At 32.5% G+C, this 72,089-nt stretch overlaps 6 protein-coding genes across 8 annotated transcripts; 5 read left to right on the forward strand and 1 right to left on the reverse strand.

Annotated features, from left to right (window-relative positions):
* Positions 1-3,923: 3,923 nt before the first annotated feature.
* On the forward strand, positions 3,924-7,011 carry LOC140879831 (zinc finger CCCH domain-containing protein 29-like). The gene is made up of 2 exons (XM_073283753.1): positions 3,924-4,080; positions 4,653-7,011. The coding sequence occupies exon 2, from the start codon at positions 4,658-4,660 to the stop codon at positions 6,662-6,664; it is 2,007 nt and encodes a 668-aa protein (XP_073139854.1). The 5' UTR covers positions 3,924-4,080; positions 4,653-4,657; the 3' UTR covers positions 6,665-7,011.
* A 3,703-nt stretch (positions 7,012-10,714) lies between these two features.
* Positions 10,715-15,522, forward strand: LOC140881343 (N-(5'-phosphoribosyl)anthranilate isomerase 1, chloroplastic-like). Of its 3 annotated transcripts, none has more exons than XM_073286578.1 (7): positions 10,715-11,179; positions 11,275-11,350; positions 13,332-13,464; positions 13,754-13,807; positions 14,114-14,478; positions 14,555-14,718; positions 15,003-15,521. In XM_073286578.1, exons 3-7 carry the CDS (start codon positions 13,455-13,457, stop codon positions 15,247-15,249), a joined length of 840 nt encoding a protein of 279 aa, XP_073142679.1. In that variant the 5' UTR covers positions 10,715-11,179; positions 11,275-11,350; positions 13,332-13,454; the 3' UTR covers positions 15,250-15,521. The 3 variants fall into 3 exon arrangements, with proteins under 3 accessions (XP_073142679.1, XP_073142680.1, XP_073142681.1); XM_073286579.1 differs by having other exon boundaries at positions 13,754-13,806; positions 14,094-14,478; XM_073286580.1 differs by lacking the exons at positions 10,715-11,179; positions 11,275-11,350; positions 13,332-13,464; positions 13,754-13,807 and adding an exon at positions 14,030-14,037 and having other exon boundaries at positions 14,117-14,478; positions 15,003-15,522.
* A 1,512-nt stretch (positions 15,523-17,034) lies between these two features.
* On the forward strand, positions 17,035-18,948 carry LOC140878056 (uncharacterized). The gene has a single exon (XM_073281656.1). It carries the CDS (start codon positions 17,035-17,037, stop codon positions 18,946-18,948), a length of 1,914 nt encoding a protein of 637 aa, XP_073137757.1.
* Positions 18,949-33,098: 14,150 nt separating this feature from the next.
* On the forward strand, positions 33,099-36,183 carry LOC140880938 (uncharacterized). The gene has a single exon (XM_073285834.1). It carries the CDS (start codon positions 33,254-33,256, stop codon positions 36,047-36,049), a length of 2,796 nt encoding a protein of 931 aa, XP_073141935.1. The 5' UTR covers positions 33,099-33,253; the 3' UTR covers positions 36,050-36,183.
* Positions 36,184-40,705: 4,522 nt separating this feature from the next.
* On the reverse strand, positions 40,706-42,025 carry LOC140878057 (uncharacterized). Its single transcript, XM_073281657.1, has one exon. The coding sequence runs from the start codon at positions 42,023-42,025 to the stop codon at positions 40,706-40,708; it is 1,320 nt and encodes a 439-aa protein (XP_073137758.1).
* Positions 42,026-47,992: 5,967 nt separating this feature from the next.
* LOC140878058 (uncharacterized) lies at positions 47,993-50,740 on the forward strand. The gene has a single exon (XM_073281659.1). It carries the CDS (start codon positions 47,993-47,995, stop codon positions 50,738-50,740), a length of 2,748 nt encoding a protein of 915 aa, XP_073137760.1.
* The last annotated feature ends 21,349 nt before the right edge of the window (positions 50,741-72,089 follow it).

Genomic DNA, 72,089 nt, shown 5'->3' on the forward strand with positions numbered 1-72,089 from the left:
CTTAATGACAAAACAGATTAGAAGAATATTATATCCTGTTAAGATTGAATTATTGATGTAAATAAGTCAAATGTAACAACGTATTTGTTGATGTTATTCTACGAGCTAGTAGTATCTCAACTCTTAATCTAGTTGCTACAAAGAGACCTCGGATTTTTATTTTTTATTTTTAACGTGATGCAATATTTGAAAACCCATAAAAAAAACACACACACACACACACACGGTCCTCTTGTAACCCTTAGATTAAGAGTTGAGATACTGTCCATAAAATAACGTCTAACAACTTGTGACAGAAATAGGTTGGCAAATTTATAAGAAATTTGACCTAAGAAAAATAGAAACTTCAAATTCCAATTTGTGATGCTGCAGAATTGGAAAATTTCATATTATAATTGAATTGAAGTCTAATAGGGAGACAGTTGAGGATCCTGCCATCAAGTGAAGTTGATGGAAAGTTGGAAACTAGTCTCCCAACGTCCATGAGCTCCTCCGGATTTTGACGGAGAATATTATCGTAAATCATAAAATAAAAATCCATGCAAATTACACCAATAAATATAGAACTCATCATCTTTTTCAGCCACGCGAATAAATTTAAAGATAAAACAATATAGTGGATTCAACAAAATTATATGAATCGAATTTTGAAAGTATCTTGATAATATATAATCATAAAATTTATGTAAAGTGTATATTATTTAGTTCTTATAAGGTAATATCTAATAAATAAGAGATTAGAATGATTTTAACATAACATGAGTAGGATAATCATGTAATTTCAAGTGCAATGTGTAACCCAACGTGTAGCCCTAAATGTACATGTAGCATTACCTTTTTAACATTGACATTTATTAAAATCATTTTTGGAGAATCATAATCACCATATGACTAGTTTTTGGATTTCAATTAAGTTAAATATAAGAAAACACATAATTTAAATTTAAAAAACACACAAAAATAATTGCTTTAAGCCAAAATATAATAATCATTTTTTTTAGTGATTACAAACACTCCCTATATAACTTTATAATGCTCAAATTCCAGAAATCGAAGTTCAAAAAGCACATGCACATACATACAATATATATATATATAAATATATATATATATTTATATATATATATCGTGATCGTGAGAAGAAAGCTAAAATGTGAAATGCATTAAAAACGTGAGAAAAACAATATGAAGTTGTCCGAAGTTGAAAGTGTGAGTGTAACCTGCGCGTGGGCCTCGAAAGCACGCGTTTAGCATTAATTAAAAATGGGTTGGAATATTCAACCCCACCCCCTATTTTTATATTGGCTCACTAGTTTTAGCCAATTTATATTCGAAAGCCCAAATCTCAAGTCATCTTTTGTGTATTACTGTTTTCAGAGACGAGACACACAGGACACAAGTAGTTAATCCCGAGTCATATGCGATTTATGGTGATTTTTTTCGCTGGACTGATGGAGAAGGGGGAGATTTTGAATATTTTTGTTTTGATATGTAGGGAGTTTTTGGATGGCAAGAAATCAAATAGTGTTCTTAGGAAAGATACAATCTTGCGATGATGTTTTATTGTATCAATGGGAAGAGTTGTGACACATTTCCGAATCTCATTATATGGCAGTACATCTATTAATTTGATTCATAATCCATTAACTGCGCGACAAACCATATCCAGATGGAATTATTGAAACAAATGTTGCGGGACAAACCATCTCCAGATGAAATTATTGAAACAAATGTAGACGTTGCCGTCAATATTTCAAAATGTTTCTCTATCATAGGTAAGTATAGTAATGGTAATGTTCTATTCGCCGAAAAAAAAAGTCTCCCTTGTTGTTTCTCATCTCACCCAGCGGAGCTTGTGGTTGTCCAGAAAATAGTTTACAAGCAATACACCAGGGAGGATTGAGCATGGTTAGGCTAGGTAGATTGGTGAATCGCATGCAATTAAAGAAATTCATGTAATTCAAACACAATTAATTTGTTGATGAACCGGTTGTTGATTATATCCGACATCTCTGATCTAGCACGCATGAAATTGTTTGGAATTATTGTCGAAGAACCGCAATCCAAGTGACTCATGAATTGGCTAGCTAGTCGGAGTTGCATTCTGAAATAAATTTGGTGTTTTTTTTTAATGCAGTCCATAGATTCTATATGCAAACTGTAAATAATGACTTTGTGGGCTATTTTTTTCATGTTATTAGCATTTGATTCACGTAACAAATTATATATATATATATATATATATATCATAATTTGATTTATTAACTGATTATGTTATCACAATAATACAAAAAAAATACGTAAGACGGTATCACATATCAATTTTGCGATGTATATATCCGACGTAACTCAACTAATAAAAAAATATTATTTTTTACTATTGGTATGGATCGATTTGATCTCTCTAACGTATATGAATATGTAAGTAAGATACCCACTTTTAAAATAATAGATGCATTTTTTAAATGTTATCATTCAAGAATTTAGCGACACAAGACCATATATTCATGTACAAACTACCATGCAAAATGAGTAGAGTTCGTATCTCAAAAAAAAAAAAAAATAGAGTTCGAGTGAGTTATTTCTTTTTACTTTATTATGACATGACATTCTGCAGCTACTACTTTTTGATGCGTACTGAATAAATTCTCGAATTAACGCAACAACTTTCAAACCACATTATTCGGCCTCTCTACATATATAAATCTATAAGACTGCTAATAAGAGAATCAATCTTAAATAATAAATGCATTTTTTTTTAAAAAAAATGTTATCATTCAAGAAGTTAACGACATAAAATAATATATCCATGCAAAAAATATCATTCAAAATGAGTAGAGTCCGAGTAATGTGTTTTTTTTTTTACGTGAGAATCTGTGCATGCTATATTTCGATGCGCATTGGATAAACCCTTGAACTTACACAATAACTTTCAGACCACGATAGTCAGTTAAATCGCACCGAACAAGCCATACGCATCAGCTTAGTTCAAAAAATTGTGGGTAAGAAAAATCGAACACTTAACACATCTAACCACTAACTAAGTGTTTATCTCCTCCACCAACTTGGATGCTGAGTAATGTGTTATGTCGTTTAGATCATTCGTGTAAACTTTGGGCGATATTATTGTGTTGGTTATAATCCAACAGAAAATAAATACTATTTTGTCTCCACTTGAACCTATTTATGTATTTGGGTTTCGTCCCTCGAAATCTCTTTTACTCATAAGAAACATGCAACTCTTAGTGTGAAATCCTAATGAATCATGATTTATTTTAAACTTATGAATCATGATATTTGATACATATAATATAATATTATATATATTTATTAATTTTGTTTGAAACTCATATATCTTTTATTATAGCACCTTATCTAGTAATATGACCTATACTAATTATATGAAGCCATAATATAATTTAGGAAACGCTCCCAACATTATCAAACTCATTCCTTATATTTTATTTTCATATCTTATTATTTTAATTTCAAAAAATAATAATTTTATTCTGAAAAAAATAACTTCAATAGTTCCATTTTTCTAAAAACACCTCAATAATTCATAATATAATATAAAATCATATGTCAATTGGCACTACGCGTTAGTGTCAAGGCCCACAAGAGACGCGACAAAAGGCTATGGCGGTTTGATATATTCCATTATCACCTCAAATGGGACCTATGCTCCACAAATCCTCTCATTTCGAATTTCAATTTATATTTAATTTGAATTTAAATTTGCATTTCATTTGAATCTCATACGGATTTCACTCGGGGTGATACAAAATGGAACCAGTAAGAAACAGAAATGGTGTGAGGTGGACTCCACCTTTTGAAGATTGACTTTGACTACAATGGAAAAAGTTAAAGAAAGAAGCAAGAAGAAAAGTCCCAATTTCCTCCTCTCTTCCTCATCACTTCGGTAAGTTTTTGAACAATATATATACTTCTCCAAACACTCGAGGTCTTTCACAAGATTAGATACTAACATTACTCACTTCCAAAAAATCTTTCAAATTATTGGGAGTCTTTGTAATTTCAAAGATCCATTTAGCAAGGCATTTGTCTATTCAGTGTAAGGTATGGTTTTTTAGCATCTAAAGACTCGATCTTTATTGGTTTTGTGTCTATTTTTTTTTTAAACCCTTTTTTGGTTTCTTGTTAAGGCTTTTGGGTGGTATCGAGGGGATTCTTATGTCTAGTGAGCTGTTTGTAATTTGTATTGCGGTATGGATTGTGAATAATGGGCTATTTTTCCCATGCTTTATATTTATTAAAAAAAGTTCTTGAATTTTAAATGGCTTTGCTTTGTGTTTTTTTTCTTCAAAATATTTTTGGTGGTGATTTTGATGATGTTGGTTGTTTTTTTGTGAGCCATTTTTTTCCTTGCTACCTGTGTTATTTGTTTAATAACGTTTCCTTGGTTGAGAGAGAGAATCTAACGACAGGCTGGCCGTATGGTGGAATGATTCAATTATTTTGTAAGGAAACAATTGTTTACCTTAGGAGATTCCGGTTAGGACAACCTTATAATAGTTGGAATAAATAAATATTATGATTTTGTCAAGATTTACAGATAAGGAGATGTTGAGTTTGTGGTTTATCAATTCATTATTGAGTCTCAAATGTTCTTTGTTCTCGGTATGTTTCAGGTTTAATGTGCACTGGTTCAAAGAGTAAGCTTTGCCCTTCTGAATCGGAAATGGAGGCCAAATTTCAAGAAAATAAGAAAAGGGTTTCGTGTAAAAATTGCTCAAACTTACTGGAATTGGCGGCTACTGATGATTTGGTTGGCTTTATATATGAAATAAAAGAGATGGGTTCTGATGTGAATGAAGTTAGCTATTGGTATGGCAGAAGATTTGGTGCAAAGAAGATGGGGTATGAAGAGAGAACCCCGATAATGATTGCTTCTTTGTATGGAAGTCTAGAGGTTTTGAAGTATATTGTTGGAACTGGAAAAGTTGATGTCAATAGAGCATGTGGCTCTGATGGGGCTACACCACTCCATTGTGCTGCTGCTGGTGGTTCGTGGGCTTCGGTTGAGGTTGTCAAATTCTTGATTGGTGTCTCTGGGGATATCAACTCTATTGATGCCTATGGGAAGAAACCGTGCGATTTGATTGCTCCGTGTGTTAAGTTTTCGAGCAATTCTAAGAGGAGAATCTTGGAAATGTTGTTGAAAGGGATCAAAATCGAGTCAGGTGATGAGGAGGAAGAAGGGAGCGAGATGCCTCGGGTTAAAGAAGGGGGTGAGAAGAAAGAGTATCCTGTTGATGTGTCTTTGCCGGATATCAACAATGGGATCTATGGAAGTGATGACTTTAGGATGTATAGTTTCAAGGTGAGGCCTTGCTCGAGGGCTTATTCTCATGACTGGACGGAGTGCCCTTTTGTCCATCCTGGGGAGAACGCGAGGAGGCGTGATTTGAGGAAGCATCACTACACTTGTGTCCCGTGTCCCGAGTTCAAGAAGGGAAGTTGCGCGAAGGGGGATTCTTGCGAATATGCTCACGGTGTTTTTGAATCTTGGCTCCATCCTGCTCAATACAGGACACGTCTCTGCAAGGATGAGACAGGCTGCGCAAGAAAAGTGTGCTTCTTCGCCCACAAACCCGAAGAGCTTCGCCCGTTGTATGCTGCCACTGGTTCTGCTATGCCTTCTCCAAATTCTGTTTCAATGAGTTCGATGGACATGACTTTATTGAGCCCTTTGTCACTTGGTTCGTCCTCTTTGATGCTGCCTAATACTTCAACACCACCCATGTCGCCCTCAATTACTTGTTCATCTCCAATGGGCGGAAACATGTGGCAGAACAAGGTGAACCTTATAACCCCACCCTCTCTGCAGCTCCCCAGTAGCCGACTCAAAACTACTTTTACCACACGAGACGTGGATTTGGAGGTGGAATTGCTTGAATTGGAGAAAATTCGTACGCAGAACCAACAACGCCAGCAATTAGTTGAGGAGATGGCGAGCCTGTCTTCCCCATATCCAAGAATCAGCGATTTCAAACCCACGAATCTAGATGACATGTTTGGGTTGTTGGACCCTTCATTATTATCTCAATTACAGGGTCTCTCACCCAATAATTCTCCTACCAGTCGTCAGATTCGCCAGAACACAAACCAACTCCGAGCTAGTTACCCTTCAAACTTCTCATCATCATCACCAGCAAGAAAACAACCCTCACCCTATGGTTTTGATTCCTCTGCTGCTGTCGCTGCAGCAGTCATGAATTCAAGAGCCAACGCCTTCTCCAAACGTAGCCAAAGCTTCATTGACCGTGGTACCGGAGTTGGCTACCGATCCAGCCTTTCCAGTTCTTCTAACACTCCCAGTCCAATGCCGTCAAAATTTTCAGATTGGAGCTCACCAGATGGGAAGGTGAACTGGGGTTACAACGATGACGAAGTGAATAAGCTTAGAAAGTCGGCTTCTTTTGGTTTTCGAAGCAATAATGCCAATGCGTCTGCGGCCATGGCTCCTGGTACTGTCGACGAGCCAGATGTTTCTTGGGTTAATTCCTTGGTGAAGGACAACCCGTCTGGTGGCATCGGATCGTATGGTAAGGAGCAAAGCCTGCACGGTGGAATTCAAGAAATGACACCGCATTGGATCGATCAATTGTACATGGAGCAGGAGCAGATGGTGGTTGCTTAGTCTGGTTTCTTGCTCTTAGCTAACCTATACTTTGTGATGATATTCTTTGATATTTTTATTGCTACACAATATTTTTGGATTAGAATATTGCAAGAAAAAGATTAGGATCCAAGAAACAAAAATTTTAAATATTTTTTTTCGCATTAGTTTGGTACCTTACTATGTAATCCTCGTCTTCAAGAATCATTTGATGAAAAAAGTTGTGTAATTCCTCAAGTTGTGTAATTCCTCTCAAGTTGCACGTGTTTGGTATCATCAGCATTTGGTGAATTTGATGAGTGAAAGAGTTTGTATTATTCCTGTGAGTTGCTGTCATCCATTGTTGAATAAATGACCCTTTGATAACATTTTATTTAGGCCTTTGTGAAATTTTACTTTATGTTTTTGGTAGTATGCTATTGGGAAGAATCTGAGCTTTGTGGGGTTACTCTGAAAAGCGGATAGCAAAACAAACACGCCCTCTATTTGTGGTAGTCGCTCTCTATAGATAAAGTGGGAATAGTATGAATGGTGAGCCCCATTGCACTAATATTTCGTCTGTCTTGAATTTAATGGACAGCCGCCTTAACAAATTAATTCTTATTTCTCCAGTCCACACAACAAAGGAGAAAAGGAAACTCCAATAATATCTGCCTTTTTTTTTTTACGGGAATAATATCTGCCTTTTTTTTAATATTCTGGGTCACAAGGCCCAAGATGGTTTCAGCTTTCAACCCAATCTTTTAGATCCAGCCCATTTTTTTTAAAAAAAATTCTTTATGTGGACTTCAACAAGATTTCCGACTCTCCTAATTCTTATAGCCTTCTCAAGTTCTCATGGCCAAGCAATACTTTTTACCACACTTGGTGTTAAGAGTAGCTGGGGCAGTCATATGATCACGAGTTTTTCTTTTTACTAACAACTTTTGGTTGAACCTGTTGCACGGAGTTTGCTCGGTGCAATTTATTTGGAACGTATAGTTTGTAGACTAATGCAGTAGCTTGGAGATTCATCGCATTACACACCGAATAGTAGCAGCTGTGAGTTCATCATCATCCAAAATTTTAATTTTTCTACCATGTCAATAACATCTTTTATCCAAATACTCGGTTAAACCGTAATAACCGATCAAACCTAGGGATGTAAACGAACCGAACTGTTCGCGAGCTATTCGGAGTTCGGCTCGTGAAAAAGCTCGTTCGTTAAGCTTATCGAGCTGAACCCGAGCTTAATTTCGAGCTTTGCAATTTTCACGAGTCGAGCTTGAGCTTAAGGATGTTCGGCTCGTTAGCTCGCGAACATGTTCGTTAATAGGTTCGGGAGTCCGAACTCGAGCTCGGCTTATTTAGGTTTCTCGTTAGCTCGGGCTGGACTCGTTTAGTGGCTCGCTAGCTTGAGCTCGGGCTCCTCGTTTAGTGGCTTGCTAGCGCGAGCTCGAGCTCGGCTCGTTTACTGGCTCGTTAGATTGAGATCGGGTTCGGGATTGGGCTCAGCTCATTTTATTGGCTCATGAATATATATTAGTTTATATTATATGTTCATCGAGTAAATTTACAATTATAATATTTTTAAAATGGGAGTATATTAAAATTTAACGTAATTTTTCTTGAAATACAAGAAAAATCTTGATTTTTCTTTAAAAATAAAATTTTGATTTTAATTAAAAACTCAAATACAAAACCTGTATTTTTATATGTCAACTAGTATTAACGAAAAATTTGTATTTAAAATTTTATCTAAAATTATTTATATGATATAATAAATTTATTATATTTTTAAATATTATTGTAAAAAATCATCATATAAAAAATATTTATGTTATTTAAGCTAACACATAAATATGGATAGGAGTGCGAAATTGTTATTAATTTAAAGATAAATAGATATCTAAAGAATAAATATCAATTTTTTGTTGTTGTTGTCGATGAATATATTTGATTAAAATTTTAATTATTTTCATATGAAATTAAGATCAGTCATAATATCTGATTAAATGTCAAATATAAATAAAAAAATTACTACATTATCATATATATCATTTATGAAAATTGTAATATATATATATATATATAAATAACTGATTTTTTTTAAAAAAAATGATAATATACTATTAAATTTCAAAATTTTATCTTAAAATTGGTACACATATATGTACGGCATAAAAATTTTCACGTACATGTGGATACAAAAAGTTAACTCAAATTAAAAAATAGTTATAACATTAGATCAAATTTCAAATCTTGAATAAAAAACCAGTGAGTTATTAATAGAATTTATGAAAATTTTAACTTATATATATATGAACACGAAAAAATATTGATATCATCCGATCAAATTTAAAATTATGGAAAAAAAAATTGGTACAGTATCATATATAAAATTAATGAAAATATCAGATATTGATGGAAAAAATTATTAATTGAAATTTAAAGTTAGTCATAACATCTGATCAAATTGTAAATTTTGAACCGAAAATTTGTATACTATCAAATATAAATTTCATGAAATTTTCACATATATACGTGGACACAAAAATTAACTGAAATTTTAAAAATAAAACATTATAATATATCATTTGTGAAAATTTTTCACATATATGCACACCAAAAATTTATTTGAAATTATAAAGTTGTGATAACATCTTATCAAAAATTCAATGTAAATACAAAATTAGTATATTATAATTATAATACATAAAAAATTACTGATAACATCCAATCAAATATAGAACTGAAAATTTTTATATTATCATATATATCATTTAAAGAAATGTTCACGATACGCGAACACAAAAATTAACTGAAATAAAAATTAGTTATAACATTCGATCAAATTTCAAATTGTGAACCAAAATTCAGAATATCATTATATATAGAATTTATGGATATTTTCACGGTATATATGGATACACAAAAATTACGTGAAATTTAAAAATAATGATAACATTCAATCAAATTTAAAATTTTGAACGAAAAATAGGTACATTATCATTTATATCGTTTGTGGATAATTTTGCATACTAAATATTAATTAAAATAAAAAATAGTGATAATATCATATCAAAATTTCAGTTTTTGAATCAGAAAGTATCATTATATATATATATATATTTGATTATCATTATTTCTTTTCTTGGTAATTACGTTCTAGCGAAAAATTAATATATATATATATATATATATATATATATATATATAGTTTTATATATATAGTTTTATTATGATGCCCACATATCATGCATACCAACTATGTCCACCAATGATGTGACGACACTATTCTATTGGACCTACAATTTATCACATCTTTATCACATCCAATAGAATAGTGTAACGTCATTGGTAGGCATATCACTGGGCCCAAAAAAATGGATACATAGGCCTAATTATTAGTTAAATACAAGCCCATCAATTTTTTTAAAAATATTGTTGAGTCCACTACATACATTAGGCATAATTATTAGTTAAATACAAGCCCATTAATTATTTAGTTTCATCAAATTGAACTTATTTATTGTTTAATTGACATTTTAATTCTATGTAAATTATATATTAAACTTACAAAAATATGTGAATAAAGAAATGAAAATGAATGAAGATTACGTGAGGATCATTGACAATCTAGCTTTCTTGTTTTTATATTTGAATACAATTTGTGTTTTTTTTATTTTGAATTTTGATGTGTAATTATTGGGTTTGTTTGTTGAAAAATTATTGTTTTTAAGTAGATGATGTAGATCAAATGTAAATTGTTTTGTGATGGTTTTATTCTTAATTATTTTTTTGCATTGATTTAGAATTTGTATAATTTCATTGTATGAGTTCTGAGTATATCGAACTACTATACTATGTCATCGCTTACACTGAAAACAATTTCTAGCTCCGCTGTTTATAAGAGTCGATGCTAATTATCTAATTATTTGATAAGATTTATTGATAAATATTTTTAAGTGTTAAATTAAAATAATTAAGTCAAATAATATAATGATATAAGATATTAGAGCTAAATAACACACCCGAGTTCAAATTAATAGATCGGATCAATCTTTAAATCAACCTATTAACGTTGGACATTTATACACACACATACGTATACGTTTAGAAGGAAATAAAGAAAAGAAAGAAAAGAACTCTCGTCTCCCTACTCGCAGCTGCGGTTTTTGGCTCATATTTCCTTCATCCGGTGTCGAAACTTTGATCCGTTTGAGGGGTTTTCTTCCTTACATCCGTAGATTCGATTTGAGCCATGGATCGCTGGTTTTGATGGTTGTTTCTGCCCAAATCGCGCTCTGTTCACGGCTGGAGCTGCGCGAGATCTGATTCTTCGATGCTATCGGTTAATTCTTGGTGTTTTAGATTGGATTCGAGTTAAGGAACTATACTGAACCAGTCCCTGCGTTTTAGCTCGTTTCAGCTGCGTTTTGAACTTCTCCGCCGTGCCGCCGCCGTGATATAGTTGCTGTTCGGTTCCAGATCATTTTAAATTCAAATATTGAATCTTTTAAACTCGTTTTCAGGCTTAGTTCTTGGTTTGAGAAGGTTGCCCGGAAGTGATATTTTAATCATTCGATTTAAATTGGATTTCCTCGATTATATTGCACCGTTATTTATATATTATGTATTTAATGTTTTAGGTCTCTCATTCCCTCGTCACTGGATTTGAAACCCTGGTTCTAACTTTAAGCTTCAATTTGACACCATTTGGAAGGGGTAAGCCTCGAGCTTTTCTGCTCATGTTGTATTTTTGTATGAATAATGTTTGATTTTTGTATGAATATTGTTTGAGCATAAGCAGATCGAGGAGACATGCACAAGCAGATCAATGGCTGGCCTGTTTCTCCTTCCTTCGATTTTTGTATGAATATTGTTTGAGCATAAGTTTTTTAAAACCTCAAATACAAATAAATAAAATATGATTGTATTTTAATATTGTTGTTTTGTAACCTACTATTGTTCTCACTTAACTCCTTATTTGTATATTTAATATTGTTAACTTTTATCGGTTGGTTTCTTCCTCCATGCATGCATCTACACCCTCACATTCTCTTCAAAGTACAGGAGACACTCATATTTTTGTAAATAAAAATTCGACATTGAAGTATTAGGATTGATTGATTTCGAGAGTGAAATTATTGTCATGATGTTATTTATTGCGTATGGACTGTTGGCATATGACAAATATTGATGATCAATTTTATGGTTTTTATTCTAGTTATTACGTTGTGATGAGTGAGATTTTGGATAATGGATTTTATGTTGATGTTATTTTATATGGTATTTGGAAGTTTGATATAATATTTTGGGTATGTTCTTTTTGTTATTAAGTTTGCAATTTTTATTTTATGTACGGAAAATTTAAATTTAGTTTATAATTAATTTATAGAGATGTATTTTATTGTATTTACGCTTGATGAGCTCAAAATGAGCCAACTTGACGAGCCAGAATACGAGCTCACTTATCAAGCTTGAAAATGAGCCTGCTTAACGAGCCAAAAATGGGCCGAGATCGAGCCGATATATATGCTAAACGAGCTGAACCCGAGTCTTATGATAAAAGCTCGGTTCGAGTTCGAGCTGAGCCTGAGCCCTTATATATATCAAACGAGCCAAGCCCGAGCCTTATGATAAAAGCTCGGCTTGAGCCTGGGCCCTTATATATACCAAATGAGCCAAGCCTGAGCTCAATACTGTTCGACTTGGCTTATTTACAACCTGCTCCGAACCGATATCTTCAGAATTTTGATTTCCATTTTTAAAAAGCCGGTTAAATTAAGTTGTTCGGTATTTTCCATAAAAAATTGGTTAAATTGAATAAACCGATTTTCGTTTTAAAATAAAAAGCAATTTGTTATATGGGCCGAAAAGTTTAGTTGTTGTTGGGCTTTATACTGGGTTAAACCACTTCATTTTACATGCGCCTCTCTTTTTCTCTACTTTTTCGTTCATTTCACGTCTCCTTTGCCACTCTGGTTTGATTGAATCTTTGAGCGATTCCGCACAATTTGTATAAATACACTATGGATTTTTTTGTTATGTCTTTCAAATATTGAGGGAGAGGTTTTTTGTATTTTGGATTGATTATACTTCTGAATTTATGAAGAAAGCGACAACTACAAATTCCTGGTTTTGAGAAATGGAAACACATGATTAATGTTGTAAAAGTTCTGTCACATTTTCGTTCTACCTTAGTTTTTTTGTTTTTGTTTTTGTGTGTTTCAATAATGATTTGGTAAGCATAAAATTTTCAGCGGTGACAATGAAGTGCTCACAAATTGTGGGTTTGGTGTGGTGCATCTTAGATTAAATTAATTAAAATAATAAATACATGAAATTGCAGTTTTTCCAAGAAATGCAAGTTTACGTTTTAATTGGATTGGGGTGTATGCATCTTTCTATTGTTAGTTTTTCTTCCAGAAATCTTGTTGGACCGAAATAACCCATTTTAATTCGGTTGGATTTGTTCGGTTTCCATCAAAAAATTCAGTCGGTTCGGTTGACAAAAGTCATTTTGTAAGCTACCTCAGAAAACCTAGGAAAAGAAAAACACAAAACAACGACAAAAAATTTCAGAGAATCGATTCAGAAATATGTAAAAATGACCGTAGCTTAGCGGGCCTTGGCTTCCTCTTATTGGGCTTAATGGTGGGCTACCTGTTGGGTCACCCCTAAATTGTGTATATAATGCATGCAGAACTCGGTCGACTGGTCTTTGGTTGAAGAAATGTAGGTATGCTTTCAAAAATCGAAGATACGAATTTGGGCGAACTATAACGACGAAGTTGATGATCGTGAGATTGAACACAGATATTCAGCTATGCTCTCAGGTACCTCTCTCTCTGTACTCATCATGAAGCAGAATGTGTGTAATTCGCTGTGTGTGCGTATGAGAAAGTGCAGTCCAGATGCTTGTGTTAATTCTTTAGATTTTTTTTGGGTTGCAATTTCTCTATTTTATGGGGGAAAAACGAAGCCCTTTTGGTTCGTTTCCTAGAAAAGAAGGCGGTGTTAATCAGCTGAATATGTAATGGTTGTCAATTTTCGTGCTATTGGTTTGCTTAACGGTTGGTCTTCTCGGATGTGTCTTTGTGATTGTTTATATTCCATCTTTTCCAGGTGTAAGAGTGGGAAATCATCTTCAACCAAGTGTTTTTACCAAACCGATATGTTCGGTATTCCAGGACCAGAATACTAGTGTCATTGTTAAATTACCCAGTGTACAACGTTCGAAGAATATAATTCCTCATATGATGTTTGCTGTGTATTTCATGTCCTTTCTTTTTCATCTCTTCATCTCATAGTATGAGTAAATTAGAATCTTTTATTGTATTTTGATTTGATTTGGGAATAATGCTCTGTTACGTGAGACAAAGCTGGTGCAAGAGGAATATACTCAATAAGTAATTTCTTGTGAAGTGTGTGTGTGTCCCCTATTTGTGTGGAAAGTAATGAGCCATCAGATCATCAAATTAATTACAGGTTTCAAAGGGAAAGAAATGGTTTTATTAAATGGGATCTTTCCAAAGATGAAAATGACACGCTCGACGAACCACTCAACAATAGTTTCGCTTGCTGATAAAGCATACAAAGAAGACAGACCTCTAGTCAAAATGTGTGGAATCACATCAGTTAGAGATGCTGCCAAAGCAGCAGAAGCTGGCGCAAATTTTATTGGGATGATTATTTGGCCCAACTCAAAACGTTCCATCTCACTTTCTATTGCAAAAGAGATTTCAAAAGTGGCTCGAGAACATGGAGCTGTACCTGTTGGAGTGTTTGTAGATGATGATGCTGAAACAATATTAAGAGCTTCTGATGAAGCAGAACTTGGATATGTTCAGGTCGGTGCTTTCCTCCGTTATTATCTGTATTTTTAACTCGTTCTACCTTTTATTTAGCATCTAATGCTGTCTGCAGCTACATGGAAATGGTTCACGGAATAATTTTCATATTGTGGCGAGAGAGAGTAAAGTAATTTATGTACTGCATGCGAATGAGGATGGCGATCTTCTGAATTTTATAACCGATGAAGAGTGTTCTCTTGTTGATTGGGTTCTTGTGGATAGTGCTAAAGGTGGAAGGTATTAAAATATATTCATGTACATTGTTAGCCTCACTATTCCCCCCAGTTATTTGTATATGGCCTAATTTTCTTTGCTTTAAAGAGGTGATTTTTTCTTTCAAAATGTTTGTGCTCTTGTTCAAAGTTAAATTTTGAGTTACCTTCTTGCAATTCAGCGATTATATACCCCATTTTAGTATGTAATTTCATTGTGTCTAGTTGTTGATGAATTCATGTATCTTTTACAACGTTTGGGACCGAGTTATGCAGCCACGGCTTAGAATTATCTTTACATGTTTGCAGTGGTAAAGGGTTTAATTGGTCAAAATTTAAGCTTCCACCGATTACAAGCAAAAAAAGATGGTTCCTTGCTGGAGGAGTCAACCCTAAGAATGTATGTGAAGCTCTTTCTATACTTAGACCACATGGAATCGATGTAAGTAGTGGTATTTGTGGTCCAGATGGGATACAGAAAGATGAACTTCAAATGCTGTCATTCATGAAAGCAGTTAATTCAGTGCCTTATTCACTGACGGATGTCCAAAATTGATTATCCATCTTCTATACATTTGAGATATGCACTTTGAAGATAAATTGGGTAGAGTGTTGTTGATTACGAGCACAAAATAGCATATGGAACATGAACAAATGAATACAAGATCTGAAGTGTGTCTTCAGAAAGAGCATGCATGGAGAAACTATGCCAATACTTTTTTGATGGATGGGTTTTATTTTCTTACCCTTTTGAGTTAGTTTCCTGGAGCACGACTTGCAGGGTTTTAGTTGATTTTTTTTAATTTTTCGTATCACTAAAACACGGTCACATGTTTTAGTTGTCGGGGACGAGTATATATATATATATATATATATAGTTCTTTTATGGTGCCCAACTCTATATGCCCAACTCCATGCCCACCATGTACAATATGTGATAAGTCAACTCATCAATTGTGTTGGTCAACTCACATATTGTACATGGTGGGCATGAAGTTGGGCATATGAGTTGGGCACCATAAAAAAACTCTATATATATATATATATATATATATTATTTTTTTTAATCACCTGCACCTTAGGGTGCAGAGTTTTTTGTGTGCGACTACTAAAACCCAGTATCGGATTTTAATGTAAAAAAAACACTAATCGCACACAAAAAACCCTGTATCCTAGGATAAAATACCAAGTTTTAGTATGCACATTCAAATTAAATAGTGGAATATTTTTTTTCAAAAACATAAATTATTGGGATGTAAAAATTTTGATTCGCCAAAATTATAAGTTTAGGATAAAATACTAAATTTCTTAATAATTTAGAATAAAATTAAAATTTTTCATTTTATATTATATATATTTATACTCAGGGTTATTAAGACTTATTTATATTATATAGATAAACACTAAACATTAAATTAATTATGTCTATTTTGTTTTTAAATAAATTTAATAAATAAATATATTAATTAGAAATTTTATAAATAATACGTTATCTTAAAACAACAAACTTTTTACTAGATATTTCTTTCCTAAGATATTATGATTAACATAAAAAAATATAGTTTTGTAAGTTATGATAATAAAATTAAGAATATACGTAATGTGAAGATTTTTAAAAATAACAAAGATAAATGGGAAATAAAATATGAGTTAAGATGCAACAAAAGTATAAGTTAGTTTTTAATATTTGGTTCGTGTATCTTTATATATTTAATTAATGTGAGCAACAAATTTAACTAAACATTTTGTTACAAATTTAAGAAATATCATTATCAATTTTAAAGATCTATTACTATTTAAGTAGGAGAGGATTAGAAAAACTGCTTTGATATTTTTAAGTAAATTTCTATAATTCTCTTTACTTTTATTATACTAATGCTAGTTGTCATATAAAAAAAATTGTAATAGATCTCAAGATCGAGACTTTATAAGCTACGATTCAATACATATGTGTGACTATATATATACACACATATATATATACCAATCAAGAAAAGAAAATTAACACAGCCCAAACTTGCCCACTCAACGTTATCGGTGAGAGATTGAAATGGAAAATTTGTACATATTTATAGCGAATTATTTGTCTTGCTAGAAGAATTCCGATCCCAAGTCCTTAACATACAAGTCATCGCCGCCCACCACTTGAGCATATTAACAGCAATTAACATAAAATATATGTAGAGTTCACTAATCTTGAAGAGTTGAAGTGATGTATTTTCTTTTGATGCAGTAACATGCACCTATAATATAATAATGAAGGGTAGTAGCATATGTCAAATAAATAAATAGAGAGCATCTTCCGTTTTCTTGATTTCTGGTTTTATGCTTTGTAGTAGCCATGAATCCGTCGCTCAATATTGTGCCTTGGTTTTATTGCAAGTTCTTGTGCTGTTTTCTTGTTAGTAATCTCTTCATATCATCTGTTCTTTCTTCTCCTTCATACACCGATCACTGTTCTTCTGTAGTCCCTGAATCTCAACCCACTGATCAGCCAACATACCAAATCCTTTTACCTCAGTTTCGGACAACGTATTACACCGGTGGAGAAAGACTTCTTGGTGAGAAACCACTCAACCAACCATATGACTATGTGGGAAAATTACTCAGCATCAAACTTACATCAGATTCATACGAGACCAACGCCAAGAATGTTTATAAGGTTCGAGGTCAACTGGTTATCCGGTCCCCGTACCGGTATTACAATCAGCATAGAGGCAATTTCAGCTATGATGGATCTTATTACCGCAGGAGGAGACGCTCTAGATCAAAAGTGATCACGTTTTTGTTGAATGGTTTCTGGTCCGAATCTTCAAGGAAGCTTTGTATGGTTGGGTCAGCTTCTTGGAAGTCTAATGAAGGTAAGGTTATCAATCTTGATGCTGTTTTGAAGCTGAGTTACTATTCTTTGAATCCAACTATGTTTACTAGTGTGATTAGTGGAGCTTTGGAAAGCACAAGTTCGGTTAAGGCTGACTCGGGGTATTTCGAGCCAATTTCAATGTTTGATTTTCCTTCTGTTCCGGACTATAGTTACTCTTTGGTTTCGAAAGAAGTCGGAGGTGGGTATTCGGGTGGTTTTGAAGGTCCAGAAAACCAGTCTCTTGATTTTGATTCGAGCAGGTTTTGCTCTTCCCTATCACGGGGCGCTTTTACTTTCGAGTCGGAGCTTGGAAGAGAGTGCGACAATGCTCAAACTCGTTCTTCGAGCGGTTTCTTGCCTCATGCGGTGTACTTATATCCAATCCAGTGTTATGGGGAAGAACGAATGATTCGGTACGTGGTAAGATTTCAGGATGATCGAAGCTATGCTGTATTTAATGAAAAATTTGATCTTAATACCACTTTGGTCGGTGAGGGATCATGGGATGATAAGAAAAACCAGCTGTTGATTGTTGCTTGTCGAATCTTGGATCCGGTTAACCATTTTGGGAATGGTACTATAGGAGATTGTTCATTAAGGTTGAGTCTCAGGTACCCTTCAATCCTAACCATCAGAAATCAAGCCAAAATTGTTGGAAAGATTTGGACAAAAAAGACGGTTAATGATGCAGGATACTTCCGAAGTATTATTGTCACAAGCACTGATGGGACGTATCCTGCTGTGTTTTTCTCGGGGTTGAGATACGAATACACCGAATTGGATAAAGCAAAGAAATTATGTGGGGTGGAGAAGGTACTGGAAAAGAAGAAGGGGAATATATATCCAAATGCAAAGTCTTACAACATGAAGTTCGACATGTCTGTGGAAAATTCGAATGGGGAAAGGTTTGCTTGGGGCAATGCAGTGCCTCTATCCGTTGGAAATGAGATGTACCAAGGAGACAGGGGGATAGAATTCGCACCGGTGTCCGCAGCAGTCAAAGAAGCTGTACTTGAAGCCCAGAAAACAGGATCCGGCCCTTCGAATATGAGCTTCACAGTATCCGTCAACCCTTTTTATCCCGATAGTATCCGGTTATCGAGTCAAAATCAAATGCAGATCACTGCCGAAGGAGTGTATGATTCAGAAACCGGATACCTCTGTATGGTAGGCTGCAGAAAGTTTCCATCTAATGTCATGAAATATGATAAGGAATCCAGAGACTGTGAGATTGTTGTCAACTTCCGGTTTGCTCCAACCATCATCAATGATAAAACCGGCAGTGTTATCAGTGGAAGCATCAGAAGCACACGAATGAAAACAGATCCTCTTTATTTTGAGGATATGACAGTGTCATCTCCTGCATTCAACGCCGGTGTTGTTGCATTGTAAGGGCTAAGGATTTGATTGATTTAAGTGTAATAAACAATATTTATATTTTATTTTGATATATGAAATTTCAGTTGTTTCGTGAAATACAACCTTACGTTTTACTTGGATAGGGGAAGATGATGGGCGGGCAGTGTATGCATCTCTCTCTTGTTGGTTTTTCTTCCAAAAATCTTGTTGGACCGAAATAACCCATTTTAATTCGGTTCGATTTGTTCGGTTTCCATAGAAAAATTCGGTCGGTTCGGTTGAATGCTCAAACACAAAACAACGACAACAAAAAATCTCAGATAATGGATTCGGAAATATGTACTCAAAATGACCGTAGCTTAGTGGGCCTTGGCTTCCTCTTATTGCGTATCTATGTCAAAATTTTTTGCCGATTTGACAGGATTATGATGGATAAAATGGAAAAGTTCTATTCTTAGCTCGAACTCCATAGCCTAAATTCTCATGAAGTAGAGCTCCGGAGATGAAATTAACTATCGGAGCTCGACTCCGCTTGCTTGCGTGCATAGTATCCTAAAGATTAATTGAAGTCGTGAGATAGAGGCTGCGTAACAACTCTTAGAACTATATTGTCTTTCTATGTTGACCTTTATAAAACATGCAAGTTGCATTTGAACATGAGATGAATTCCAGAATCAAGTGGCCAAGTTTCAGCAGCAGCTAATGTAAATATACTCGTGTGTGATTTCTGAAACAGCAAATTATCTTATTCCCGCGTCGGCATCATGGTTATGATCAATTCCAGGAGTAGATGTAACCACTTTGATAACAGGTCCATTGATTGTACAGATATTTCCCTATCTTTAAGCACATTAACATTTGTTAGTCATGAATTGCAAAGAAAAACTATTAAGGATCTATCTATCTATCTATCTACGGTTTAAATTACGGGTAAATTGCTTATAAATTCCTAAACCTATAATCAATTTATTTATAACTTCATACCTAATTAAAACTTAGTTTCCACTCACTGGAGAGAGAAACTTTTCCACAAATCCCTAATATACCCTTATTTTTTTTTTTTTAAAAAAAAATGAGAGAATGGATAATAAAAACAAAACTAATCCAAATAGTATATATATAAAAATTCAAATTAAAATCAAAGAACATAAACCATATCATATACATGCTTATGTTGATACATAAGCAAGTATGTGTTTAGAAAGTAAACATATACTTCCAAATCATTATTGGAAGAAATATGATAAAAGATTAAAAGTCCAAATAGGAGATGGATCAATAATCATGCTTGATACAGTAGCAGAAAAATTAAAAATAGAAATTGAGAAAACAAAATTTGTAATACCCATTATATACCAAATAGAATCAGGAATGAACATTATAATAGGAAATAAATTTTTAAGAGAATATCTTCCTTTTACACAATTTGAAAATCACATAACTTTAAACAAAGGATCATCAATGATTTATATTCCTACAATACAAACAGCATTTCGTGTAGGAAATGAAGGTTTTACAAAAAAATTTCATAAACGAAATACAAATCTAATAGAACTAAAAATAGAAAATATTTTAACAATTAATCATGAAAAAAAAAATCATGAAGAAATTTCATGATATTTGTTCTGAAAATCCTCAGGACAAAATTAAGAAAAGAAAACAATTCATTGCTTCAATAAAACTTAAAGACCCTAATATCACAATCCGTGAAGTACCAAGAAGATGCAACATGGATGATGTAAAAATATTCGAAAAAGAGGTTCAAGAATTACTAAAACTTAAGATAATCATCCCAAGCAAGAGTCCACACTCTTCACCAGCCTTTTATGTCAGTAAGAAAGACACTGATAAGAAAAGAATGATAATTGATTATCGAAAAATGAATAACGCAACAATTATGGATGGATATTACATCCCAAACAAGAATGATTTACTATCTTATATAGGAGGAATGAAATATTTCTCCAGTTTAGACTGTAAATCAGGATTCTGGCAAATCCAGCGAGAACCACAAACACAACTACTTACAGCATTCAGCTGTCCAAAAGGACAATATCAATGGACTATATTATCTTTCGGACTTAAACAAACTCCAGATATCTTTCAAAGATACATGGATGAATCTTTTAAACCTTATGTAGATTTTTGTTGTATTTACATAGATGACATATTAATTTACTCAAAAACATTAGATCAACATTATAGAGACCTTATGACAGTATTAGATATTTGCCATAAAGATGAAATTATACTTTCTGAAAAAAAAGCACAATTGTTTAAAACAAAAATAAATTATCTAGGATTACAAATAGAAGACGGAAAACATTGTTTGCAACAACATATACTTAAGAAAATTCATGATTTTCCTAGTGAAATCAAAGATAAAGATCAATTAAGAAGATTGCTAGGATTATTAACTTATTCTGGAAATTATATTAAGAAACTTGCAGAAATCAAAAAACCTCTTCAGGTAAAACTTAAACAGGACTATAAATGGAAATGGTCAAAAGAAGATACTAATTATATAGACACTATTAAAAAGAAAATAATTAGTAATCTTCCAGAGTTATATTTTCCTTCAAATAAAGACATAATAATAATTGAAACAGACGCCTCAGATGAATACTGGGGAGCATGTTTAAAAGCTTATATATGAGAAAGAAATTTAGAAGAACTTACTAAAACAACTACTAGGAATAATGAAGAATTATGTAATTATACATCAGGAACTTTTCAAGGTGCACAACTAAATTATCATTCAAATGAAAAAGAATTATTAGCTTAATATATACAATTAGAAATTATGAGATTTATCTTATTTCTAAACCGTTTTTAGTAAGAACGGATAATATGAATTTAACATATTTCAAGACAAGAAAAATATCAAGAAATGCAGGGAGAAATGCAACAAGGTTAATTAGATGACAATTGAAATTGAACCATTATCAGTTCGAGATCCAGCATGTCAAAGGAACGGACAATTCATTACCCGACGCATTAACTAGAGAACTTCATCCAAATTATACTATCCGTAGTACCAGAATAACAAAAGAGATCCTAAGTGATCCAGAAAATGGCTGCGAGTCATCCGAACATGCCTTAGAAAGCATGGGGAATATAAATTGATGAAATGAGATTTATATTCAAAAACATGAATTATTTTATGACTTCAAGTCATCCGAACATGCCTTAGAAAGAATGAGGAATATAAATTGATGAAATGAGATTTATATTCAGAAACATGAATTACTCTATGAGTAAAATAATCAATCTCATTAAGATTGGTTCCATTCTTGCAAAAGAATTCATAAATGCAACGATACGCATAATAAAACTATCCGAATTACTCACGATAAAGAGTTAAATTTCTAACCATTATATATATATATATATATATATGTTTCTTGTGCAGGATGGAGCAATTAGATCAATTAAAAGAACAATTGATTGACATAGATGAAGAAATTCAGATTCTTCAACAAAGGAAAAAGAATATAAATGGAAAAATTTAGAGGATTAAAGAAAAGATGACAACCTCGTCATCATCATCCTCACCAAGAACACCAATCAAGTTAGCAACTCCATTTGACAAAATAATGGAGATGAATGAAAAACAGTAAGTGGTCACAGCCAACACTGATAACAAAGAAAAAGAAAAAGGAAAAGAAAAAGAAAAGAAGAAAGAACCGGTGGTCACAGCCAACACCGAAAAAAATGAGAAAGAAGAAAGGACGTTTAAAAGCGCTCTTGAAACAAGAGAAATAAAGATGGTCAATCTGCGACCACAAAAACCAATTTTTGAAAAAACAAATTTTTCAGAAAAAATCAAAACTGAATTCTTTGAAACACTAAACTATTTGAGAATAGCCAAACCATCTGCAGGATCTTGGCTACAAACTTATGACACACAGAGCATATCAAAAGCAAGAACACTACAAGGTGCTCCAGCGCATGAAGTCGCAAGATTCTTTTCAAATGGATTATTAAGCGGATTAGAAGTCAGTCCCAACAATCAAGAGATAGAACTATTTCCATATCAACTGAGAAATAGTATTATCCAGTTCAAGAAAGCAGTCTTCAAGGACGAACCAGTGTTAACATTAAGTATTCATTCAATCCTTCCAGATCGGGAAAATGACAAATTCTATCTACCGATGATATACATTCAATGTCGAAAAAATAAAAATAAGTTCTTATTTGAAGGATCAAATGAAGAGAAACTAGTAATGGATATCTCAACACTTCCTGAGATAAGAATAAAGACATTGATTGACATGATCTCAAAGACAGGAAAGATTGATGGAAACTCAAAGGTTAAAATAAATTTTACAACCAGTAAAATTTTATTAATCACTGGACACAAGGAGACAATCCAAAAGAAAGAACAAGCCATGTTAGCTCAATTCGAAGCTCCAATCTATGAAGCAAGAGTTGACATGACCCGAGAAACCCAACAAATGCTATGTCAAAGACTAAGAACAATGATTTCCACTCACAAATGTGGACATTGCCAACCCATTCAGATAGAAGAAGCATCTGTCAAAGAGGACAAACCAGCTGTCAAAGAAGACAAACCAATAAAGAAATGGTCCGAATGTACCAGTGATTCAGAAAGTGACACAATGTAAAAACAAATGAAATCGTGGACCACACCACATGTGAAAGGCATCCACTCAGATGTAAAATGAGCTGTTTTCCATTATGTAGTGTCGGATGGTCCCCCTCTTCCTTTATTTTTACTACTGTATGCGTTTTATCCACGCCTATAAAAGGAGATATTTGTGTTGTAAATGAATAAGTGAAGTTTGAGTATCTCTCTCTTCTTAAGTTTCTTAAAATCTGGTTCATACAAGACGTATGAAAACTATCAGAAACTAAAAAACATAAAATCAGAAACAAAATTAAGCCTTATGGCTAATAACTAAACAAGCAGGGCGTAAGAAGGATAAAGTTGGAAGCCAACCATTGAAGATTCATGGTTAGAGTAAACCTGAAAATCCATAAAGCAAGTACCAGTTGATCAAGTGATCGTTAAGGAAAAGCAAGGATTTGGTCTCTGCTCAAAACCAAGACTCATTCAATCAAGGCAACCTTCCCAAATCTCCTGCAGCCCTTAATTTAAAGAAATAGTCAAAATACATTAATCATGTCATCATCCTTTATAAGAAATGGAAGATTAATAATAAAAAACTGGTTTGAAATAGAAGATGATCATGAATATGATACATTTCATGAATATCGTTTGAATACTTCTGATTTAACCATATTTGAATCAATTTATCAACTAAAATTTGTAATAATAACCTATGAATGGAACCAAATTAATCGAAAAACATTTATCTGTTATAAATGAATCAGATCTGTAAAACATGAATGAGAAATTCATAAGAATTCCGCAACCTGGTATCAGAGCGGTTAAATAAAGCAGATTATTAATGCCTGGATTAACTTTAGATATTGAGATTAAAAATTTATTTGATAAAATAATCTTACTAAAAATTCATGTCTAATAAATCAATATTGGCTTAGAATAAAAGATCTACAAACCCTATACTTCAAAAATCACAAAAATAAACATTTTTCAAGCACCTGAAAAATGATAATACAAATTTTTGAAAATGAAAAAATTGAAGAAATAACAATCTGTTATGAATAAGAATAAACTTTATTATCGAAACCCGATCAACAAAAACAAAATAATAAAAATAACAATTTTTACTAAATGGAAAATATATGAAAATACAAAAGCAAATATCTTTAATTTATATTCTCAAAATATAAATTTTGATATAGAAAATTGTGAAAACAATTTGAAACATCTCAAGAATTGTCAATCTTCAATTGATAATTTCGAAGATTTTCAGAATCTATTAGAACAAATAGATTCAACAAAAAGAATTCTAACAGCTTTAAGAAAATTAAGAAGTTCTATCATCTGTTAAATGACAGAAGTAACAATTCCAAATCAAAACAGCCAGATTGATGAATCTGAAGAAAACCAAGAGTATAATTTGAATATTATATTTAATCAGAGTAAGTTTGCTGAAATACAGAAAACATGATTTTCTAATTCAAAAACTAATCTAATAGATCAACCAGGAATATAAAGCAAAATTTCAAATTTTATTAATCCCAAAAAAAATATAATTTATTATTCGATTCGTACAAAAGAACGATCATGTAAAATAAATAACGAATTAAGGTCTAATACTCTGAAATTGTTAACAACTCAAGATATTGATACCATCATGACAAAAGCCAGTGAAAAAGAACGATCTGAACTGAAATATGTTCATATCGGAGGAATTGAAATAATAATATCAGCTCACTACCGAGAAGGAATAGATACACCAATTGAAATCACAGTTCGTGACAAAAGGATACGTAATTTTGAGAATTCTATCCTTGGAAAAATTGAAGGAAACTTATGTTACAAAAAGATAAAATTTTGTATTTATCCACAATACAATATATCTCTTTTTGATAAAAACATAAATGACGTCTTAACATTAGATTATTACTTTTATAGAAATAATCTTATGTTAACAGAAAACCATCCGATCAATATAAACAATGTTGTCGGTTTAGCAATAAGTAATAATTCTCAAACAGGAATAATTTCAACAAAACCAACTATTTCTGTTGAAAGAATGTTTGAAAATATTACAAGAATTGAACACCCTCGAAAAGCATTTATTGAAGAAATAAATCCCTATAAAAGATGGAGTTCAGATGACCTCCAAATCACAAAACAGTCTGTACCAAGAAGATAATTATCATTTGCTAGAAATGATGAAGATATTCTTGAAAAGATTGGAACCATGAATCAAAATATTCTTAAAATTAAACAAGCTATTGTTAATGAGTCAACCTCATGGCAATGACGTCCTTAATAAAATTAAAAAAATATCTAGGAGATTTAGAAAATAATATTAATAAGATCAATCTATCAATACAAGAATTAGAGAAAAATTTCAAAGAATATATTGATTTAACAACGACTAGATTAATAATTGAACAAGAAAGACATAGTAATGAAATATTAAACTATCTTAAAGAAGTTCTTCCAATAGATAAAGAAAAAAAGGAAAATGGAAGAAGAACCACCATTCAAAATTGAATCATGGTATAGAAATCCCTTTAGTTATGACAAACATAAGTATGGAGATGTTTAGTGAAATAGACCAAACTGATTTTGAACAAATAGGAGTAAATACAGAAGAATTATATCATTCACATCAGGAATCAGAACAGTATAGAGATATGGATATTTCAGAATCAGAATCTGAAGATGGTTCTAGACCACGATTAAATCTACGAACAAATGTAGAAGGTAGTGGTGGAAGAGATGATGAAGAATTTAAATATAACAGAGACCAATACTCTGGATCTTATAAAGATGTTAGAGATATTCTTAGAGAATAAAAAACATCAGGATTTGTGAAATAAAATATCTTAGATTTAGGTTGTTCAACAGCTAAAGAAAGAAAATCAAAGATAGATCATTGGGCAAATGAACTATGAGTACAAATTTAATTAACACCATTATTAGACAAAAGTGAGAATATTCTAGTTTTAACTCATGAGATGATAAAAATGACACTGGTAGGAGCAGTAAGAACTTGAGCTGAAAACCTAGTAATTACTAATCTACCACAAGGAATGACAGGACATCGATATTTTGAACTATTTGTTGATGCCTTGTACCAAAATTTTTTAGGAGTTTCTAATAATGACGCTAATTTAGTAGCTCAATTCGAAGCTCCAATCTATGAAGCAAGAGTTGACATGACCCAAAAAACCCAACAAATGCTATGTCAAAGACTAAGAACAATGATTTCCACTCACAAATGTGGACATTGCCAACCCATTCAGACAGAAGAAGCATCTGTCAAAGAGGACAAACCAGCTGTCAAAGAAGACAAACCAATAAAGAAATGGTCCGAATGTACCAGTGATTCAGAAAGTGACACAATGTAAAAACAAATGAAATCGTGGACCACACCACATGTGAAAGGCATCCACTCAGATGTAAAATGAGCTGTTTTCCATTATGTAGTGTCGGATGGTCCCCCTTTTCCTTTATTTTTACTACTGTATACGTTTCTCCACGCCTATAAAAGAAGATGTTTGTGTTGTAAATGAATAAGTGAAGTTTGAGTATCTCTCTCTTCTTAAGTTTCTTACAATCTGGTTCATACAAGACGTATGAAAACTATCAGAAACTAAGAAACATAAAATCAGAAACAAAATTAAGCCTTATGGCTAATAACTAAACAAGCAGGGCGTAAGGAGGATAAGGTTGGAAGCCAACCATTGAAGATTCATGGTTAGAGTAAACCTGAAAATCCATAAAGCAAGTACCAGTTGATCAAGTGATCGTTAAGAAAAAGCAAGGATTTGGCCTCTGCTCAAAACCAAGACTCATTCAATCAAGGCAACCTTCCCAAATCTCCTGCAGCCCTTAATTTAAAGAAATAGTCAAAATACATTAATCATGTCATCATCCTTTATAAGAAATGGAAGATTAATAATAAAAAACTGGTTTGAAATAGAAGATGATCATGAATATGATACATTTCATGAATATCGTTTGAATACTTCTGATTTAACTATATTTGAATCAATTTATCAACTAAAATTTGTAATAATAACCTATGAATGGAACCAAATTAATCAGAAAACATTTATCTGTTATAAATGAATCAGATCTGTAAAACATGAATGCGAAATTCATAAGAATTCCGCAACCTGGTATCAGAGCGGTTAAATAAAGCAGATTATTAATGCCTGGATTAACTTTAGATATTTAGATTAAAAATTTATTTGATAAAATAATCTTACTAAAAGATTCATGTCTAATAAATCAATATTGGCTTAGAATAAAATATCTACAAACCCTATACTTCAAAAATCACAAAAATAAACATTTTTCAAGCACCTGAAAAATGATAATACAAATTTCTGAAAATGAAAAAATTGAAGAAATAACAATCTGTTATGAATAAGAATAAACTTTGTTATCGAAACCCGATCAACAAAAACAAAATAATAAAAATAACAATTTTTACTAAATGGAAAATATATGAAAATACAAAAGCAAATATATTTAATTTATATTCTCAAAATATAAATTTTGATATAGAAAATTGTGAAAACAATTTGAAACATCTCTAGAATTTTCAATCTTCAATTGATAATTTCGAAGATTTTCAGAATCTATTAGAACAAATAGATTCAACAAAAAGACTTCTAACAACTTTAAGAAAATTAAGAAGTTCTATCATCTGTTAAATGACAGAAGTAACAATTCCAAATCAAAACAACCAGATTGAATAATTTGAAGAAAACCAAGAGTATAATTTGAATATTATATTTAATCAGAGTAAGTTTGCTGAAATACAGAAAACATGATTTTCTAATTCAAAAACTAATCTAATAGATCAACCAGGAATATTAAGCAAGATTTCAAATTTTATTAATCTCAGAAAAAATTTAATTTATTATTCGATTCGTACAAAAGAACGATCATGTAAAATAAATAACGAATTAAGGTCTAATATTCTGAAATTGTTAACAACTCAAGATATTGATACCATCATGGCAAAAGCCAGTGAAAAAAAACGATCTGAACTGAAATATGTTTATATCAGAGGAATTGAAATAATAGTATCAGCTCACTACCGAGAAGAAATAGATACACCAATTGAAATCACAGTTCGTGACAAAAGGATACGTAATTTTGAGGATTCTATCCTTGGAAAAATTGAAAGAAACTTATGTTACAAAAAGATGAAATTTTGTATTTATCCACAATACAATATATCTCTTTTTGATAAAAACATAAATGACGTCTTAACATTAGATTATTACTTTTATAGAAATAATTTTATGTTAACAGAAAACCATCCGATCAATATAAACTATGTTGTCGGTTTAGCAATAAGTAATAATTCTCAAACAGGAATAATTTCAACAAAACCAACTATTTCTGTTGAAAGAATGTTTGAAAATATTACAAGAATTGAACACTCTCGAAAAGCATTTATTGAAGAAATAAATCCCTATAAAAGATGGAGTTCAGATGACCTCCAAATCACAAAACAGTCTGTACCAAGAAGATAATTATCATTTGCTAGAAATGATGAAGATATTCTTGAAAAGATTGGAACCATGAATCAAAATATTCTTAAAATTAAACAAGCTATTGTTAATGAGTCAACCTCATCGCAATGACGTCCTTAATAAAATTAGAAAAAGATCTAGGAGATTTAGAAAATAATATTAATAAGATCTATCTATCAATACAAGAATTAGAGAAAAATTTCAAAGAATATATTGATTTAGCAACGACTAGATTAATAATTGAACAAGAAAGACATAGTAATGAAATATTAAACTATCTTAAAGAAGTTCTTCCAATAGATAAAGAAAAAAGGAAAATGGAAGAAGAACCACCATTCAAAATTGAATCATGGTATAGAAATCCCTTTAGTTATGACAAACATAAGTATGGAGATGTTTAGTGAAACAGACCAAACTGATTTTGAACAAATAGGAGTAAATACAGAAGAATTATATCATTCACATCAGGAATCAGAACAGTATAGAGATATGGATATTTCAGAATCAGAATCTGAAGATGATTCTAGAACACGATTAAATCTACGAACAAATGTAGAAGGTAGTGGTGGAAGAGATGATGAAGAATTTAAATATAACAGAGACTAATACTCTGGATCTTATAAAGATGTTAGAGATATTCTTAGAGAATAAAAAACATCAGGATTTGTGAAACAGAATATCTTAGATTTAGGTTGTTCAACAGCTAAAGAAAGAAAATCAAAGATAGATCATTGGGCAAATGAACTATCAGTACAAATTCAATTAACACCATTATTAGACAAAAGTGAGAATATTCAAGTTTTAACTCATGGGATGATAAAAATGACACTGGCAGGAGCAGTAAGAACTTGAGCTGAAAACCTAATAATTACTAATCTACCACAAGGAATGACATGACATCGATATTTCGAACTATTTGTTGATGCCTTGTATCAAGAATTTTTAGGAGTTTCTAATAATGACGCTAATTTAGTAGCCAAAAATATAGAACAAAATAGAGCAATCTTTATTCTGGATAATATAAAATTATGTAATTTATGTTATTTAGAAGAATTTATATGTGACTATGAAACAAACTATTATCATTTAATAGATGCTGATAAAAAAGAACATTATAAATTAAGTACTTTTAATAAAATACCTAATATACCAATAAATAGTAAAGATGAATTCTTAACTAGCGCTTATGCCAAAATACTAGGAGGAGCTATTAAATTTATTAAAGATTTTATAATAAAGAAATGTCATGAAGTAACATTAAATAAAAGAAAAAGAAATTTAGAAGGAATTTCTTCAGAAAACCTTATAAAAATTTTTTTTATAAAAAGTTCGATGATAAAAAACCACCTTGCCCAAAAGGTAAAAGAAAGAACTGCACATGTTGGTTGTGCAATGAAGAAGGTCATTATGCAAATGAATGTCCAAAACGAAATGAAAAGAAAAACAAAGTTAAACTTTTAGAATAATTATACACTCTTGAATTTTATCCAATAGAAACAATTGAACGTTCATCAGAAGATGAAAATATTTATTATCTTGATGAATCAAGTGAGTCAGATTTCGAATCTGATTCCACATTTGATAATAATAATGATTAAATTAAGAACAAGGGCATTTTTGAAACAATTTAAGCAATAGGGAGTTGAAACAAAGTTTAAACAACTAGGGAGTAAACACAAAGTTAAGTTTGGCTTTGGGGAGTGATTTGTAAGTTGCCCTTAAATTAAATGTGTGAATAAATTTTCACCGATTGGGAATTTACCCTTTCACCATTGTTTTTTTTAATGAACAACACAATAATTATTATATTATAAATCTTAAAAAGGGTTGTTTGGGGACCCCATTTCACATGAGTCAGATGCTCATTGGCTCATGTGTTATAAATCATAAGAGAATAATAATAATAATAATACAAATATTTTAATTATCACATTTTATTAAATCTAAAATATTATAACTAAGTTTCATTTTGATGTTTGTTATACAATATAATATTTGACTAATAGAAAAAATTAATGTTAATACTTATAAAATCGTAAAAATTTGCGTGACAAAAATAAAAAATCACACTAAACTCAAATCGATTTTTATATCAAACAAATTATTTTTATATCTAAGTTACTTAAATCTTTGAAATGATTGATTACAAAGGTTTTACCTTGTTTAAAATATGTTAATTTGTTAATCTTTTAAAAAAAATTCTTTACATTTTTTTGGCTGCTCAAATTTTTATTGCAAAAATTATCACACTCCATATATAAATGTTTTTTTATGGCATGTATAACAACATGCTTTATATGTATATCAAATTTAAAATAACTCAGTTGGATTATTATTGAAAAAATTAAGCAGAGAACATATTTGAATTTTATCAAGATATTGTCGTATAGATTAATGGTTGAAAAACCAAAAGTAATGACCTTAGATGACAAAGAATTATTCTTTCCATATAATTGATTGGATGTTTGAGAAATATTAATATAATATATTTAGACTAGAAATTATATTATTAGCGATAACAATTGAAAAAAAATCATTTATTTCTATGAGTAATTATAATCTCGTATAGGAAAAAAAAGATAATTTTAAATAATATAATCAGTTCCACCAAAACTAATTAGTCTGAGAGTTTGCAACAGTCAATCCAAATTTTTCTTTATATTTTTTTATATAATTAGTCTTGAGAGTTTTTTGAATAAAATATTACAAAATTTAAATTTAAACAAATAAAGATATAAAGAAAAATTTGGATTGACTGTTGCATATTATATGAATTTGATTTTACCAAAATTTTATCATGTCGACACTTGGATCAAATTTATATTCGTTAATGAAGTTTATTTTTTGATTATTTGTTTGAGATACTCTCAATAATTAATTAATATAAAAAAAATCCATTATTGCACACGCTAATTATAAGAGAGGGTGTGTCAGCGATAATTAATTGAATCCACTTAACGTTCTAATATAATAATTAGCCATTCCCTAGATGGCATCATATCCACTTGTAATAAATTGGTATTTAATTTTCCGTGATGCTCCAGGGCTCATCGTTGATTGAGATAGCAACCAGTCTCCACCTGCTTTTATAAACGGGGGAATCCTACCAAATACAAATTAAACTAATCTGCTAGCTGCCATATCCAAAAATATGTAATGGATCTCGAGTTCGAGATTTTGTGTATAATAAAATAATAAACAAATTATTTAACTAACCATGGTTTTGAAATATAACTTTGTCATTTTTTTTTAGATTTTTTATTTCTTTTATATTTGAAAGCCATTTTGCAAATTTTTTTTCAAAAAAAAATATAAGTTAAAAATTTTGTTTGGCCAATATCATTTTTCAAACTATCCCCTAACCCACTCAACTTTATCGGTGAGAAAGATTGAAATGGAAAATTTGTACATATTTATAGCGAATTATTTGTCTTGCTAGAAGAATTCCAATCCCAAGTCATTAACATATAAGTCATCGCCGGCCCACCACTTGAGCACATTAACAGCAATTAATGCTCCTTTGAATATTACTGGCTAGGAGGGAAAAAAGGCGTGTCCAGAGTCCAGACTCTCCACGACACTTTTAAATTAAAAATAATTATATTATCTATATATTTTTACTATTTTTGGTCAGTACTGGTTAAATTCTCATAATAATGTGATAACTTGTAAATTAGGCTAATCAATTTAACAAGTTTGTGTGACAAACTAGTCCAAAAAAGTGTTGGTGGAAGAAATCGAAAACCGTGATCATTGATCAAATGCTCACTTACTCCACCAACTTAGTCACTTCTTAGATACCACTGTTTTTTTTTTTTTTTTTTTTCAAATTTTTGGTCCACGTCTAAATAGACAACAATATAATTGGGTGTGCTGTTTTATTAAAAATACCCCATTTTCATGGTCAAATTACTTAGAAGTTTGATCCCCAAGAATGAGCAAAATAAACTGATAAAGTCAGACAAATCACGTAGCAAGCTTTTTCTACGAAAGTGGGGATTGGAAAAATATCATCGACTTATGACCTAGCATATATCTTTCTTTATATAAAATATATGTAGATTTCGCTAATCTTGATGTGATGTATTTTCTTTCGATGTAGTAACATGTACCTATAATATAATAATGAAGGGTAGTAGCATGTCAATTAAATAAATAAAGAGAGAGCATCTTCCTTTTTCTTGATTTTCTGGTTTCATGCTTCGTAGTAGCCATGAATCCGTCGCTCAATATTGTGCCTTTTTCATGGTTTTACTGCAACTTCTTGTGCTGTTTTCTTGTTAGTAATCTTTTCATATCATCTGTTCTTTCTTCTCCTTCATACACTGATCACTGTTCTTCTGTAGTCCCTGAATCTCAACCCACTCACCCAACATATCGAATCCTGTTACCTCAGTTTCGGACAACGTATTACACCGGTGGAGAAAGACTTCTTGGTGAGAAACCATTCAACCAATCATATGACTATGTGGGAAAATTACTTAGCATCAAGCTCACATCAGACTCACACGAGACTAACGCCAAGAATGTTTATAAGGTTCGAGGTCAACTGCTTATCCGGTCCCCGTACCGGTATTACAATCAAGATAGAGGCAATTTCAGCTATGATGGATCCTATTACCGCAGGAGGAGACGCTCTAGATCAAACTCGATCACGTTTTTGTTGAATGGTTTCTGGTCGGAATCTTCGAGGAAGCTTTGTATGGTTGGGTCAGCTTCTTGGAAGTCTAACGAAGGTAAGGTTATCAATCTTGATGCTGTTTTGAAGCTGAGTTACTATTCTTTGAATCCAAGTATGTTTACTAGTGTGATTAGTGGAGCTTTGGAAAGCACAAGTTCGGTTAAGGCCGACTCGGTGTATTTCGAGCCAATTTCAATGTTTGCTTTTCCTTCTGTTCCCGACTATAGTTACTCTTTGGTTTCGAAAGAAATCGGAGGTGGGTATTCGGGTGGTTTTGAAGGTCCAAAAAACCAGTCTCTTGATTTGGATTCGAGCAGGTTTTGCTCCTCGCTATCACAGGGCTTTTTAACTTTCGAGGTGGAGCTTGGAAGAGAGTGCGACAATGCTCAAACTTGTCCTTCTCGCGGTTTGGTCGACGGATTCTTGCCTCATGAGGTGTCCTTGTCTCCAATCCAGTGTGACGGGGAAGAACGAATGATTCGGTACGTGGTAAGATTTCAGAATGACAGCTATGCTGGGTATAATGAAAATTTTAATCTTAATGCCACTTTGATCGGTGAGGGATCATGGGATGATAAGAAAAACCAGCTGTTGATTGTTGCTTGTCGAATCTTGGATCCGGTTAACCATTTTGGGAATGATGTAGGAGATTGTTCATTAAGGTTGAGTCTCAGGTACCCTTCAATACTAACCATCAGAAATCATGCTAAAATTGTTGGAAAGATTTGGACAAATAAAACTGGTAACGATGCAGGGTACTTTAGAAGCATTAATCTCACAAGCAGTACTGATGGGGGGTATTCTCCTGCTGTGTCATTTTCGGGGTTGAGATACGAATACACTGAATTGGATAAAGCAAAGAAATTATGTCTGGTGGAGAAGGTTGAAAAGAAGAATGGGAATATATATCCAGATGCAATGTCTTACAACATGAGGTTCGACATGTCTGTGGAAAATTCGAATGGGGAAAAGTTTGCTTGGGGCTATGCAGAGCCTTTATCCGTTGGAAATGAGTTGTTCCAAGGATTCATGCAGCAAGCATTCACACCAGAGTCGGCAACAGTCAATGAAGAAGTACTTGAACCTGTTTATGAGCCCCAGAAAACTATATCCGGCCCTTCGAATATGAGCTTCACAGTATCCATCAACCCTTTTTATTCCGAAATTAATAGGTCACTGAGTGGAAGTCAAATGCAGATCACTGCCGAAGGAGTGTATGATTCAGAAACCGGATACCTCTGTATGGTAGGCTGCAGAAAGTTTCCATCTAATGTCAAGAAATCTGATGATGACTCCAGAGACTGTGAGATTGTTGTCAACTTCCGGTTTGCTCCAATCAATGATAAAAACGGCGGTTTCATTGGTGGAAGCATCAGAAGCACACGTACGAAAACAGATCCTCTGTATTTTGAGGATATGACAGTGTCATCTGCTGCATTTTACACCGGTGTGGCTGCACGCTCGATATGGAGAATGGACTTGGAGATCACCATGGTCTTGATATCCAACACGGTCATGTGCATCCTTGTTGGGCTACAACTTTTCCACGTGCGGAGAAATCCTGAGGTTGTCTCCTGCATTTCGCTTGTCATGCTTCTGATACTTTCTCTAGGATGCATGATCCCGCTTGTCCTGAACTTCGAAGCCCTTTTCTTGCAAACCAAGCAGCCATTCATGTTTAGCAGCCAGGGATGGCTCGAAGCTAATGAAGTAACCATGAGAGTTGTACTGATGGTGGCATTTTTGTTGCAAATACGCCTACTCCAATTGGTTTGGACTGCGAAAAGAAGTGAAGGAAAGGAAAAGGGCTTGTGGGGTGAGGAGAAAAAGGCGGTTTTCGTTTCAGTGCCGATGTATTTCTTTGGCGGATTACTCATTCTGCTGCTGAACTGGATTAAGAGCAAGAATCAAGGGATGCATTTTTATGCTGAATTTTCTCTTTGGGTGTACTTGAGATCTTATGCTGGCTTGATTCTTGATGGGTTTCTTCTCCCACAAATTTTGCTCAATACTTTCTCTGGTTCATCTGCAATAGCTTTGTCTAATCCATTCTACATCGGCACCAGCGCGGTCCGGTTGGTGCCTCATGCTTATGATCAATACAGGGCTCACAGTTTTCCGCGAACCAACATTAATGGAACGTACTTCTACGCGAATCCCTCCGCAGATTTTTACTCTAGTGCTTGGGATGTGATCATCCCTTGTGTTGTGGTTGCACTGGCTGTGATCGTGTTTCTGCAGCAACGACACGGTGGACGTTGGATTCTTCCGAAGAGATTCAGGGAGTTAGAGCTGTATGAAAAAGTTCCCGTGGTTAATGAGCTATGAATCACATTTGCATTCAGAAATATAGATGATATGTATACTTTTTCAGTATATGTGTTGTTATTGAATGACATAAGTTTACTGTGCGCATGCTCTGATTATAATTCAGAAACACGGCTTCCCTTTTTGATTTGAAACATTGTTACCGTTTCGAGATTACAAAATTACTTTAAATACATTTTGAAATTAAAGTGTATTTGACGTGCCATCCTCTTTTTTCTTTTTTTCATTTTTTTTTAAGAAAAAAAATGAAATTCATCAATCCAACCAAGTCAGTATCATTATGGAATACTGATATTTTGCAACATAACATTGGATCCTAAATCGATAATATATATATTTTTGAATTATTATAATTTCCGTTTTTGGAAGAAAATGACGGCAGAAGAATATGTAATTTAGGAAAATAATTTGTTTTAAAAATTTATGAACTTGTATGATTTTTGATTTTGATTCAATGAGTTTTTAAAAGGGCAACTTGGAAACACTCCCCAATGCAAACATAAGTTTCATTTTACTCCCTATTTTTTTTTTTTTGAGAGGAAGATCACAATCTATTTCTATTATTACTCTTATAAATATATGAGTTCCAATTGTGAATTCTCTAATTTGCCCTTCTCTATCTTACATACTATTAATTAAATATTTTTGTCATTTCCAATATTTTTTTAAGTTTTTCATTTCATTTTCTAGATTAGTCAAGAGTAATTAATTTTTGTCTACTTATTTATTCAAGGTATATTAATTATTAATATTTAATTCATGTCTTAAATTAAAAAAGTTATTAATTGAAATTTATCTTAATTTTGTGTCCATTGATTTATTATTCAAAGTAGATTAATTGTTAAATTTAATTCAATAAATAAAAGTGACACTTTAGTTATTATCATTTTTCATTTAATAATTAATATTTTTTGTATTATCAATATTTTTTTGTCCAAAATAAAAAATTATACTAATTGTTTTCCACTTATTTAGGCTTGTGTGTATTTTCATATATATATATATATATATATATATATATATATATATATATATATATTAAGAAAGTGTTTGAAAAAATAAATTTTATAAAGAAATTTCTCATTTTACCCTTATTTAATTAAATTTTAATAAAATAAAATAATTATACAAGTAGTTAATAATATAAATTTAATTTAATAGAGATAAATTGGTAAAAGATTATGACTTATGATATTTAATATGAAATAAAAGTGACACTTTAGTTATTATCATTTTTCACTTAATAATTAATATTTTTGTCTAATATTTTTGAAAATTTTAAGGACTACTAATATAATAAACAACATTAATATTTTCTTGTCCAAGTTAAAAATATACTCATTTCGTCCAACGTGTTTAGACTTGTGTGTATTTTCACATATATATTAAAAAAGTGTTTGAAAAAGTAGATTTTGTAAATAAATTTCTCATTTTACCCTTATTTAATGAAATTTTAATAAAATAAAATAATTATACATGTAGTTAATAATATGAATTTAATAGGGATAAATTGTTAAAATAGTAGGATATATGATATTTAATATGAAAACTAGACTATATAATTGAGACAGATAAAAAATAAATATAATTTAAATAAGTGAGACATAGAAAGTATGATTATAACTTAATTTTATGTTTATATTTGTATTACAGTATAATATTTGGCTACTAGAATCAATTAATACTAATAAAATAAAATAATTATACAAGTAGTTAATAATATTAATTTAATATGGATAATTCGGTAAAAGAATATGAAATTTAAAAGAATTAATAAACAACATAAATATTTTCTTGTCCAAGGTAAAAATATATATTCATTTCGTCCCATTTATTTAGGCTTGTGTGTATTTTCATATAAATATATATATATATATATATATTAAGAAAGTGTTTGTAAAAGTAAATTTTGTAAAAGAATTTCTTATTTTGCCCTTATTTAATTAAATTTTAATAAAATAAAATAATTATATAAGTAGATAATAATATGAATTTAATAGGGATAAATTGTTAAAATAGTAGGACATATGATATTTAATATGAGAACTAAACTATATAATTGAGACAAATTGTAAAGAAATTTCTCATTTTGCCCTTATTTAATGAAATTTTAATAAAATAAAATAATTATACATGTAGTTAATAATATGAATTTAATAGGGATAAATTGTTAAAATAGTAGGATATATGATATTTAATATGAAAACTAGACTATATAATTGAGACAGATAAAAAATAAATATAATTTAAATAAATGAGACATAGAGAATATGATTATAACTTAATTTTATGTTTATATTTGTATTACAATATAATATTTGGCTACTAGAATCAATTAATACTAATAAAATAAAATAATTATACAAGTAGTTAATAATATGAATTTAATATGGATAATTCGGTAAAAGAATATGAAATTTAAAAGAATTAATAAACAACATAAATATTTTCTTGTCCAAGGTAAAAATATATATTCATTTCGTCCCATTTATTTAGGCTTGTGTGTATTTTCATATATATATATATATATATATATATATATATATATTAAGAAAGTGTTTGTAAAAGTAAATTTTGTAAAAGAATTTCTTATTTTGCCCTTATTTAATTAAATTTTAATAAAATAAAATAATTATACAAGTAAATAATAATATGAATTTAATAGGGATAAATTGTTAAAATAGTAGGACATATGATATTTAATATGAGAACTAAACTATATAATTGAGACAAATAAAAAATAAATGTAGTTTAAATAAGTGAGACATAAAGAGTGTGATTATAACTAAGTTTCATGTTGATATTTGTATTACAATATAATACTTGGCTAATAAAATCTATTAATGCTAATTCTTATGAAATCGTAAAAAGTTGCGTGCCAAAAAATAAAAAATCAAATTAAATTCAAATTGATTTTAAGTCAGACAAGTTATTCTTATATCTAAGTTACTTAAATACTAGAATGATTGATTATAAAAGTTTTTAAATTGTTTAAAATATGATTGTTCATCCTCTAAAAATATTTTTTCTTCACATTTTTTTGTCTACTCAAATTTTTATTGCAAATAATATATTTAACATACTATTCTTAAAAATTATATATTAATTATCACACTCCCTATAAATGTTTTTTATGGCATGTACAACAACATGTGCTTTATATGCATATCAAATTTAAAACAACTCAATTGGATTATTATTGAAGAAAATTAAGAATAAAAACATATTCAAGTCAAAAATTGAGATCGAACATTATTGAATTATCAAAAATCACGTCAGCAATTGGACTAACAATAGTCAAAAATTAAATGTTAGTGCACAAAAACCAAATTTGACAACTCAATTGACTAAAACTCAAATTTGAACAAGTTAATGAATCTAAAAATCATTTATCTGAAAGAAATTACTGTAGCAAGTCAAGCTACAACAATTGTCTAATGATTAACATGGTTTATCAGAGAAAAAGTAATACGTGATTTATATTTATTTTATCAATAGAATATCAAAATTCATCTCTAAATAAAGCTTTTAAATAAAAAAAAAATAGTTTTTTTGTTCACTAACTTATTTAATATTATGATTTGGTCCACTAAGTTTACAAACTTTATTTGTGATATGCTAAATTTTAATTCGGCTACTATTGGTCTAATTGAAGACGTGACACTGGAAAATACTGATTTATAATTAAAAAAATACTGACACGACGTAAAAAAAAATGCTGAAGTGGGATCGAACATTGTTGAATTGTCAAATATCACGTCAGCAATTGGACTAACAATAATTGAAGATTAAATTTTAGTTCACCATAACCAAATTTGACAACTCAATTGACTAAAACTCAAATTTGGACAAGTTAATGAATCAAAAAATTATTTCTCGGAAAGAAATTACTATTTTTTCTTAAAAATCAATAAAAGTAAAATTATCATTTAGCATAAATTGTTTATGATGGGGTGCAATAATAGTCTCTGAGAGCATTAATCGAAACATGACGCTTGAGATTTTGTGTTGTTTAAAATTTTGAGTCATATTGCTACCATCAACAATAAATTTTGGTGAAGCGAGACGTGTTCGACCATACAATTAATATCAGAGTCAATTAAGCTCGTAGTTTCGATTCATATTGATTGAAAGCACAATTCTTGATAAGGTGATTGTTTGGGTACAATAATTGTCTCCTTGGGTTGAACAATTGAAACATGTGTTTGTTTGAACTGCGATACGATCTAAAAGATTTACGTTACACAATATTTATCACTAACTATAGCTTTTAGTGAAACACAAATCTCTTGATCATACAGTTTGTAACAAATATACATATTTTACGTTTTTCAATAAATATATAACATATGTTATTGTTTTAAAATTGTTAGTTAAAAATAAATCAAACTCAATGCATAAACATATAATATCACTATAAAAAACCATCGATTAAAAACGACAAATATAACAAAAACTAAAGTTAAATATGTCATATGATCACTTCAGTAGCTAATTAGATGCTGAATCATGGTGACTGAAGTTTGAACTTGCCCGTAAAAAGTACAACACTTGATTTTAATAAAGCTAAACATTCAAAATTTGATAACTTCGGTCTCAATCAAATAAAATTGTTGTTACGTGCAACGCATGTACATTTTTCTAGTTTATTTAAATTTATGAATTACATAAGTCTTTAATAACAAGAGCAATCAACCAATAAGAAAAACTCCCACGTTCCCAAACAAAAGGAACGGAGTTAGAAGAAGCAAAAGAAGCGATCGAATGAGCAGCACCATTGCGCACGTGACGCAGAGAGATTGCATCATCCTGAAATAATAAATTTCTAATATAATGCGCTAGAGCTCCAGAGTAGCTAAAATTCTCATCTGGTATCGTGACTGCTTGCATGGCAAGAAGAGAATCTGAAGTGATTAGGGTGACATGATGATGAAGTTGACGGGCCAACATGATTCCAGCCTCAATTGCAGCTAACTCTGCATATATAATATTTTGTGGTTTCTCGATCCGTCTACCAAATGCGAAAACCGGTTGACCTTCGTGATTATGGACAATTCCAGCAATGGCGAAGCTATTTGTAGACTCCTTATAGGCTGCGTCGACGTCCAAACGCAACTGAGAAAACGGTGGTGCCAACCATTTGACATCGGGCAAAGTAGAATTCCGATTGTGAAAATTGACAATTGCACCAGCAACATATTGAAAATCTCTTAAAAAACCTTCACACCAATCAACATTCATGGCTAAACTTGGAACTACATTATTATGAATAATATCCTGCCGGGCCTTCCGGATTGCCCATGAACGCATGACCACATTTTCAACATCTAACTTGCTCAAGGACTCTTGTAAATACAAAAATATATCTATCAATTCCAGGTGTCGTACCTTTTTAAGAATAGTCCAGAACTTCGAAGATTTCCAGCCTGATTTTACAATTGGACAAGAAAATAGAGCATGTGTAGAGTCATCTCTGCCTTGGAAGCATAACGGACAGCAAGCTTTGACAGGAACATGGTGAGTTTTTAGGTTGACCGTCGTAGGTATCAGATTGTTGACAGCCCTCCACCAGAAGATACAAACTTTAGGAGGGATCGATAGGGCCCAGAGGAATTTCCACCATTTCTTGGAACGATCCGCGGAGCAAGAAGAAGAAGGCTCATAAAAACCAAACTCAACTTTGTAGCCGTCCTGCACAGAATATTTCCCTTTCTGATCAAAGCTCCAAAATTTGCAGTCCTTTCGACTTGATCCAATCAGAAGGATACCCAAAATGTTTCGAGATATATGATGGGAAAATAACTGTGTTACTAACTCAGAATTCCATGCACCATTAGTGATGAGTGTGCTTACTGTATTGCAATGTGCATGGTGAGGATGAGCAGCCAATGGGGCAGAAAAATAAGGCACCCAGCGATCACTGTAGATACTGATATCCGATCCATCTCCCACGCGCCAACACAATCCCTTTGCCATGAGTGACCTGCTCCAGAGTATCGATCTCCATATATAAGACGGATTTTTTCCCAATCCTGCTACCATAATGTCTGTATGACGGAAATATCTAGGCTTCAACACTCTAGCCAGTAAAGAGCCGGGGTTAGTTATGATGCGCCATATTTGTTACCGAGAAGAGCCTTATTGAAAGCCACCATCTCTCTAAGCCCCATTCCTCCCAAGCATTTTGGTTTGCTAAGAGCCTTCCAAGACTGCCAATGCATCCTATTCCTTCCATCAGTAGTACCCCACCAAAATTTTGCGCATTCACGTTCAATATCCCCACAAATAGATTTAGGAATGCGAAAGCAGAACATAGCATACGTGGGAATAGCTTGCAAAACAGATTTTATCAAAGTTTCCTTGCCTCCTATTGAAAATTTTTTGTTATTCCACCCTCTCATCCGCTTGCTGACCCTCTCAATCAGATATCGAAATTGCATCTTCTTACTCCTCATCGAGAATACAGGTAAACCAAGATATACCTCGTGTCCTTGAACCACTGGAATAGCTAGCATCGACTTTATCTCCTCTACCATCTGATCTTTGGTATTCGGACTAAATGACAGCGCTGATTTCTCAAAATTAATAAGTTGACCTGAAGCTTTCTCATAGTAACTCAAACAGTTCCTCAAGGAAGTACAATCCTCAACTGTAGCTCTGAAAAACATTAGGCTGTCGTCTGCAAAAAATAGATGAGAAATTGGAGGGGATGAAGAAGCAATTCGAACTCCTGTTAAAACACGACGACTCTCCATATCTAGAATTGCTGACGAAAGGCCATGGGCACATAAAACAAATAAATATGGGGAAAGCGGGTCACCCTGTCGAATTCCTCTGGAAGGAAGGACATTCCCAACAACATCGCCATTTTAAGAGAAAAAATATTGCACTGTCCTAACACAAAGCATCAGTTTTCCCACCCAAGAGGACGCAAACCTCAGTTTCAACATGATATCTTCAAGAAAACTCCATTCGACTCTATCATAAGCTTTACTCATATCAAGCTTCATAGCGGCAAAACCCTTCTGGCCCGTTTTCCTGCTACGAATCCAATGCAAAATTTCAAAACCCAAGATAATATTATCCGAAATCAGTCTACCTGGGATAAAAGCACTCTGGAATTCATTTACTGCCATCTTCATAATAGGCCTAAGCCTATTCGTTAATGCCCTCGCCACTATCTTATAGCTTACATTACATAAGCTAATTGGTCGGAAGTCTTTCATAGTCATGGGACCCTCAATTTTAGGAATCAGTGTCACGATAGTTTCATTCCAGTCCCTAATATCCTGACCATCATTAAGAATTTGCAATACTTCTGAAGTAACTTCCCTGCCTATTATGCTCCAGAATTTCTGATAGAAGAAGACCGACATCCCATCTGGTCCAGGGGATTTATCCGGGTGCATATCAAACAGGGCCTTCCGCACCTCCTCTCCCGAGAAAGGAGCACAAAAAAGAAGGTTCATATCATCATCTATCTGTGGGCTAACACAATCCAAAATCATTTGTCTGTCCTCAAAAGAAGGGTTATCGGTCTGGAACAGATTCTTAAAGTAATTCTCCACAATTTCTGCCATATTACATGTTTCCGTGCACCAATCTCCATGTGCCGAAACCAATCCTTTAATGAAGTTCTGAGTAGGGGTGTTCAAATTTAGGATAAAACCGAAAAAACTGGAAATCCAAACCGGAAAAATAAAAAATCGAACCGAACCGAAAACCGTATTTTGTAATTCGGATATAATTCTTAAAACAAAATTTTATTTGGTTCGATTTTGGATTATATATGTCAAAACCGAACCGACCGAAAAAACCGAAATTCATTAAATTAATAATTTTTTTTATATTTGTATTTATATTAAATATGTTATGAGATAATATTTAGTGAATGTATAATCATTTTGAATAGTTCTTAGTTGATTGTTGTTTATATAATTTATTGTTGTTCTTTTAATTCATAGTTAATTAATTGATGGTTGTTTAATGTAATTTTTAGTTGATTTTTGTATATGCAATTCGTTTAAACTTTATTTTTAAAGTTTTACTAAGAAATCATGTAAAAAATGATAACATATTATATTTACAATACATTTATATTATTAATTTTATTATCTTATCAAAATCGAAATAACCGACCGAAATAATCGAATAATTTTGGCAGAAAACAAAATCAAATCAAATAAAAATGGTTAGGATCTCGGATTATATATCTCTAAAACAAAAACCGAAAGAAACGAAATAAAAAACCAAAAACGGAATAGAACCGACCGATGAACACCTCTACATTTTATTGTGTTATGTATTATTGATCAAACCGACTAAACCGAACCATATAAACTGGTCTATTGTAGTACAAAACCGAACCGAACCGAACCAAACTAAAACGTTTTGACTTCGGATAACATTATTCATAAATCGGAAAACCGAACCGAATTTGGCCAAATTAAAACCGAACCGACCGATGAACACCCCTAGTTTTAAGTACGCCTAGCTGAAGCTTGGGAATGAAAAAACTTCGTGTTTCGGTCTCCAGAAGCTAGCCAATTAGCCCTACTCCGCTGTTTCAAGTTCCTCTTTCGACGCAAGATGCTCAATCTCACTCTCCAATTGTCCAATGCGAATATCAGAATGCTGCCACAATACATGAGACTTTAATCGATTGAGCTCTTTTCGCTTTTTCTTTAAGATTCAAGGGATTTGACGGAACCTATCCCCAGCCCACACCTGAAGGGCTTCCTTGCAACGCTGTAGACGAGTTGGCAATGGTAAAAGAGGATCAACACTACTCCAAATCTGTTGGATGATGTCCTGACAATCATTTTCAGTAACCCAGTGAGACTCAAATCGGAACACATCCCTTCGAACTCGCTGCTGCTGAAACTGATCTCCCAATAGGATAAATATTGGCCTGTGATCCGAATGAAAATACTCCAAAGAATGAACTGCATGTTGCAACCGGGTACATAAGACGCCATTCAAACGAGGCCACGTATCGATCGAGTCTCTCAAAAATTATCTGGTTCGTTCCCCTCCTATTCACCCAAGTAAAAAACTCACCATTACTGTGAAGATCCTGAAGAGAGCAGTGATCTAAAGCATCTCTGAAATCCCTTGTCTGAGCTAAAGGTCGAGGATTACCTCCCATTTTCTCTCTATCAAAACAAATCTCATTGAAGTCTCCACATACCAACCAAGGTATATCTCGAAATTCCGGCAGGTCCCCCAGTCGCCTCAGAAGAGACCACGAATAATGTCTGGCATTAGTCTCCGAGTTTCCATAAAAACCTGTAAATCTCCAATTTTTTTCACCATGCTGAACCATACAATCAATATGTCCCGATGAGTAAGAATATATAGACACAGAGAAAGGATCTCTCCACAAGAGCATAAGACCACCTTACTCCCTATCTTTGTTTGTACCGAAAATGTCCTTGTCTTAATTTTAATTATTATTATTGCTTGAATTATCAAATGTAGAATCTGATTCGAAATCTGATACACTTGATTCATCAAGGTAATAAATATTTTCATCATCGGATGAAAAATCAATTGTTTCTACTGGATATAATTCAATAGTATATAATTTTTCAAGAAGTTTAACTTTGTTTGTTTGTTTTTTTTTTCATTTCATTTTGGACATTCATTTGCATAATTTCATTCTTCGTTGCTCAACCAACATGTGCAATTTTTTCTTTTACCTTTTGGGCAAGGTGGTTTTTTGTTATCAAACTTTTTATAAAATTTTCTTCTATAAGGTTTTCTGAAGAATTTTTTTTAAAATTCCTTTTGCTTTAAGGAATGAATTTCCTATTAAATGATTTATAAGGCTTATTAATTTTTATTTGTTTGTGTCGTTTTAGATGTTTGTGTGGTATGTTTGTTTTACATTCATACTCTTTTATCGTGAATTCCATTTTATCACAACAAAGCTGTCAAAGCTTATTGTTTTGTTTGTATGATTTAGAGATCTTTTTTTTTATTTAGTTACTTCATGGAATTTCTTTGTTATTATGTTCTTGATAAATTTAATAGCTCCTCTAATGTTTTGGCATAGGGACTCGTTAAGAATTCATCTTTACTGTTTATTGGTATATTGGGTATCTTATTAAAGATACTTAATTTGTAATGTTCTTTTTTATTATCATCTATTAACTGATAATAATTTGTTTCATAGTCGCATATATATAAATTCTTCTAAATAGCATAAATTACATAGTTTGATATTGTCTAGAATGAAAATCGCTCTATTTTGCTCTATGTTTTTTGCTACTAAATTGACATCATATTTGATACTCCTAAGAATTCTTGATACAAGACATCAACGAATATTAATTCAAAGTATCTATGTCATGTCATTCCTTGTGGTAAATTAGTAATTACTAGGTTTTCAACACAAGTTCTTACTGCTCCTACCAATGTCATTTTTATCATCACATGAGTTAATACTTGGATATTCTCACTTTTATCCTGGTGTTAATTGAATTTGTACTGATAGTTCATTTGTCAAATGATTTATCTTTGTCTTCCTTTCTTTAGCTGTTGAGCAACTATAAGTCTAAAATATTTTGTTTCACAAATCCTGATGTTTTTTATTCTCTAAGTATATCTCTAATATTTTTATATGTTCCTGAGTAATGGTCTTTATTATATTCGAATTCTTCATTTTGGTTCCACTACCTCCTCCAAACGTTCGTAGTGTTAATTGTGGTTAAGAATCATCTTCTTATTCTGATTCTGAAATGTACATATCTCTGTATTGTTCTGATTCCTGATGTGAATGATACATTTTCTCTGTATTTATTCCTATTTGTTCATAATCAGACTGATCTGTTTTACTAAACATCTTCATACTTAGTTTTTCCATAAATGAGATGGTTTATATATCATGATTCAATTTTGAACGGTGGTTCGAACATCTAAAAATAAAAATCAGATGTTCGCGTAAACATCTCAGATTTATGTATGTATATATATGTTGGATTTTTATATATTTATTATAACTTATAAGTCAGCTTGTAAATAATAGGCTGAATAAGCTCTTCGAGCTTCCCTTCATTCGCTTCGCGAGCCCGGCGGTTCATTCATCTGGCCATAAACTAGGGCCTCCCACATGTTCAATCTTTTTTTAGCGGTTTCCCCTAGCGCTTTATCATATAAGTAAACTAGGAAGTAAATGCTCAATTATTTAGTCATAGTAATTTAATTAAGATAGATAATAAAATTACAAAAGATTTCATTTAAAAAACTATTATTTTTTCATTTTGCTAACGTAAGTAGACTAGGGTACAAATGAAAATTCAACTATTATTATTTAAAAAAATAAGAGGCAATGAGAGTAAGTGGAGAATTGTTCTCCTCGTATCATGCTTGTATGTTATACACAAAATTAAAACAGCCAACGTTATCGGTGAGAAACATTGAAATGGAAAATTATGTTCCAATTTATAGCGAATTATTTGTCTTGCTCAACGTATCATTAACGTATAGTAAGTCATCGCTGCTCACCACTTGAGCATATTAACAACAATTAATGCTCCATCGAATATTACACTTTTATTTTTATTTTTTTTTTGAAACTTTTGGTTCACAACTATAGACAACAATATTGGGTGTGCTGTTTGATTCAAAATACCCTTTCATGTTCAGATTACTTAGAAGTTTGATCTCTAAGAAGTAAGAATTAATGAATAAATAAAGTCAGACAAATCCATCTTTTTCTACAAAAGTGGGACTTGGAAAAATATCATCGACTTGTGACCTAAAATATATCTTTATGTAAAATATATGTAGAGTTCACTTATGTTGATGTGATGTATTTTCTTTAGACGTTAGTAACATGCGCCTATAATATAACAATGAAGGGTAATAAGCATGTCAAATAAACAAACAGAGTGCATCTTCCTTTTTCTTGATTTTCTGGTTTTATGCTTTGTAGTAGCCATGAATCCGTCGCTCAATGTTGTGTCTTTTTCATGGTTTTATTGCAAGTTCTTGTGCTGTTTTCTTGTTAGTAATCTCTTCATATCATCTGTTCTTTCTTCTCCTTCATACACTGATCACTGTTCTTCTGTAGTCCCTGAATCTCAACCCACTCGGCCAACATACCAAATCCTTTTACCTCAGTTTCAGACAACGTATTACACCGGTGGAGAAAGGCTTGTTAGTGAGAAACCACTCAACCAATCATATGACTATTTGGGAAAATTACTTAGCATCAAACTCACATCAGATTCATACGAAACCTACGCCAAGAATGTTTATAAGGTTCGAGGTCAACTGGTTATCCAGTTCCCGTACCGGTATTACCTCAGGAGGAGTCGCTCTAGATCAAACTCGATCACGTTTTTGTTGAATGGTTTCTGGTCAGAATCTTCAAGGAAGCTTTGTATGGTTGGGTCGGCTTCTTGGAAGTCTAAGGAAGGTAAGGTTATCAATCTTGATGCTGTTTTGAAGCTGAGTTACTATTCTTTGAATCCAAGTATGTTTACTAGTGTGATTAGTGGAGCTTTGGAAAGCACAAGTTCCTTTGAGGCCGACTCGGGGTATTTCGAGCCAATTTCAATATTTGATTTTCCTTCTGTTCCGGACTATAGTTACTCTTTGGTTTCGAAAGAAATCGAAGGTGGGTATTCGGGTGGTTTTGAAGATCCAAAAAACCAGTCTCTTGATTTGGATTCGAGCAGGTTTTGCTCTTCGCTATTACGGGGCTTTTTTGGTTACGAGGTGGAGCATGGAAGAGAGTGCGACAATGCTCAAACTTGTCCTTCTCGCGGTTTGGTCAACGGATTCTTGCCTCATGAGGTGTCCTTGTTTCCAATCCAGTGTTATGGGGAAGAACGAATGATTCGGTACGTGGTAAGATTTGAGAATGACAGCTATGCTGGGTATAATGAAAATTTTAATCTTAATGCCACTTTGATCGGTGAGGGATCATGGGATGATAAGAAAAACCAGTTATTGATTGTTGCTTGTCGAATCTTGGATCCAGTTAACCATTTTGGGAATGGTACTATAGGAGATTGTTCATTAAGGTTGAGTCTCAGGTACCCTTCAATCCTAACCATCAGAAATCAGGCCAAACTTGTTGGAAGGATTTGGACAAAAAAAACTGTTAATGATGCAGGATACTTCAGAAGCATTAATCTCACAAATGTCGGGTATTCTCTTGCTGTGTCATTTTCGGGGTTGAGTTACGAATACACTGAATTGGATAAAGCAAAGAAATTATGTCTGGTGGAGAAGGTTGAAAAGAAGAAAGGAAATATATATCCAGATGCAAAGTCTTACAACATGAAGTTCGACATGTCTGTGGAAAATTCGAATGGGGAAAAGTTTTCTTGGGGCTATGCAGAGCCTCTATTCGTTGGAAATGAGTTGTACCAAGGATACATGCAGCAAGCATTCGCACCAGAGTCGGCAATAGTCAAAGAAGATGCACTTGAACCTGTTTCTGAGTCCCAGAAAACTATATCCGCCCCTTCGAATATGAGCTTCACAGTATACATCAACCCTTTTTATTCCGAAATTAATGATTCACTGAGTCGAAGTCAAATGCAGATCACTGCCGAAGGTGTGTATGATTCAGAAACCGGATACCTCTGTATGGTTGGCTGCAGAAAGTTTCCATCTAATGTCAACAAATCTGATGATGACTCCAGAGACTGTGAGATTGTTTTCAACTTCCGGTTTCCTCCAATCAATGATAAAAACGGCGGTTTCATTGGTGGAAGCATCAGAAGCACACGTACGAAAACAGATCCTCTGTATTTTGAGGATATGACAGTGTCATCTGCTGCATTTTACACCGGTGTGGCTGCACGCTCGATATGGAGAATGGACTTGGAGATCACCATGGTCTTGATATCCAACACGGTCATGTGCATCCTTGTTGGGCTACAACTTTTCCACGTGCGGAGAAATCCTGAGGTTGTCTCCTGCATTTCGCTTGTCATGCTTCTGATACTTTCTCTAGGATGCATGATCCCGCTTGTCCTGAACTTCGAAGCCCTTTTCTTGCAAACCAAGCAGCCATTCATGTTTAGCAGCCAGGGATGGCTCGAAGCTAATGAAGTAACCATGAGAGTTGTACTGATGGTGGCATTTTTGTTGCAAATACGTCTACTCCAATTGGTTTGGACTGCGAAAACAAGTGAAGGAAAAGAAAAGGGCTTGTGGGGTGCGGAGAAAAAGGCGGTTTTCGTTTCAGTGCCAATGTATTTCTTTGGCGGATTACTCACTCCGCTGCTGAACTGGATACATAGCAAGAATCGAGAGATGCATTTTTATGTTGAATATTCTCTTTGGGGGTACTTGAGGTCTTATGCTGGTTTGATTCTTGATGGGTTTCTTCTCCCACAAATATTGCTCAATACTTTCTCTGGCTCATCTGCAATAGCTTTGTCTAATCCATTCTACATCGGCACCAGCGCGGTCCGGTTGGTGCCTCATGCTTATGATCAATACAGGGCTCACAGTTTTCCGCGAACCAACATTAATGGAACGTACTTCTACGCGAATCCCTCCACAGATTTTTACTCTAGTGCTTGGGATGTGATCATCCCTTGTGTTGTGGTTGCACTGGCTGTGATCGTGTTTCTGCAGCAACGACACGGTGGACGTTGGATTCTTCCGAAGAGATTCAGGGAGTTAGAGCTGTATGAAAAAGTTCCCGTGGTTAATGAGCTATGAATCACATTTGCATTCAGAAATATAGATGATGTCTATTTTTTCAGTGTTTAATGAATGTTTAAATACTGTATGCAGTATATATGTTGTTAATGAATGACATAATTTTACTGTGCGCAATGCTCTGATTAGAATTTAGAAACACGGCCTCCCTTTTTGATTTGAAACATGGTTACCGGTTCTGAGATTACAAAATGCAATTTGAAATTATAGTGTATTGATGGTAGTTTTGTAATTTCAGTTACAAAACTGCCGTCTTTTTTTTTTTTTTTTTTTATTTTTTTATAAATGAAATTCAATTTTTTTTTTGAAGGTCCAACCAAGTCAGTATCATTATGGAATACTGATATTTTGCAACATAACATTGGATCCTAAATCGATAATATACTTTTTTTTTTGGAATGATTATAATTTCAGTTTTCGGAAGAAAAGGACGGCAGAAGAATATGTAGTTTAGGAAAAATAATTTGTTTTAAGAATTTATTAACTTGTATGCAATGTTTTTATAACCGGACCGGTGATCGAACTGGTTGACTTTAAAAAAACGATCCAACCGGTCGGACCGTTTTAACCGGACGGTCGGACCGAAAAACCGATTATAAAATATAATATAATTAATAATATATTTTAAATTTTTAAAAACCTAGAATATATATATAAATAGAAAAAAAATATGTATTTATCATAGTTTGAAAACTAAATAACCATATAAATATATTCAAAATATTAATTATAGTTATATAATTTTTAAAATAAATTAATTAATTAATTTTTTTTTGGAAAAAACCTCTAATATTACTAAAATAATATTTTTAATGAAGTAAAAATTTCAAATAATCTTGTATATATATAATAAAATATTAAACTAAGTTTTTAAAATTAAAAAAACTAATTTTAATAAAAAAATTCGAAAATCGGTTGAACCGGTTCGACCGGTTCAGGAGTATCGGTTCAACGGGTTCGTGACTGGTTTTGACCGGTTCTAACCATTAAAGCGGGTTTTAAGGCTGATCCGGACCGATTCTCGATCGAATCGGCCTGTCCGGTCTGATTTTGAAAACATGGATTGTATGATTTTGGATTTTGATCCAATGAGTTTTAAAATTGGTTTTGATGGATAACTTGTAATTTTTGGCTATTTTAGATAAATCTCATTTTTTTTTTATTATGAATAACTTATAATTTTTTACTCTTTTGGATAAACTAGTAAGAAACACGTGCCACACACGTGAACAATGTATTAGTCTATTAGATATAATATAAAATAAATTTAAATTTATTCATATTTATAATAAAAATAAAATTAGCAATAATTAAAATTTAAAATATTAATTTATTTGTTTTATTTGTTTAGATGTATTAAGTTTCTAATAGTTGTTAAAGGTCTTATGCTTGAGTCTTAAATATTATTTCTCTAATGATTTTTTTTACTTCTATTCACATTCTTATAGATAGAATAGATTAAATACACATTCTCTTTTTATAATTTCAATAAAAAAATACTTTTTTTTTTCTTGTCGAACATATATTCAATTTTATATATAATTTTTTAAAGATTTTCTAAGAATTATGAAGATGTCCATGGAGTTAATCAAAACTATATACAATTTAAGGGCAAAGTACAAAATCCGCAACGAAATTTTTTGTTATTTTATTAACTTTTTGTCATTCTATTCATACTTTTATAGGTACTAATAAACAGCACGTGCGATACACGTGGTGACACTTTGTTTATATACTATATCTATTTATTATTTTTTATAATTATTGATATTTTCACGGCCTCATAATAAAAATCATATAAACTTTAATTATTAATTATGAAAATCAACTGACATAATACAATGATCATTTTTTTCACTTTTAGTCATGTTAATGGTGAATTTATATTTTTAATCACGTAACTTAATTTTTTTTTCATTTTTAGTCATATTACGATGCATTTTCATTTTTAATCACGTCACTTGTATATTGTTTTTATTTTGATCATTTAACTCGCATATTTTTTTGGTTCTGTTGTGGTATATATATTTTCATTTATACTCATTTAACTTGTATATTATTTTTATTTTTTGTCATTTAACTTGTATTATATCCTTATATATTTTTATATGACCTTAGTTATAGTGTAAATAAAATAGAAAATTTATTATTTCAAAATGATAAAACTTTACCCTTTTATTCACACTTTTAGATAGGTAAAATAAAATAAAATAGATAATAGATAACTTTTAATATTATGATACTAAATTTTTTGTTTTAGTTTTGTCCTTTTCATAATTTATATTATATTATTAATTTTTTTTAATTCTAACTTTTTATATTAATTTCGTAAGTTTTATTTTTTTTTCTTTTGTTCTTTTCAAGATTTATTTATCTATACAATTCAGTTATGTCACAAACTAAAATTTAGCTTATTCCTATATATTTTTATATTGCCTAACATTACATAGTGTAAAATAAATAAAAACAAATTGTGAAAATGAAAAAAAAATAGTTCTTTTCAAAAAATAATAATTAAAAAAATAAATTATGTAATGTTATTAAGGTATGCATTAGTTGCAATTTAATGAATGTCATAAATGTATAATGTATTTATGAATATTACTATTTACCTATAATATAATATGAATATTCATTTAGTTTTATACCCTAACTAAAATGTTGCTTTTACTTTTATATCTCTATATGTTTTTATATGACCTTACTTATAATGTAAATAAAAAGACAAAGTTGTTATTTCACAGTCGTAAAACTTTATTTTTTTATTCACACTTTTAGATAGGTAATAGATCAATGAAAAATACTTTTTTTTCTTGTCGAACATATATTCAATTTTATATATAATTTTTTAAAGATTTTCTAAGAATTATGAAGATGTCCATGGAGTTAATCAAAGTGCAAATTGCTCAAAAATCCCTAATCCAAACATGTTTTACTCTGCACTCCCTAGCCATTTTTTTGTACCACAATTTTTGTTAATTTGTACCACATTTTGTATGGTTTTGTACCACATCTTGTATTGTTTTGTACCACATTTTATGACTAGGGACCTCAAAGAAAAATATATTTGCATTTGGGGATTTTCGAGCAAATTGCCCTTAATCAAAACTATATACAATTTAAGGGCAAAGTACAAAATCCGGAACAAAAATTTTTGTTATTTTATTAACCTTTTGTCATTCTATTCATACTTTTATAGGTACTAGTAAACAACACATGCGATACACGTGGTGACACTTTGTTTATATAATATCTATTTATTATTTTTTATAATTATTGATATTTTCACGGCCTCATAATAAAAATCATATAAAATTTAATTATTAATTATGAAAAGCAACTGACATAATACAATGATAATTTTTTTCACTTTTAGTCATGTTAATGGTGAATTTATATTTTTAATCACGTAAATTAAATTTTTTCATTTTTAGTCATATTACGATGCATTTTCATTTTTAATCATGTCACTTGTATATTGTTTTTATTTTGATCATTTAACTCGCATATTTTTTTGGTTCTGTTGTGGTATATATATTTTCATTTATACTCATGTAACTTGTATAATATTTTTATTTTTTGTCATTTAACTTGTATTATATCCCTATATATTTTTATATGACTTTAGTTATAGTGTAAATAAAATAAAAAATTTGTTATTTCAAAATGATAAAACTTTACTCTTTTATTCACACTTTTAGATAGGTAAAATAAAATAAAATAAATAATAGATAACTTTTAATATTATGATACTAAATTTTTTGTTTTAGTTTTGTTCTTTTCATAATTTATATTATATTATTAATTTTTTTAATTCTAACTTTTTATATTAATTTCGTAAGTTTATTTTTTTTCTTTTGTTTTTTTCAAGATTTATTTATCTATACAATTCAGTTATGCCACAAACTAAAATTTAGCTTATTCCTATATATTTTTATATTGCCTAACATTACATAGTGTAAAATAAATAAAAACAAATTGTGAAAATGAAAAAAAATAGTTCTTTTCAAAAAATAATAATTAAAAAAATAAATTATGTAATGTTATTAAGGTATGCATTAGTTGCAATTTAATGAATGTCATAAACGTATAATGTATTTATGAATATTACTATTTACCTATAATATAATATGAATATTCATTTAGTTTTATACTCTAACTAAAATGTTATTTTTACTTTTATATCTCTATATATTTTTATATGACCTTACTTATAGTGTAAATAAAAAGACAAAGTTTTTATTTCACAATCGTAAAACTTTATCCTTTTATTCACACTTTTAGATAGGTAATAGATCAATGAAAAATACTTTTTTTTTCTTGTCGAACATATATTCAATTTTATATATAATTTTTTAAAGATTTTCTAAGAATTATGAAGATGTCCATGGAGTTAATCAAAACTATATACAATTTAAGGGCAAAGTACAAAATCCGCAACGAAAATTTTTGTTATTTTATTAACTTTTTGTCATTCTATTCATACTTTTATAGGTACTAGTAAACAGCACGTGCGATGCACGTGGTGACACTTTGTTTATATAATATATATATTTATTATTTTTTATAATTATTGATATTTTCACGGGCTCATAATAAAAATCATATAAACTTTAATTATTAATTATGAAAATCAACTGACATAATACAATGCTCATTTTTTTTTTCACTTTTAGTCATGTTAATGGTGAATTTATATTTTTAATCACGTAACTAAAATTTTTTCATTTTTAGTCATATTACGATGCATTTTAATTGTTAATCATGTCATTTGTATATTGTTTTTATTTTGATCATTTAACTCGCATATTTTTTTGGTTCTATTGTGGTATATATATTTTCATTTATACTCATGTAACTTGTATATTATTTTTATTTTTTGTCATTTAACTTGTATTATATCCCTATATATTTTTATATGACCTTATTTATAGTGTAAATAAAATGAAAAATTTGTTATTTCAAAATAATAAAACTTTACCCTTTTATTCACACTTTTAGATAAGTAAAATAAAATAGATAATAGATAACTTTTAATATTATGATACTAAATTTTTTGTTTTAGTTTTGTTCTTTTCATAATTTATATTATATTATTAATTTTTTTAATTCTAACTTTTTATATTAATTTCGTAAGTTTTATTTTTTTTCTTTTGTTCTTTTCAAGATTTATTTATCTATTTGATTAACTACAATTCAATTATGCCACAAACTAAAATTTAGCTTATTTCTATATATTTTTATATTGTCTAATATTACATAGTGTAAAATAATTAAAAACAAATTGTGAAAATGAAAAAAATAGTTCTTTTCAAAAAATAATAATTAAAAAAAATAAATTATGTAATGATATTAAGGTATGCATTAGTTGCAATTTAATTAATGTCATACATGTATAATGTATTTATGAATATTACTATTTACCTATAATATAATATGAATATTCATTTACTTTTATACCCTAACTAAAATTTGTTTTTACTTTTATATCTCTGTATGTTTTTATACGACCTTACTTATAGTGTAAATAAAAAGACAAATTTGTTATTTCACAATCGTAAAAATTTATCCTTTTATTCACACTTTTAGATAGGTAATTGTTGAATCCGATATTTTGGTGATAACAAACAACAACTCATTGTATAGGAATGTGCTGCCAACCATTGTATTTCAGGAACCTACTACAACTTCTACCGAAAGCTTGTCAACCGCCTTTGCTCTCGACCGGCTGAAGTCACAAGCCTATCAACTGGCTATCAAGACCAGCAGAGGATAAATCTATCTACCGGAAGCTTGTCAACCGCCTTTATCTCTCGACCGGTTGAAGTCACAAGCTTATCGACTGGTTATTCAAACCAGCAGAGGACAAATATCTCTACCGGTAGAATGCCAACTGCCTATCTAGATATCTCGAGATAAGTACCTATGACAAGATGTTCTTTGCAGGATCTTTTATTAAAAGCAGAACCGGCGTTTCAGAAGATTTGTTGACTCCTGCAAATCAAGACAACAGGTTGTACCAAAATGGCAAAAACACAGAATGACTGCAGATAAAGCATTCGACCGTTTATTCCAGTTTTGGACCCTGGAAGTTGTCTGCAGTGTACGATCCTCATGCAGAATCATCAATGCATTTATGAGCATTAAATGTGCATTCAATGCAGCATCAGAACGTTCAAAATAAAGACGTTGATGATTGACCTATATAAAGGGAAGATTGCTCAAACAACACCAACAAGTGATACGAGACAACGAAGAGAGACAAGCAACTCAGAAAAATTTCAATCACTTGACTAATATCAGAAGTCCTCATCTGATATACTTGAGCACACTTACAAGATCAATCATCTGCTGCTCAAATAAACCCTCGCCTACAGTTCACATATCTGATCGTCAAGGATCATCCTAGGGTTTTCAAGCCTCTCGACCGCTCTGCAGTCTGAGAAGCTCAACTCAACTATACTCAGTGTTGAAGAGACTTGAAGCTGCTCTGAAAGCTTCCACCAGTCTGATAAGAACTGAGAATCTTATCTGTGTAAATCTAGGAGTTTCGGATTAGGCATTGGATAAGTCCTAAGTCTGAAGTGGGTGTATTACAAGACGTTGTAATAACCAAAGTCTTCTAGTGAATTCCTTCCTAAGTGGAAGAAGGGGAGACGTAGAAGGATTAAGCCTTCGAACTTCCATAAAATCGTGCTTTAGCATTTACTGCCACTTATCTCACATCCTGCTCATACATTGCATTATAAACTTTGCATCACTAAAACCTCTGAACTATTTCCGCACTATTTAAGTTGTTCAAAACGTTTTAGAAGTTGAGAAAACTGATTAAGTGAACTAAACTTCACTTGATCATTTTAAAGAAGTAGAAGAAAAGTTTCAGAGTGTATTCACCCCCCCCTCTACCCTCTGAACCGATCCCAACAAGTGGTATCAGAGCGGGTTCCTTTCTCAACTGCTGATCTGAAGTTTTCAAATCATGACTTCTTTCAACAGAATTCCTATGTTTTCTAAAGAAGAGTATGATGATTGGAAAATTCGCATGCAGGCACATCTTGCAGCACAGGATGATGACATGCTATATGTCATAACAGACGGTCCTATCAAAATTACGAAGGTCAACCCAGCTCTAGCCGATGGTGCAGGACAAATGATTGAGAAACCAAGAGCTGAGTGGACCACTGAGGACAAAAAGAAGGCCAATCTTGACAATGTGGCCCGGGACATCCTATACAAAACACTGGACAAGAATATGTTCAGCAAAATCAAGTCATGTTCCACAGCAAAGGAGATTTGGGAGAAGCTCACTCAGCTGTGTGAAGGGAATGACCAGACAAAGGAAAACAAGCTCACTCTGGCCATTCAAAAATATGACAACGCCAAAATGAAGCCAGGGGAAACCATGGCTGAATTTGATGAACGGTTCAGTAGTATCATCTGTGATCTTACTGCTTTAGGTAAAACTTATACTAACCGAGAAATTGCTGTGAAGGTTATGAGAGCTCTGCCCAAAGAATGGGAGATCAAGACAGTGGCCATGAGAGAGTCAAAAGACTTGAGCAAGGTTGAACTGCATGATCTCTTTGCTGATCTCAAAGCCTACGAGTTCGAGCTCAACATGAGAACAGAAGATGAACCATCCACATCTCAACCAACCAAGGCCTTAACCTCAACCGTGATACGTCCACCGGTCGAGGAACCTCCAAAGAGATCAGCTGAGCAAATCAGCAATGAAGCCATGACACTCTTTGTCAAGAAATTTGGTAAATTTATGCGTAAAAACAATTCTAAATTTAAAAATTATCATAAATCGGACCATACAAACGATGGTCCTACTTGTTTTAACTGTGGAAAGCCAGGCCATTTCATTGCAGACTGCACCAAGCCTAAGAACAATGATCAGAAGCAATTCTCCGAAAGAAGAAGGGGTAAGGAGGATAAAAGGACGTTTAGAAAAGGAAAAGACCAAAGGGTTCTAGTAGCAGATGAAAGCAAAAGCAAGTGGGCTGAGTCTGACTCTGACAACTCCAATACCGGAAGCTCTTCAGATGACAGCGATGATGAAAAAGTGGAATGCCTTATGGCCGACATCGAAGAAGAAGCTGAGGAGGTATTTGACTTTGGCTCACCTGAATTTACTCACAGTGATTTAGTTACTGCTTTACACGAAATGGCTAATGAATACAAAGCATTATCCAAGGAGTTCGAGGAACTAAAGGCAGAAAGAGCTAATCTAAAAGATAAGTCAAGCAAATCAAGCTGCATGCAGCAAAAAGAGCTTGATGGTCTTAAGGTCAAGCTAAGTCTGCTGGCTACTGAGAACGACACCTTGAAAAGAGTATTCCAAGCTACCTTGATTGAAAATAAAAAACTACTTGAAACCATTAAGGCTTGGAATAAATCTTCGGTAACCATTGACAAGATTCAAGAAATCCAAAGACCGGTACATGATAAAACCGGTCTAGGGTTTGGAACAAATGAACAGTCTATGGAATCCTGTATTCAGTCAAGCCTGGACAAAGGCAATCTTAACAAAATAAGATTTGTCAGGTCCAACACGATATATGAACACGATGAGTGCAGCTTTGACAAAAATCAGAAAGTATCGAACGAACGAAGCTCTAAGCATAAAGGGCTGGGATATGTGGATCCCCAGACCTCTAATCAAAGAGGAACTTGGATCAAACCAAAACCTAATGAAAGAAGAAAGGAAAACCAATCTAATTTCAAAAGGCCATGGAATGAGTCTAACTACTCTAAGAAAATATGGTCAAAGGAGAAGCCTTACCAGTACTTTAATTGCAGGCCAGTTCAAAAGAGGTACATGCTAACTGATGAAAATAAAAAAGGCAAGCAGCACACAGCAACCTCACAAGCACACACATTTACTGCCTATCAACCGCACAGATTTCTGGACACACACACGGGCAAACCTGTAAGGGTGTTCCAGGTGTGGGTCCCGAAAGGGCTAATCCGACCTGGACCCTACTAGATATGGGTACCAAAAGTTCTTCACTCTTTGCAGGTACTAAAAGTCCAAACGGGCGAGAAAACCACTTCTATCAAGGACACTACCTGGTATTTAGATAGCGGTTGCTCACGACACATGACAGGGAATCCAGAACTTCTAACAGAAGTGGTGTTGTGCAAAGGACCAAAGATCAGCTTTGGAGACAACTCCAAAGGTAAAACCGTGGGTAAGGGTAAGATCATCCATGGTAACATCATTATTAAAGATGTGTTACTTGTTGACAAACTATGCTATAATTTGATAAGTATTAGTCAACTATGTGACAATGATCATTCGGTCGAGTTTCACAAACACACTTGCCTCATAAAAAATGACAAAGGTGAGACTCTTATGACCGGTGTACGAGACCTAAACACCTACAAGGTAAACTGGTCTTGCTCACATATTTCTTCACCCACTTGTCTTACTGCTCATCATGATAAACATTGGTTGTGGCATAAGCGGTTAAATCATCTAAATTTTAAGTCCATTTTTAACTTGAGGAAGCATGATTTGGTTTCTGGTCTGCCCGAAGGAGATTTTATAAAAGACAAAGTTTGTCCTGCTTGTCAACTAGGAAAGCAGGTGAGAGCAACTTTTAAAAATAAAGGGTGTATGTCTTCTTCCAAATGTTTAGACTTACTTCACATGGACCTATTTGGTCCTATACCAGTAAGAAGCATAGGGGGAATGAGATATGCTCTTGTTGTTATAGATGACTTTTCTCGATTTACTTGGGTCATCTTTCTCTCTTCAAAAGATCAAACTGCACCTCACCTGATTAAGCTTTTTAAACGCTTGCAAAATGAACAATCTACTGTGATAGATAGAATCAGGAGTGATAGAGGGACTGAATTTTTAAACACCACTCTTATGACTTATCTAGATGATCAGGGAATCAAGCATGAGTTGTCAGCTGCTAGATCCCCACAGCAAAATGGGGTGGCTGAAAGAAGGAACCGTACTTTAAAAGAAGCAGCCAGAACTATGATTGCTGATTCAAATGTTTCTCAAAGACTTTGGGCAGAAGCAGTTAACACAGCTTGCTATACTCAAAACAGATCTATGATTAATAAACGATTTAACAAAACTCCATATGAGATCTGGAATGGCACAAAACCTGACATTTCTTATTTCAAAATTTTTGGGTGCAAATGCTTTATCCACAACAATGGCAAAAACCATTTGACAGCCTTCGATGCCAAAGCAGACGAAGGAACTTTTATTGGTTACTCAGCCGTTAGCAGAGCTTATCGAGTGTTCAATCAAAGATCACTAACGGTCGAGGAAACCATTCATGTTGTTTTTGATGAATCTACTCTATGTACAGAACAAACTCAAGGGAGCATAAATGATCTGAGTCACAGACTGGAAAACACAAATCTACAGGAAGAGAATGACAGTGATCTATATCCTCCAAAGAAGGATGATCCAGTTCCCTCTACCGGGTGTGATCAAACAAGGCCAGAAGTGGATCCACCGGTTGATAACAATCCTCCAGCCAATGATGATCCAGTAAACGAGGATGTTCATCAACCAATTGATGACAACCCTTTAGGGAATTATTTTAGGTGGAACAAAGATCATCCACCTGGGTTGGTCATAGGTGACCCTTCTGCTCCTCGAAAAACACGTGGTCAAATGATTAATGAATTCTTGCATGCAGCTTTCATATCTCAGGTAGAGCCCAAGAAAATAGATGAAGCTCTATCAGATGCCAGCTGGATTGAAGCTATGCAAGAAGAGTTGAATCAATTCACCCGCAACAATGTTTGGCATCTAGTTCCTCGACCGAAAAATCAAAATGTGATTGGAACTAGATGGGTGTTTCGTAACAAGCTCGATGAACATGGCACTGTTGTGCGTAACAAAGCTCGACTTGTTGCTCAAGGATTCAGACAAGAAGAAGGCATAGACTTTGAGGAATCTTTCGCGCCAGTTGCAAGACTAGAAGCAATCCGCATCTTTCTTGCTTATGCAGCCTTCAAGAATTTTAAAGTTTATCAAATGGATGTGAAGTCTGCATTCCTCAATGGTCTACTTCAAGAAGAGGTGTACGTTGAACAACCACCAGGTTTTGTCAATCCTACTCATCCTCAATATATCTATAAACTTGACAAAGCTCTCTATGGATTAAAACAAGCACCGCGTGCTTGGTATGACACTTTGCTAAAATTTTTACTGGAACATGATTTCCAAATTGGAACGGTCGATAAGACCCTGTTTAAATTTGTAAAAGGTGATCATGTGTTACTAGTACAAATTTATGTTGATGACATTATATTTGGGTCAACTAACCCCAAGTTGTGCTCAAAGTTCTCTAAACTGATGAAGGAGAAGTTTGAAATGAGCATGATGGGCGAGCTAAACTTCTTTCTTGGACTTCAAGTAAAGCAACTTGAAACTGGAATATTCATCAATCAGTCCAAGTATGCCAAGGAATTGGTAAAGAAGTTTGGAATGGAACAATGCTCAACTGTATCTACCCCCATGAGTACATCAATTAAGCTTGATAAAGATGAAGGGGGAATTCCGGTTGAGGTAACCATGTATCGAGGCCTTATTGGTTCACTGCTCTATTTGACTGCCAGTCGACCGGATATCATGTATTCAGTTTGTTTATGTGCTAGATTTCAAGCCGCACCTAAGCAATCTCATTTCATTGCTACCAAACGAATACTTAAATATATTAAAGGAACTACTAATGTGGGTCTTTGGTATCCCAAAGATTCAAATCTTAATCTTATTGGCTATTCAGATGCAGATTATGCAGGTTGTAGAATTGATCGCAAAAGTACAAGTGGCACATGTCAATTCCTTGGAGATAGACTAATCTCGTGGTCAAGTAAGAAGCAGACATCAATTGCTACCTCGACCGCCGAAGCAGAATACCTTGCTGCTGGCAGCTGTTGTGCTCAAATACTCTGGATTCAACAGCAGCTTAATGATTATGGGATTCGGTCGAGTGAAGCTCCAATCTACTGTGACAATACAAGTGCCATAGCCATCACTCACAATCCAGTGATGCACTCTCGGACAAAGCACATTGATGTCAGGCATCACTTTATCCGAGATCATGTCTTAAAGAAGGAAATTAGGCTGGAATACATCTCTACCGATCAGCAAGCAGCAGACATATTCACCAAGCCTCTACCGGACGCTAAGTTTTCATATTTTCGAAATATTCTTGGCTTAGTAGATTTAAGTTAGTATGCATGTGTTTAGGGGGAATAATTGTCAATATGACATTAATAGATTAGCTGTTACGTTGCCATTAATATTGGCATATCATCCGCCTTTAACTAGTCTCTGACAGGCTTCGTACTAGCAGCTTGGTGCTTTGAACCAAATGACATTAATTGGGCGCCGTGATTATGCTCTTCAAAACTTTTTGAATTTCAAAAATACTTTTCATGACATCACCCTATGGCCCATAGGTTCCTATATATACTTCTTTACACTCGTATATCAATTTTTCACCTTTGCTAAAAACTTTCATATTGTATTAAACGCTCCATCGAATTACTCTCAAGCTTTTGCTTACTCTTTGCTCGAGTTCTTATCTATAGATATCATGTCGATCCAGAAGACTTGCCTCGCCATCAACTTTGATTCCGTTGTTAAGGCAAACAACGCAGGAATAACTGAGGTCTTCACCATGCTTGAAGCCTCTGGACTGAGGAAATTTCTGGAATGCAGCGCCATCTGCGATTTGCCTGTTTTGAAGGAGTTCTTCGCAACCGCTCAAATCGAGCATGGGACTATCAAATGCTTGATCAAGACAGAGGTCTACTCCTTCAATCAGAAGTTCTTCGCCAGCACATTTGATCTGCCCTCCAGGGGTTTGACAAAATGCACGGATCTTCCAGATGGTAACTGCTCTTATTGGTTGAAGGAGTTCTCAACTACTGATGCTCCGATCAAACTGCCGGCCCAGAAGACATCTCTCAAAGCTCCATTCAGGCTACTGACTAATATCGTGGCCAAGAATCTTCTGGCCAAGGCTGGATCTTACGACAAGGTGACGCTGGAGAAATTTCAATACATGGCTTGTATTGCCTCCAAGATCAACATAAACTGGTCAGACATTCTGTTCAATATTCTATGTGAAATGATCAGGGGCAAAGGGCAATCCGAGGGATTTGCTTTGCAAATCTGCCACATCTTGGGCGTCCTTGGAGTGGACTTTTCCAAGACTGAGCCTCTGCATCCCACCAAATGGCTCAACAAGTCTACGATTCTCAAATTCCTGAACAAGAAAGAGACTGCGGTCGACACCTTGCCCTCAACCGCAAAGGTTATTGCTATCCCTCAACCGCTTTCAACGGTTTCGGTCGTGGCCAAACCAGTCCATACCAAAAAGTCTGCCAAGCGTCAACTGATCATCGAATCTGACTCTGAGGATGAATCACGTGAGAATGTTCCACTGATTCAAGCTTTCAGCAGGTCATCCCCTTCGGTCTCCAAAGCAGCTGTGTCATCCACGCCTGCAGGCGAGAAGAAGAGGCAGCACAAGAAGCTAAAGTCTCTTTCTGGACTTGCTCCTACCCTGCCAACGGTCGAGACTACTACCGTTGTTGCTTCTACTGCTCCTCGTCCTACAAAAGGTGTGATAATCCGAGAAGGTGCCTCATCAGCTCCTGAGGTCACTCTAGCTGATCCCAAAGACAAAGGGAAAGGTGTGATGATCTACACACCCAAGGCTCAACCAGCAGCTACGATAGAACTCAATATGATCATCTCTCACGTACTCCGTACTATCAAGCGTCATCTACAACGTTTTGACAGATGGCATCACTCCCGCACTCACTTGACACTCGCTCAAATATTTCCTAAATGGAAATCTCTAAACGTCATTGAGCAGAAGATGCTTCTATTTGCTGATACTGAAGACATCGTGGAGGCTCTGGGAAGAAGACATCTCATAGACTTGAAGCTTCGAGGAAGCCTGCTATCACTGCTAATTAATGAGCGTGTCAAGAATTTCAAATCCAAGAGTCCTACCGCTGCCGATGACTTTGTGATTTTGACTGGACTACAGGATAGTCTACGTCAAATCACTCAACTACTTCAGCACTTCCAAGCTCTCAACAATGTCAAAACACCAGCTTCAGCAGCCTGTTTGCAAGCTTATGTGCTGGAAGCACAAGTGATGATGAAAACCTTTCTCACTCAAGATCAGGGTGAAGAAGACGTCTATGCTCTTCCTTCTTCAGATGGGATTCTGACCGATCTCATCACTGCTGACCTCTTTCAATCATATGCTCTAAGATCGAGTGTAGCAGCATCTTCATCGGTCGACCCCTCCTCAACCGCAGTCCAAGTAGTTACTCCACCGGAAGCAGTTGTGATTGCTCGCTCCTCTCCCGTGACGACCGCTCACACTTCTCCCGGTCATTCACAAGATGTTTTAGAAGTGGCTGCACAAGAGATACCTGTCACCTCTGTGACAGAGGCTCCTTGCAGTAGTGAAGCAACAGTGCCCCCAACGGAGATATCAAGCACTATTGTATCACCTGCATCTCCAGAACAGCAAGTGACTGATGCTGATCCAGCACTTCAACCGTCTCCATCTACTGAAAAGTTTATGGAAGATCTCATTATGGATGAACCAAGTGCTGATCCTGGTACTCCACCAACCATATTGGCTGCAGTCGAAACTATTACATCTCCAACTGTACCATTATTGGAAGGTCCATCGGGTAGCTCTCCAGCAAGTTCACCCGCACCACATCATCGTGAGTCTAGCCCTGTTTCACCAAGAAATGACTCAGAAGGGCAAATGATTCAGACTGATGATTCTTTAATTGAAGCCATGGCCGCAGCTCTAGATCATACCTTGATAAATCGGCTTCATGAGCTCATGCAAACGGTTAGGTCCTTCTCTCAAGACATAACAAACTCATCCTTATCGGTCGATAATTCACGCCAGACGATGATTCGGCATTTCGAGACCGTGTCTCGAGACCTCGCTCGTCTGTCCACAGAGATCACTAATCATCATCGCACTCAAATCAACACGCTCTCTACCGTCTCCGAACAAGTTATCCGATCCGAAAATCGCCTTCATAAGCAGTTGAATGATCGGATGGACACTATGCAAGCCACTCTACTTGCTCAAATCGATGCAAAAATAGACACTATGCAAGCCTGCCTTGGCACTCAACTCACTGAGGTCATCCTTCGGCTTAACCAAGGTGATGCCAAAAAGGGGGAAGAAGAGCAACGTAGAGCAGCAGAGGCAAGAAGACGTGAAGAAGAGTCCAGAAGAAAAGAAGAAGCCGACAGAAGAAGAAGAGAAGGCGATAGGTCAGGAGGAGCCAGTTGGTTCAAAAGATGAACAACTTATCTCTTCTTTACTTATCGCAGCCGCATCTTTTTTCTGTAGGTGTAATAAAAATGCTTATTGTACTTAATGAAATTCATTCTCTCAATGAAGTTCATTTTAATGCTTTCATATTGTTCTTGGAGCACTTAAGTTTTGTCATCACCAAAAAGGGGGAAATTGTTGAATCCGATATTTTGGTGATAACAAACAACAACTCATTGTATAGGAATGTGCTGCCAACCATTGTATTTCAGGAACCTACTACAACTTCTACCGAAAGCTTGTCAACCGCCTTTGCTCTCGACCGGCTGAAGTCACAAGCCTATCAACTGGCTATCAAGACCAGCAGAGGATAAATCTATCTACCGGAAGCTTGTCAACCGCCTTTATCTCTCGACCGGTTGAAGTCACAAGCTTATCGACTGGTTATTCAAACCAGCAGAGGACAAATATCTCTACCGGTAGAATGCCAACTGCCTATCTAGATATCTCGAGATAAGTACCTATGACAAGATGTTCTTTGCAGGATCTTTTATTAAAAGCAGAACCGGCGTTTCAGAAGATTTGTTGACTCCTGCAAATCAAGACAACAGGTTGTACCAAAATGGCAAAAACACAGAATGACTGCAGATAAAGCATTCGACCGTTTATTCCAGTTTTGGACCCTGGAAGTTGTCTGCAGTGTACGATCCTCATGCAGAATCATCAATGCATTTATGAGCATTAAATGTGCATTCAATGCAGCATCAGAACGTTCAAAATAAAGACGTTGATGATTGACCTATATAAAGGGAAGATTGCTCAAACAACACCAACAAGTGATACGAGACAACGAAGAGAGACAAGCAACTCAGAAAAATTTCAATCACTTGACTAATATCAGAAGTCCTCATCTGATATACTTGAGCACACTTACAAGATCAATCATCTGCTGCTCAAATAAACCCTCGCCTACAGTTCACATATCTGATCGTCAAGGATCATCCTAGGGTTTTCAAGCCTCTCGACCGCTCTGCAGTCTGAGAAGCTCAACTCAACTATACTCAGTGTTGAAGAGACTTGAAGCTGCTCTGAAAGCTTCCACCAGTCTGATAAGAACTGAGAATCTTATCTGTGTAAATCTAGGAGTTTCGGATTAGGCATTGGATAAGTCCTAAGTCTGAAGTGGGTGTATTACAAGACGTTGTAATAACCAAAGTCTTCTAGTGAATTCCTTCCTAAGTGGAAGAAGGGGAGACGTAGAAGGATTAAGCCTTCGAACTTCCATAAAATCGTGCTTTAGCATTTACTGCCACTTATCTCACATCCTGCTCATACATTGCATTATAAACTTTGCATCACTAAAACCTCTGAACTATTTCCGCACTATTTAAGTTGTTCAAAACGTTTTAGAAGTTGAGAAAACTGATTAAGTGAACTAAACTTCACTTGATCATTTTAAAGAAGTAGAAGAAAAGTTTCAGAGTGTATTCACCCCCCCCTCTACCCTCTGAACCGATCCCAACAGTAATAGATAATAGATAATAAAATAAATATATATTATCTTTAATAATTTTAAATAATACATGCATATTTTTATTTTCCAACATCTGAATCATTTTTATGTTAATTGTTTTTAGATTTTTCTAAGAATTATGTTTCGATAAAATTTTATTTCTCTAATTTATTTTTATAATCAAATATCTATTGAATTATGACGTATCATTATTTTCAAATTTTCTTATAAGTGTGTCGTAACCAAATTTTATTTTTTTATAAGAATTTTTTTTTAAAAAATGTGTTTTAATTTTTTTTTCTTAAATTGATAAAAAAACATATAATCAAATATCTATTGAATTATGACGTATCATTATTTTCAAGTTTTCTTATAAGAATTTCGTAACCAAATTTTATTTTTTTATAAATTTTTTTTATAAAAATGTTTTTTAAATTTTGTTTTCTTAAATTGATAGAAAATAATTCAAACCAATTAATTGAAGGTGAATTTCTATAATTAAATAAGAGCTAGTGAATTGACACAATATATTTGTAATAACAAAAAAACTATATGAAAATAATTTATTTTTTGATTTCACTTATATTGCTATATTATATGATTAACTTTACAAATGCAATATGATATTTAAAAAACCAATTAAAATGTTGTGTTTAAAGAGTTCAAAAAATTTTATATTATTTTTTATTTTCTTTCTAATATAGCATGTTTTTATTAATAGATTATTACAATATGGAACATATTCTTCATAAAATTTATGGTGATGTTATATATCTATATATTATATTAAACACAAATTTTTTAGAAGTGTAAATATTGCTTAAATATTTTAAATGATCAGTTATTTTATTGTCATAGTACAAAAAGTTTGTGAATTCTTCTATTACTATATTTGTTATAATCCTTATATAATTCATTCTCTATTCCAATATGATTAATTCATCATTTTTATTATTATCTTACTATTATATTATCATAACATGTTTTTCCTCTTAATTTACCAAATAATTCTATATTTTTCATGATAAAAAATCATTATTACCCATAAATATTAATATTAAAAATAAAAATAAAAAATGATTCACTTAGAACATAATCCACAAGAGCTTTTTAGCTTATTAATTTACCTCATACTTTTAAATTTTTTAAGACAAAAAATAATAATGATTCATTTATAAAATTAAAAAAATAGTTTATAAGAAAAAATAGGTAGTAGAAATAATGCATTATTTTATAATTTTCTTCTCATTATTATTTTTTTAGAATGAATTTAGGAATATGATGACAACCATTAAAATGTTGTATTCCATGTGTAAAATAATAATAATAATAAATGCATCAATTAACCTAATAATTCTATATTTTTCAAGATAAAAAATCATTATTACCCATAAATATTAATATTAAAAATAAAAATAAAAATGATTCACTTAGAACATAATCCACAAGAGATTTTTTTCTTATTAATTTACCTCATACTTTTAAATTTTTTAAGACAAAAAATAATAATGATTCATTTATAAAATTAAAAAATAGTTTATAAGAAAAAATAGGTAGTAGAAATAATGCATTATTTTATAATTTTCTTCTCATTATTATTTTTTTAGAATGAATTTAGGAATATGATGACAACCATTAAAATGTTGTATTTTTTTACACCATTTTTTTAGTCATGCCCATGCAATTAATACCAATAATTCATATCTTTTGGACAATGTAGTAAATACACAATGAAAAACTTTGCCCTCTATTCATACTTTTATAGTAGAAAATAGATAATAAATGCATCAATTAAATGAATGAACAACACATTGATTTTTATAAATTCTACATCCCAAATTTGTCCCTAAATTTTACACCATTTTTTTACTCATGGCCATGCAATTAATACCAATAATTCATATCTTTTGGGCAATGTAGTAAATACATAATGAAAAAAGTTGCCCTCTATTCATACTTTTATAGTAGAAATAGATATATATATAATAATAGATTAAATATATATATATATATATACACACACACACACACATTCCCTTTTAATGCTTTTAATTAGTGAGAATATATTTTTACTATCAAATATCTAATCATTTCTCATTATTTTTAGATTTCTAAGAATTATATTTTAGCAAATCGTTATTTCTCTAATTTAATTTTATTATTAAATATCTATTCAATTTTGATGTATCATTGTGTTGGAGATCAAACCCTAATAGTTTCGGTGATAACAAGTCAAAACAAAACCAAGTAATAAAATAATCTAAGGGCTAAATCTATTCGGATTCTTCCAGATCAAATGTCCGAGATTTCAAGCGGATCAAATATAATGCCAGATCAAAATGCAAGATATTCGGATAAACCAATTCATGTATAAATTGCTAGAACAAGTGTCCGATATCCAGATCAATCAAGAAGACTCTCAACGGATTTTACAGATCGATCTAAGACAGATCTAACATGTTTTCAACCAGATCAAAAGTCTCACTTCAAAGTAACCGTTGCTGAGATTGTTGAAGAAAAGACAAAATCATTTAATGATATTTTGAACGTTAATCTGCCTCCATCAAAGTTAAGATTTGTGAGCTATTTATTAAGATATGTTGGCGGCTATCTATCAGAGATTGATTGGCGGCTCATCATCAGAAATTGTTGGCGGCTCACCGGCTACTTTTGAAGATTATAAATACTCAAACACTTCAAAGATTCAAATACGAGACCAAGAGTGAAAAACACAAGCTATCTAAATCGAAGTTCATTCAAAAAGCCTTCACTCAGCATAACTTAGATACCCACATCATCAGATAAGAGTCTCGATATTTTGAGTTAGAAGATATTTTCAAGATCGATCAAACTTCAAATGAATCATATACGAAATCGATCCAGATCAAAGTCACTCATAGCTATCAAGATCAAAACACCGAAATACACTCTGTATTTGTATTGTATAATTCAAAGCAGAAAGTTCGATCTGCTTCAAGAGAAAGTATTGCTAGGAGTTCCTCTCAAAGGATTGATTGGATTGGATTTGTACAAAGCCTTGTATAAATCAAAGTCTTCTAGTGAAATTCTTCTGAAAACAGAAGAAAGGGTGACGTAGGAGAATTCATCTCTCCGAACATCCAGAAACAACTCTATCCATTTATTTACTGCACTTACTTTACCTTATCTGCCTTAGCTTTACATATATTCAATCTGCAAGAAAGATTTCTTCCGCCTGTTATCTTTCAGATCTTTCGAGCATATCAAAAGTTTTAAGCAACAAAAACTTCTGTCTGATTTTAACAAATCAGATCGAAGACTCTTTAAATTTTAAAATAGCGTATTCACCCCCCCTCTACACATATTTTCGATCATAACACATTGTTTTCAAATTTTTTATAATTATGTTGTAACCAAATGTTAATTTTATATAACTACTTTGCTCCTCACATGTCTTGATTTTGTTGTTAAATTTATAGGAAATATTCTAAATAAATCAAGTCATTGAAAGTGAATTTGTGTAATAAAATAAGAGGTGAATTGACACATTATATTTTTATAATAAAAAAACTATATTAAAATAGTTTATTTATTAATTGCACTTATATTACAATATAGTATATGGGGTTAGCTTTACGATGCAATATGATGTTTTGAAAAAATGGCATATTATTTTTACTTTCTCTCTAATATATGTGTTTTTATTAGTATATTAAATTATGAAACTTATTTTTAATTATAACATACTAGCAAAAAAGCACACACGTTTGTGTGTGAAAATACATAAAATACAATAATTGAAAGAAAAATTTGAGTGAAAAAAGATAAAAATGTTATAAATATATTATTATTGTAGATGATTATCTTATTAAAGATTTGTGATCAAGATAAATATGTCAAGATAATATTTGTAAAGATTTGTATCTTGTAATCATTCCCTATAAATAGGGGTGATTGAGTTGAATAAAATTTGCACCTGAGTATTGACTCATATGATTCTCTCTTCTCTCATGAATTCTCTCTACTCATCTTTCTATTTCTATTATGATTTATAACACGTTATCAGCATGATGCTGTAACCAACTGAGAATGAAAATAATTCTCATTTTATTCATGCTATTGGAATAGCACAACGTGTTGTCAATACTCAAATTTATGAGAGATATTCATTGGTGCTCAAGAAGTAGCTCAAAGAGATATTCATTGGTGCTCTAGAAGTAGCACAATGAAAATAATTGATATATTGGTGCCCATGAAATATCATGAATATGTTGATGGCTATAAAGTAGCATAACTTGATTTTATATTGAGAATTTGAATAAATTCATGATCATGATATAATATATTGAGAATTTTGAGATATATTACAATTTTGATATATCAAAAGATATTCATGAATTCATGATATAATATATTGAATATTTAAATATTCAAGATTAAGATCTGATATAAGATCAAATATATTGAGAATCTAAAGAGATTCCTAGTTATAATATATGAGAATCTGAATAGATTCATGATAAAGATATGATATATA

The sequence above is a fragment of the Henckelia pumila genome, chromosome 2, assembly GCF_033568475.1.
Source record: "Henckelia pumila isolate YLH828 chromosome 2, ASM3356847v2, whole genome shotgun sequence".
In the NCBI taxonomy this organism is placed as follows: Eukaryota; Viridiplantae; Streptophyta; class Magnoliopsida; order Lamiales; family Gesneriaceae; genus Henckelia; species Henckelia pumila.

What these genes read in the sequence shown, in the direction of transcription:
- LOC140880938 (XM_073285834.1), top strand. Translation starts at nt 33,254, where the DNA reads ATGAATCCGTCGCTCAATATTGTGCCTTTTTCATGGTTTTACTGCAAC.
- LOC140878058 (XM_073281659.1), top strand. Translation starts at nt 47,993, where the DNA reads ATGAATCCGTCGCTCAATGTTGTGTCTTTTTCATGGTTTTATTGCAAG.
- LOC140879831 (XM_073283753.1), top strand. Translation starts at nt 4,658, where the DNA reads ATGTGCACTGGTTCAAAGAGTAAGCTTTGCCCTTCTGAATCGGAAATG.
- LOC140878056 (XM_073281656.1), top strand. Translation starts at nt 17,035, where the DNA reads ATGAATCCGTCGCTCAATATTGTGCCTTGGTTTTATTGCAAGTTCTTG.
- LOC140881343 (XM_073286578.1), top strand. An exon ending in CAGAACTTGGATATGTTCAG is followed by an intron (nt 14,479 to 14,554) that starts GTCGGTGCTTTC and finishes TGCTGTCTGCAG; the next exon opens with CTACATGGAAATGGTTCACG. An exon ending in GATAGTGCTAAAGGTGGAAG is followed by an intron (nt 14,719 to 15,002) that starts GTATTAAAATAT and finishes ACATGTTTGCAG; the next exon opens with TGGTAAAGGGTTTAATTGGT.
- LOC140878057 (XM_073281657.1), bottom strand. Translation starts at nt 42,025, where the DNA reads ATGGCAAAGGGATTGTGTTGGCGCGTGGGAGATGGATCGGATATCAGT.